The sequence below is a fragment of the Rhyacophila brunnea genome, unplaced genomic scaffold (assembly GCF_057557595.1).
Source record: "Rhyacophila brunnea isolate RB1 unplaced genomic scaffold, BYU_Rbru_1.0 scaffold_144, whole genome shotgun sequence".
In the NCBI taxonomy this organism is placed as follows: Eukaryota; Metazoa; Arthropoda; class Insecta; order Trichoptera; family Rhyacophilidae; genus Rhyacophila; species Rhyacophila brunnea.
In genome coordinates this window covers 442270-503217 of record NW_028232800.1, presented here as the reverse complement: position 1 = coordinate 503217, position 60948 = coordinate 442270, and the positions used below count along the sequence as shown (strand labels likewise).

The window sequence follows — 60948 nt, the reverse complement described above, 5'->3', positions numbered from 1 at the left end:
GTTCCTATTACAGCAAACAGCCATCCAATTCTTCTCTCTAACATGGCACATAGCAACAATCGGCGTTACAGAGTATTGCAATTCTCTGTATTTCGTCCATATGCCACAGTTCCTGTCAAATACCATAATTTTACCATTTTGTAGCGATGCAACCATTCTTTTATCAAAAAATACCACATTCCAAACAATATCTCCACAATCTATAGCCTGTACTATTTCAAACTCTCCACCATCAATAGATGAATACTCATAAATATTTATTGTGTGGTCATATGACCAGGTATATAATTTGCAGCTATCCTTGCTCAGGTTTGCCACTTCAGAAGAAGTCTTTGGCTCTACCCTTTCAAATAAGCTACCCTTCACATCTTGTGTGTGATCATTTAATATCTTTGATATTTCAATTCCCGACAGTGTATTTTCCAGGATCCAAACTGTTTTACCTCTTGTACTCAATGAAATGAAATTTTCAAAAAATGCAATATTTTTTATTTCGGTCTCGGGGCCCTCAACGATATCCAGATACCCATCTAATGTTTTGCATGCGTCTCTTTTTATCTCGAACTTGCCATCACAGGCATCAATATTGGCCTCCAACACACTCTTCCTTTCACAAGTGCAGTCCCCTCTTTTAAAAACCATGGCCTTTCCATCATAGCTGGCACAACCAACAAACTCTTTAGACCCAGAAATTGATCGAACTGATTTTTCAAAGGTAGCCAGAACTCTTCCATGCGATAGATTAATAAAGTTCTTGCCAATCCCAACATAAATGGATCTGTCGGCAAAGACTGCCAGAATTCGATCTTTTAAATTTATTTTCCATTTGACATTCATTTTGAGGGAGTTTTGAAAATTTTAAGTAAAAAGTTCTAAAATCTTCTTTTCTTTATGTGGTTGGCCTATAGAATTATACCACCGTCAAATGAGATGAGTAGTAATCACATGAATTCCACAATAATCTATACATGCGCACTTAAATCGATGTGAAGCAATCAATAACTTGACAAGTTATTTTTATGGTCCCATGCATGACCCCTTTACCATGATTTTCGTCAGAAATGTTCGTCCCGGAGATTTGATCCTTGAAGAAGGAAGAAAATGCTTCGGAATTTGTGAGAATAGAGCAAGTATTGCTGGACAACTGTGCAAGATAGAAAATCTCTACTTCATAAAAAGTAAAACATGCCTATATTCACCCAGAAAGTTTGACATTGTGGTCGGGCGTATTTTTTATGTAAATCCAGATTATTACAAAGTTGATCTGCAGGGATTTACAGGAGTCCTTCCATCACTTAGCTTCTTAAATGCAACCAAACGAAACAGGCCGGAGTTGATGAGGGGTGATTTGGTGATTGCACAGGTAGTTAATTTGTCGGAGAACAACGAAAATGGGGAGCCTCTGTTGTGCTGTAAAGCAGAAGGATTGGGGAAGATTGATGAGGCATTCCAGCTGGAGCCCTGGAAAGTACGCCTTTTGTATTTCAGTGACCTATTGGAGCATATTCCTTATGACTTTAAGATTGCCCTATCCATGAATGGTTTTGTTTATCTGGAAGGTTCTGGAGAGACAAAGAGAGAGGTTTTGCAAATTCTACGTGAATTCTTCAGTAGTTCAACGGTCAGACCGTAGGAATATAGCAATAATAAATCCAGCAAACTATTTTGAGAATACACCAGATATTTCGTTTTGATAATCTTCTTTAAATAATAAACTCAAACACTTGTTTTTGACCGTATTCCTGCCAAATAGCCCAAAAATGCTTCTCAGGACAATGGAATCATAAAAATCCTTAAAACCAGTTTATTTAATATGTTCTGGGGGGCAAAACAGTAATCTTGTCTGGAAGCAAAGAACTTGGGCCCTTATTTCCATCTGCATCGTATGGAAGCATTACCGACACCTGAATCCCAATAACCCCTTGCTTACACTTGGCTTCAGCAATGGTTTTTTTAATGTACTGTTTGGCTGGTGCTCCAGACTGAATCAATAATCCATCAAAAAACTTAATAGAACGAGCTCTTTGGCCCTTCAACTTTCCTGAAACCCTCACCATAACACCCTGGCCTCCTGCTGATCGCACATTTCTAATAATAGAATTAATAACCCTCTTATATGGTTTGTTTGTTAAAAAAGCCTGTCTTAACTGCTCTGCATGCACGGCTGGCTCAAGACCCCTCTCGTTAATCTTCTCAAACACAATGTCTACATTGTTGGTTGGCACTGCAAGCCTCTGTGCAACCATGTTTTGAAGTTGTCTAAGCTTGAATTTGTTCTCTCCGATAACACCTTGAGGGTTCAAAACAGTAATCGACAGCTTTATTGGAGTCTGATTCATCCTCAGCTCCATTCCAGCATAGCACTCCTCAATAAAAACCTTCCCAAATAGCTCATTCAACTCTGCATACATCTTACCATCATAAATATAGTTCTTAAGAATCTCATCACACATTATGGGGTCGTGGAAAAGTTAAAATTTTTACAAAAATACTTCAAGCCCCAATATTGCCATAAAACTACAACTTGGCACTAAGGATCATCTTGAACCAAAAGACCATGGGCTATGGACTGTACTTGGAGCTAATTCTACATACTTTTCCAAAAAAATATTTTTTCACCCATGGACCAGTTTGAGGCCGAAATTAAAGAAGTTATTTCAAAATATCAGAATGTTTATTCGGAGTTTAACTCCACAATAGAAAGGTCAATTGATCTAATGGACCAATTAAAATGCTGCCTGATCCAAAGGGATAGTGCGATTGATTTATGTAATAAAGTTGAGTCCAGTTACTACTAGTTGTTGTGTTTGATAATATTGTAACTCGTAGCCATTTAGGCTGTATTAAAATATCCATAATTTTTCGTATTGTACTTAATCTGAATGCAGAGTCAATTACTAAATGCTTGCTATTACTCTTGGTTATGCATACACCACCGACTGTTTAACCAAGACAGGGGCTATTCGAAGTAACAAGTCTTTGTTTTGGAATTGAGTATATTAATAATGTATTTTAAAATTATCCTTTTCCAAATGGCATTAAGGAACCAAGTAACAGTGGGTGTAATTAAATCGATATGCATCAACTTGTATTTTCTGGAGTCTACTATTTGTTTCAAGTACATCAATCAATACAATAGAACACAGATGACAAAATTGAAATCCATCTTCAAATAGTACTTTGGTAGTTCTGTGTCTTGGGTCTAACTATTATTGGTAATTTCTTCTTTGTCCCATCCTCAATCCTATTTTTATATTTTAATTAAAAATGTTTTGATCAAAAGAAAGTTGTTTTCTCGTTTTGAAAAGCGTAATTACAAAAGTTAATTTTAAATAGATATGCCAGAAATGCGATAGTGCATGGATGGCCCGTTTTGAACCAGTTTGAAATTCTTCATATCATTTCCATTTCTTGATCTTTTTGGCATTACATATTTGCATATAAAAAATACATCCCTCATGGCACTATCAAAGTACTTGTATATTTTAGACAATATGGAGAAAGATTACATTTGTAATAGGTTACATCGTCAGGATATCTTTCACATTTTGCAAAATTTAATTATTGATTTTGAAAAAGAACAGAACAGTAATGATGGTTGGGTTCTAATCGAAATGTTCCTGAAGCTCCAAAGATTGAAGACCAATATTCAACTGGAAGACCAAATAATATCTATTGTGGATAAAGAGACCAATCTTCTTGAAATGTCCATCACTCATTCCCAATGCATTGATCCATGTATTCCAAATACATCATTCACTCCCAATCGTCCAGCAAAAAGATCAAACTATTCGAAGCATATCTCCGCAATCCTTAAAGACTGGCTCAAGAACAACATGGAAAATCCATATCCGTCAGAAACAGAAAAAATGTTTCTAATGGCATGGACTGGACTAGACATGGTTCAGATCAACAATTGGTTTATTAATGCTAGGAGAAGAATGTTACCTTGTATGAAAAGCAAGTATATGAAGTACAATTAATTTTCAGAATTAAGGCTCTAGGTCATTGAAATATCATATAAGTATATTGATGACTCCTTAGCATTAAGAAATGCCACCAAATTTAATTAAAATCTAATGCTATCATGTGAAATTTATTTAAAGAATATTTTTTTTTTAATCAACATATTAAAAGTATCTTCTGTGTTTAGTTTTGACATAAGCTCTCAATGATTGTTCAAGACTGGGATTGATATACACTTCATATTTCAAATCACCTAACCATATTTTTTGAAAGAAAAGAGCTATTTATCCACCCAGAATGTTGCCACAATCAAGTGAATTCTATGATATAATAACTAATGTGTACACTTCCCAGTCTAAAAAAAATAGTAATATGAATATATCATATTTTAAGAATCATGAGTAAAATCGAGGTTTTCTGAAATAGGATTGTAATTGGATACTCAACTATGGCACAGTATTGTAGTTTTATTCTGTTATTCCACAGAATTTTAGATCAAATGTATATAGATGCGATTATTTCATTATATTCAATTTTTGGATTTATATAAACTCCATATAATATATGGAAATTATATTAGTTGTTTGAGTAATTTAGTAAAAATTCTGTATCCAAGTAGAAACATTGTATTCAATACCGTATCATAGTATTATTAACATTTATCACTAAACAACTCTTGTAGATTTTTCAAAATATATTCCAACCTAAATAAATTCATTAGTATTTCAAATAGAAATCAAAATGTTACTCAAGACATGAGATATTTCTAAATATCAACCAATCCAAAATTTGTATTTCATCATGGTTTGTAGTATCTTTTGTTGTAAATATCATAAAACTGTGGCTAGAAGATCAACACCACATATATTCCAACAAGTTTCTTGCTACTCCATAATTATACGGCTGCTCATATACTACAGTCTATCATATTGTTGTCGAAAATAAAGACTAGAGGCAGTATTCAGATCACACTCATAAACAACAGATAAAATTTCAAATATCATGGGAACATCACATTAAAGTTCCAGTCCCTTGTAAACATTTAGGACTTGATACTGTCATCTATATACTAGGCCATGACTTCATTTACCTCTATTCAATACATTCCATACAATATCTCAAGATGATATTTATTTAACTCCAAATATTTAAACGATGATTTGAAACGGCCACATCTTGGTTTTGTAGTCAACACATGTCTGTTTGATTTTATAACATACAAATACAACACCAGGCTCTGCATAATAATGGAACCGAATCCTTAAACCAGCCCGATCTATCTTGTGAAAAGTACTTACATTTGATTTATAGAATTGCAAGATTACAGCCACATCCCTCTGATTTCATTTCTTATGTATGTACCGAGTTAAATGAAACCCTCATATATTCAACACCATTATATCAACAACTTCACCAAAATGATCAAATGCATTCGAAACATTCTCGTTTTTAATATTTCGCATAAGCAATTGAGTACTTTCAATAGCACAATCCTTATAATAAAGATAACTCTTTTAAAATGTAATGATTTGTGAAATTTTTAAATATATACTTTTGATTTCTATAATTTCTTGAACATACCTATTTATTAGTTGGCAGTATAAATGGATCGTTAAATTCACTTTATGGACAGTATTGAGCAATTAGTTGGCTCTCAATATTTATTTACAACTTCTCATAATTGTTATGTTTATTTTCCATCTCGTTATTTCTATATTTATGAACTAAGGTTCTATGATATATTAATTATATCAATAGTTTTAAACATCACAGAATAGTATTGCCTAAGATTATCTCTTGAACAACATTATTGTATTTACAGCTGTAAATAGAAAGTATCTAGATTTAACAGGAGTAGTGTATCGGTAAAATAAATATTAAGAGAGTTTTTTACAAAAGCAAGTAGTATTTATTGCGTAAATCATGCCATTATGGTTTTCATCAAAAGTTAGATATCAGTTGTTCAATTGAATAAAGTATTCATTATATGAATATTAACAGATGAAGTTCCATACACGTTTGTTTTCGTCTATTATTCAAAGCAATTTGACAGCTCTAAATACAACTTTCCACAGAAATCATTGATGGTTGGATAAAATACTCAACATATTATAGGTGTAGGTTCCTAAACAGAACAATATTTTAAATTATATGAGCATCTTTTAGAATTAAAAGTTGAAAGGTTTGTAATCGTTAAAACAACATTTAGTTGTATTTTACTTCATATGCAATAGTCAGTATAAAATGGAGTTTTATTCGAAAAGTCTATTGGAATGTATAATTCTTTAGAAATCATCAATATGCAGTATGTTTTAAGAAAAAGACACAAAAGACTATATACACTCAAATCAATATCCTACACTTTGGACATGTATCAGTGTATTTTGGTTATATAATTTTATAAATAAGTTTATTCGTCTACTATCTAATATTATATAATCAAAGAAAGTTTGATATATATTTCAAGATCAACATTTTTATAGTTAAATGTATTAATTATCTTGCTTTAGTGAATATATTGTTTGCAAAAAATACAAAATATAATTTCAGAGTTTAAATTCTTAACATCGATTAATAGCTATATGATTTTGATCATATCATTGTGAAATGTTAATCTTTGAAATTAATAATATAATATGTTCATTTAAAATGAAATATTTTAATTTTAAACTCTTACTATACAATTTTAGTATAGATATATTATATTATTCAACAAATCATTTTGGAATGTATGCTTATCAACAAAAGGTACCTACAATATTCTAAAAACAGGTAAATATATAGAACATATATTTGTACAAGATAGTGCCATGAGTCTCAAGATTAGGTTATGTTGAAATGTTGTGTATTTAAAAATCAATCTATCATACTTGATTGAAAATCATCAGGAATGCATTTATTTTCCACAGAGCATTTAATATATAGTTTGAAATTAAGCTCTATTTTGAAAACTTTCATGAACACGGATATCTTGTATAGATCATAAGAATTCTTAACCACTATTTTGAACTAGACATTATTATATGAATCATATATTTAATTTAAAGTGAATGGCTTTACGATTCATTATGATAATAAAGCAATTCAAGTTGATAAATATAGAACTTTCTTGTTCTATCAGATACAACTATACATTTCACTGATTATTAATGAAAGCAAAGTTGTATGAGATATATTGATTGTATTGTTTACTGAATACAAAATCTTGTGAAAGTGAATTAAAATTGAACTAACATGCAATTTCTGCAAATGTATATTTTACCTTTCAATTTAAAACTTACATGCTGAATATAGCATCTAATTTAACTATTTATTTTGAAAATAATATATGTGATAAAATCATTATATATTTTCCATGATCTAACAAGTGTAGATTTAGTACAAAATAGAAGGATAGCTTTAAAATGAGGGAAATAACTAGACTATTTCATTACAAAAGTATTATACAACCTTTGTATTTTTTGCAAACAATATATTCACTAAAGCAAGATAATTAATACATTTAACTATAAAAATGTTGATCTTGAAATATATATCAAACTTTCTTTGATTATATAATATTAGATAGTAGACGAATAAACTTATTTATAAAATTATATAACCAAAATACACTGATACATGTCCAAAGTGTAGGATATTGATTTGAGTGTATATAGTCTTTTGTGTCTTTTTCTTAAAACATACTGCATATTGATGATTTCTAAAGAATTATACATTCCAATAGACTTTTCGAATAAAACTCCATTTTATACTGACTATTGCATATGAAGTAAAATACAACTAAATGTTGTTTTAACGATTACAAACCTTTCAACTTTTAATTCTAAAAGATGCTCATATAATTTAAAATATTGTTCTGTTTAGGAACCTACACCTATAATATGTTGAGTATTTTATCCAACCATCAATGATTTCTGTGGAAAGTTGTATTTAGAGCTGTCAAATTGCTTTGAATAATAGACGAAAACAAACGTGTATGGAACTTCATCTGTTAATATTCATATAATGAATACTTTATTCAATTGAACAACTGATATCTAACTTTTGATGAAAACCATAATGGCATGATTTACGCAATAAATACTACTTGCTTTTGTAAAAAACTCTCTTAATATTTATTTTACCGATACACTACTCCTGTTAAATCTAGATACTTTCTATTTACAGCTGTAAATACAATAATGTTGTTCAAGAGATAATCTTAGGCAATACTATTCTGTGATGTTTAAAACTATTGATATAATTAATATATCATAGAACCTTAGTTCATAAATATAGAAATAACGAGATGGAAAATAAACATAACAATTATGAGAAGTTGTAAATAAATATTGAGAGCCAACTAATTGCTCAATACTGTCCATAAAGTGAATTTAACGATCCATTTATACTGCCAACTAATAAATAGGTATGTTCAAGAAATTATAGAAATCAAAAGTATATATTTAAAAATTTCACAAATCATTACATTTTAAAAGAGTTATCTTTATTATAAGGATTGTGCTATTGAAAGTACTCAATTGCTTATGCGAAATATTAAAAACGAGAATGTTTCGAATGCATTTGATCATTTTGGTGAAGTTGTTGATATAATGGTGTTGAATATATGAGGGTTTCATTTAACTCGGTACATACATAAGAAATGAAATCAGAGGGATGTGGCTGTAATCTTGCAATTCTATAAATCAAATGTAAGTACTTTTCACAAGATAGATCGGGCTGGTTTAAGGATTCGGTTCCATTATTATGCAGAGCCTGGTGTTGTATTTGTATGTTATAAAATCAAACAGACATGTGTTGACTACAAAACCAAGATGTGGCCGTTTCAAATCATCGTTTAAATATTTGGAGTTAAATAAATATCATCTTGAGATATTGTATGGAATGTATTGAATAGAGGTAAATGAAGTCATGGCCTAGTATATAGATGACAGTATCAAGTCCTAAATGTTTACAAGGGACTGGAACTTTAATGTGATGTTCCCATGATATTTGAAATTTTATCTGTTGTTTATGAGTGTGATCTGAATACTGCCTCTAGTCTTTATTTTCGACAACAATATGATAGACTGTAGTATATGAGCAGCCGTATAATTATGGAGTAGCAAGAAACTTGTTGGAATATATGTGGTGTTGATCTTCTAGCCACAGTTTTATGATATTTACAACAAAAGATACTACAAACCATGATGAAATACAAATTTTGGATTGGTTGATATTTAGAAATATCTCATGTCTTGAGTAACATTTTGATTTCTATTTGAAATACTAATGAATTTATTTAGGTTGGAATATGCATTTTTGGTTATTTATACTTTTTATTTTCAATGGCGTAATCAATTTTTATCACATTATATTGATTAATCAGATGTATTAACTTTCATAATAATACTAAAGCCAAGTGTTAATGGATAGGATTCATAGATTTGCAATATATCACAAATATCGATACTAGATGTTACGAGTGTTGAAACTCAAACTCTATGAATAATCTCGCAAAAAACTTTGTATCTGTTGATAATATTCTAGTGGATTGCTTCGTAACTATAGGTGCTGGTATGAAAAATGGCATAAAATGTTTGATAGATAATTTGTGAATTTTTGACAAAATACTGTAAAATACCTCTTGGTTTGATTCTTATCATTGTATAGACTTAATAAGTGTTTAAAATATAGTTTAGGCAAAGATTCTGAAAAGCTGTATAATTAATGGGCAACTAATTGCCATTGAAGTATTTTAATCATATTTCTCACCTCTGAACTATTCATAAAAACTCTCCTTGGGCTTGATAATTGTCTGGTTAAATTTTATAAGAATGCTCATCCATTTTTATTTTTTGAAAATTTTACCCTTCAACAAATGGGGAGAAGACCAAATAAGTGTTACAGAACTTTAAATAAGAAGGCATATATAAAGTCGAGGTTTTGCCGTGGAGTTCCAGAGAGTAAATTGGCAATCCATGACCTTGGGAATCGAAAAGCCCCATCTGAGGCATTTCCTGTTAGAGTGAATCTCATTTCACTTGAGAGGGAGCATTTGAGTGCCGAAGCCTTAGAGTCGTGTCGTATTGCAGCTAACAAATACATGGTAAAGACTCTTGGTAAGGAGAATTTCCACATGAGGATTTGCCCACAGCCTTTGAATATTCTCAGGATCAATAAGATGTTGACGTGTGCTGGTGCAGATAGATTGCAGACTGGTATGAGAAATTCATTTGGTAAGCCTTATGGGCGTGCAGCAAGGGTATTTGTTGGGCAGCACATAGTTGATGTCAGAACAAAGGAGGGAAATACAGATGTGGTCAGAGAGGCGCTAAGAAGAGCCCGAAATAAGTTGCCAGGAAAGCAGCTGATCCAAAATTCCCAAAAGCATGGATTTACTGGCTTGTTTAGAGATGAGTACGATGAACTGAAGGCGAGCAAGAGACTTCTCTCGAGAGGGGTTAGTGTATCGGTTATAAGAGAAAAGGGAAATATTGAGAATTTCCTGAGCAAAGTTTCAAAAGCACTTTAATACATTCTTAGATTTAATCCAATATTCATTTTTTAGTTTGACTACACTTGGTGCGAAATCTTGATTATTTCTTTTGCCTTTTAATTTCACTGTGTGCAGACTTTTTAAGTCTTTAAACCTCATTTTTCTTCTTTTAGAACCCTCATAAATGTTTCTGAATTCAGACAAACCCTTCTCAGTTTTCAGCAAGAAGGGTAAGTTACAGCAATGTGACAATGCTCTCAAGGCGGCATTGAGTTCATCGATCTGTATTGGAGCTTCTTCTAAGGACGGTTGTGTTCTGATGAGTTACAGGAATTTGGGTAAGTTATTCGTGAAAAGAAGTACCATAAGATATTTTATGTTTGTCCAAGCATCGGATTGACATATTCTGGGCTCCAACCTGATTTCAGAGTCCAACTTTCCATAGCACAGAAAATATGCCAGGAATACTTTGATGTATTTGAAAGATTCCCATATTTGGATACCTTTATTAATGAGTTCAGTTTGACAACTCAAGAGTTTACCCAGAAGAGTCGATTCAGGCCATTTTTGATTTTTGCAGGGACTACAGTAAATGGACCGTGCTTATATCAGGTGGATCCATCAGGTAGTTTCAAAACAGTTGAGGTTATTGCAGGGGGTGTGGAATATGATAATGCCAGGAAGTTTGTGGAGAGACGACTGAGTGGATTGGATGACAATATCGCAACCTGTTTTCATGCTCTTAGAGAATATTCAGGAGCAACAATTAATCCCAAGGACATCAGTGTTGGGGTTTTTTTGTCTAAAACTGGAGAATTTAAAGTGTATGATATTGAGGGTATCAAGGAGATATTCGAATCAATTGAAGAATAAATTTCAAAAATTACTTGAGACTGTTATATATGTTCCAATAAATCTTTTTCAATTTTAAGAAGCTTCATTGGTTGAGCCATGTGCTATTAACTATTATTTATGATAAATGGGTATCTCCAATAATTAATACTCACAGAAAAATATAGATTCTGTTTCGAATATTGCCTAAGATACTATCGCATTGGGAATAACTCTAATTGAGGTAAATATGAAAAATATGTCATTCAAACATTTACAACCCAGCACCCGTTATATTGCAGTTTAAATTGAAAAGTTAAAGAATCACTGTAAATGAACTTGTTTGAGACAATCTTATTAACATATTTCATTATGGAAATAGGGTTTTTAATATTTAATATTTAGTTAGTTAGTTATGAGAATCATATCCCAGTATATAATGCTTATACAAATACTTAAACTCAATGCTATATTTAATAAATTCTATTTATTAAAATTCATTTCTTATGTAATTCCATCTACCCTCTCACAAGTGGTATTTCCGAATACTTGGAGGGCATCCAGCTCTTGAGTCCAATAAGTGAAATAACAAGAGTGAGTGCAAATGATAGTTCTGGACCAAAATCTCCAGGTAATAATGCATATAAAATGCAGGTTTGTAACCAGATAAGCGGAATAAGTATAAGCACCAAAAAGAGCTCAATTATCTTTCTCTTTGATGAATACACATTTTTTCTACGCATACGCACTTTTTTAGCCACTATTACTATGGCTACCAAAAGAAAAATGGCCATATTAACCATAACTGCAGCTTTAAAAGGAGAAGTAGCATTTGTAAAGGTAATAGCTTCAATAAACCGTTCAGAAAATGAACGGACCTTCTCACCACTCTGAAGTAGCATATAGAGAGAGAAGGTACTTCTTCAGGCAACTTACAGAGGAGTGTTCCAGCATTAGAGGATGTTTTAAGATCACACAGAGCCTCCCCAAAGGAAGAATTTGGTTCATCAAGCTCCCTTCCCCCCTGACAGACAAATTGGTAAGGAGCCGTTTTTTGACAAGTATAATGGGATGCTCCAGAATTCTCTGGTGTTTCAGGATTACATTCGAATATATTAGTATTGTAAGGTATTGTTGTCTCACACACATAAGGTTTTGGATCTGGAGGGGCATTTGCTGGACTGGTATACTCACAGATCATCGGTGGTTCCTTAACTCTTCCCCACATCATAGGTCTACAATCCAACTCGGCAGAATCAGAATTCTTAGGTGTTTCTACACAGTGCAATTTATCTTTAGAATCTTCAAACAATACTCTTCCATCACTGAGAAATTTTTTACCTGTAAGACCCTCATATGAGCTAAAACCTACCTCGCCACAGGTGAGTTCATTATTGGGGGGACCATCGAAAGGATCTTCACCAGTATGGCATTTAGTACTCTCATATCCCTTTATTTCGCCATTATCACAATGCCACATGTTATGATCTACCTTACTACAGAAAACTGTTTGAACATATGTAGGTGTTGCAGTATTATGGCCTGTATGGGATTGCAAATGACCATCCGGCAGAGACTGAGGAGTCTCTAAGACACTCCCAGCCACAGATTGAAGAATAAATGTCGAAATCATGGGTGAAGTTTCAATTTAATTTATAAATTTCCTATTTGTGGAACATATCAAAATTGATTTTCCCATTTGGGCATGATTCCTCTATCATATAATCTTGATTCAATTTGTTAAATAGTGGTTAAAGAAACTTGTAGGATACTTTATGAGATGTATCTAATAGTGGTTAAAGAAACTTGTAGGATACTTTATGAGATGTATCTGGTAGTTGTAAGTTGCAATATTTAGATAAAATTATCTGTTAATACTTATAAACCTGATATCAGTTCATGACAATCATTGAATTACATTTATTTAAAGTTGTATAAAAAATCACCTGTTTCTAATGTACTTTATTAATATCCTATTCTTATCAATTCAACGATTGCTTTGATCCAAATTACTTGGCACTCATCTGAAATAATTAGATCCAGGTCTGACTTCATGCTTTCGTCAACCACCATCACACGCTTGCATATAAACTCCATGGTCTGCAGCAGTTCGATCGGAATGCTATTCTGGTCAACAGAATCAAATGTGGAAAGTGCATTTAAATACCTCTGTTTCTTCTGATTTATAAGCATCGAGTTTTTGTTGGCAACCTTTGACTTGACAGTATGGATTAGATTGATGAAGTTTCTCAGTATGGCTGATGAATCTAAACTAGCACCGCTGTTGTTTGGAATTGTTGTTGAGTTATTTATTTGTGGAGGCCTAATATTTGAGACAGGAGGCTTGATATTGATGTTACCAATTTGCTGATTAAGATTTCTGGATGGTTGATTTGCTGGATTCAGCATACTGTTTTGTCCATGTTGCTGAGAAGCTACACCAGCTTGGGGAATAGCCCTGTTATTTCCAATATTTGGGGATTTTGGAAAGTTAATTGGAATTCCAGGCCTTTGGGGTGCTGATCCCATAAATGGGGATTTTGGAGGGGTAGGAATAGTATTGCTCACGCCGTTGTTCATACCATTCATTGGGTTGTGTCTGCTTGGAACTGATCCCATAAATGGTGATTTCGGTGGCTGAGCAATAGTTGATCTAGTGGGGATAGCATTTGAAGACTGATTCATAGTAATACCCCCTGAATTCTGGATAGGCTGTCTTGAATTGTTTATTGTCGGGATATTAGTCATTGATTTCCCATTGTTCATAGGTGGGCGATTGAAATGGTTTGGAATATTGGGATTACTCGCATTTTGTTGAGGGATATTACTGGGCCCTGGTAGATTACTATTCTTTAATCCAGGCTGAATAATACCATTAATCTGTCTTGTAGGTGCTATATTATTGGATCGACTTGGCTGAGAAATACTATTCTGTCCAGGATGATTAATAGCATCTACACTAGTATGGTTGATGTCACCTCCAGATCCACTTAACTTAGAGATATTATTTATGCCAATAGGCTTGTTGGGACTGACAAGTTTATTGAGTTGCATATTTTCTTTGATGTTTATATTTCTCAACTCTGTAACTACTCCATTCGTATTGTTTGCTGCCATCTGTCCAGAAATATAGAACTGAATATCCTCCTCAGCTGTAACCAAATACTTTACCTCATCAAATTTACCTGTAGAAACCTTATACCAGAAATAGTCAACCAAGTAATCAGACTTGAGATTGTCTGAGATTAACTTGGTAGCTGCCACACTTTCACCATCGCCACATTCCTTTCTCAGCAGCACTGCTTCTATTTGCTGAATATTCTTGTAGAAATCCTCCCCAATCATTATTCTATTGTTTATGTATCTACTATAGTTTCCCGTTAATATTCCATTCAAAATCCTTCCTTCCTTGTCTCTGTTCAGTATCTCCAAATCCAAATTATTTAGTAGAAGAATGGCTGCCAAGATTCTAGAATTATCCACCTTTGATAAAAACTGATAGTTATCGAAAATCTTTGACAGGGCAAACAGGGTAGGAAAATCAGAAATGGTCTCCAGGACTGAAGAATCATGGTTGATAATATGTGCAAGATATAAAAGGGGAAGAGTAGAATCAAACAGAGTCAGTGCAGAAAAATCTCCTGAGATTAGAGATTTGATGTTTTTATCTGAAACATCAACAGCGATGCCATCAGTAGACTCATCAGAAGCATAGGATGGATTGATTTTGTCGCTGTTATCCAACAGCACTCTTACCAGCTCCTCACTGTTGGATAAGGATCCTCTAACCAGATTGTAGAAGTCATCATCGGCGCTTGGTTGTTTTCCATCACTATTTGGTTGTTTCTTATTAACACTCGTCTCGGTACCACTCACGCTAATCTCCTTCAGCTCAAATATGTGCTTAAAATTAAATATGTTATTTTGCTGTCGGCAGATTGGAATCCTGTATATACTCTTTGGGATCCTAATCAACTCTGTGTTTCCATTCTTCAAACTGATGGCTGCCATGCTATTGATGTTTGATAGGACACAGTCAGTAGACTCATTTATGAAATGTTGGCTTGAAATCATCTCAAGGCAATGGTTGTGTGAATCAAACAAATCGATGAACGAATTGAATGCCATGCAATGCTTGTTAAAGGTTAACAGATTGGCGGGTGGATTCTGAATGGTAGAGCTCAGATCCTCATTGTTGCTTATCACTCTTTTGGCATCATTCGTCAGATCAAACTCTATCAAATAACTCATCTCAGACTGAACTACTAGCTTGGTATTGTCGCTCCACATCATCTTCTTCACACTCTTAAACTCATTGTTGTTCAGATCCATTATTGTCTGATTCTTTTTGATATCGATTAATTTCACAAATCCTGTAGACGTTCCTACCGCCAAAATCTTGGATACTTTGGTGTTCCATGAAATACACGACAGATCTTCAATAACCACTTCCAAGGAATATTCCTTCTCCAGATTATCTAGTTGCCAAAAGATTATTTTCCCCTTCGAAGACCCTGCAACAAGCATACGCTTAGAATGCAAATAATCCAACACAATGACATCATCATTGAGAAATTTCTTGGACTTGACTAGCTCCAGGAACTCGGCCCCTGTGTCCTCCTTACTCTTCAGTGCATAGATGGATACTACCCCATTTTCTTGCCCAGCCACTAGAAAGCTCTTCCCACTCACCTCACACCATAGAAGGCTGCAGAATTTCTGTTCGATTGTTGTGGTGGACTGTTCCTTTGTAATATAGTTTATCAGCAGCAGCTCACTGCTTAGGGAGAATGTTGGGTCGAATATCTTGGACTTTGTGGCCATAGCCACTAGGGGCTGCGTGTCTGAAAATGCAGAAAGGCATCTTTTGTTTATCAACATGTTAGGGTTAAAAATAGGAAGAAAATATTTAAGTAAATATTTAGCAAGGAATGATATTTAATAAGCTGTTAGAGTATTCTAGAAGAAAAACTAGCCAAACACAGGCTCTTTTCCAAGATATATTGTGAATTTCAAAACATTGGGTAAATTATTGTCAGGCTGAGGGCACATGAATGGTAGTAAAGGATGTAGTACCAGTCTAGTACACAACCGATCAGAGTGATAATAATATCGAACTATAACGCTGTAGAGTAATGATGATTTGTCTAATCGCCATTCTGAGCTGCAGAATTGAGCCTTTATGGAAATATGATAGACAATGCCAACCTTTTTGCTATATAAAGCTTGTGCTTTGTGATTTAATGGCTTGCAACCGGCTCTTACTTATGAATTGGCAATGAATAGTTGCTTGGTGCAAACAATTTTTCTCAATATATTTTTTCATTTTTTCCGCACCCATACTCATGCTAATGAATTCCATTGATATGACCTCTACAGAGTCTGGAAGCAAGGGGGCAGAGGTGACTAGTGAGACGAGTTGTGCAGGAAAATCCAACAATAGCACTACAAACCCCAAATACTTGAATGAGTCTAAGGGTTATTTTGAGGGCAGCATTGTCAATGAGACAAATGGTAATTCAGATACAAATACAATTTCAGAAATTCTTGAGACAATTAATATACTCACCAAAATGGTAGTGAATATTTCGAACAAAATTGATATTCTATCAAAACGGCTGAATAATTTTGATATTTTGAGAACATCAGAAATAGGAGACAGGCAACGGATTGCAGTTGGAAATAACGATGACATTGCCGGTTTTGAAAGAAATGGATTGTTTCTGAATGATGACAGAAACATTTCCTTCAAGAATGGGCTGATTGGCAGCTCCAACTTGAGTTCAGCATTATTTTCAGATCGTTTTTCGACCATGAAAATAAGTGAAGAGGCAGAAAGGGGACACCCTAACAAGACAGATGTGATGAATGGCTATGATTATGCTAGTGACAGTGAGCTGACTAAGGTTTCCGACAGTACCAGCAAGATCACCAGGAAACAAACCATTCCCATAATTACTCAGAACAAATATAGATTGGCATATGTGGATGGGCTGCCCCACATGAGAATTACCTGTCTTAAGTCTTATATTGCAAATATATGTGGAATCGACCGTGACAGTGTGGCCAATATTGGGTATATAGATGATAATGTGGTGGAAATAGTAATTTCGGCCATGGCAATTCCAAAGCTGGTCTCGAATATTGAATCGCAGCCTGGATTGACGATTCTCCAGGGGAAGTGCATAATCCAGGCAGATAAGAAGGCAGTGCTACGCAGATTGAAACGGGTCGATTCTACAAAGGTGAATAATAATGAATTGAAGGCACTTTTTAAGGACATGCAGAATGCATTACAAGACGATAACGATGTTGATGTTGGATCATTTACGATAGACGATCTTGTTTATAAGCTGGTTTCGGAGTAGGTTTGGGGGGTTTTTATGAAATAAAACATTTATATAGTGATTTTTAAGTATTTGCAGAATATCCATTAAAGAATTATGAAATTTTTATATAAGTGATCTCTTCAAGTATTTGCAGAATATCCATTAAAGAATTTTGAAATATTATTTATTGAGGCTCCTTGTCCTTGTCACCCTTCGACGACTGTTTTTTACCTTCATCTCCTCCTTTCTTTCCTTCTCCCTTCTTTCCTTCTTCTCCCAGGTTGCTGCCCTCATCTTTCCTTGATTCTGCCAATGCTGCCTCAGAACCCTCTGATTTTCTTGACATAGCTATAGCAATTACCACAATCAAAATCAATGCAATCACGATACCCGCAATCATCATCATCTTCTTCTTGTTTCCACCCGCAGCTGGAGTCTCTGTACTTTGGTTACCACTATCAGACATTGAACTGTCCTTCTGAAAATTTATTTATAACAAATCTAAAACAGAAGGAACCAATTATCGGCGAGACAAATACAGTGAGACAAAGTGTATCAGAAGCAGTGACGTATTGTGGAACTGGTTATTTATATTCTATTAATTTATTGTGTGACACTATAATTCTAGATTGGTTTTATATTTTTAATAGGATATTGGACATATTATTGGTCCACATGCATTAAAACACTAGGTTTCAAAGAAATCGAACTGCTGTGACACATCCTATGTATTGGTTAATAGAGAAATTACTCACCAAAAACACACATTTGATTATCGAACTGTTAATAGTATAATAAGTTGTTGGCTGTGACCACCTCAGTACTTTTTAGATTAAATAATTCACTTTATTCCTCCATCTTTGTTGTTACTCACTAGCTTCATGCTCTGCTTCCACCTTCTTGGCCACGAGATTCTTCCTATACTTCAAATAGTCTATCTTTCCCTTCAGATAAATCAATTTACTGAAATCGCTGCTCCGACCAATGAGCTTCTCGCATAGTCCCTCGACTTCTCCAACCTCATTGATTATTGTATATATACAATCCATTGCCTCTAACCTCAGCGGTCCATTCAGAAAATCAACCAATATATTGCAAAAACTCCTCTTCTGCTTTCTCGTCAGTGCCTTCAGCTCAGAAGCCTTCAAGTTGTACAGAGATTCCTTCAGAAAATCGATGTTGTTGGTATCTATGGCAATTCCCAAGGCCGAGGTGTTGACAGAGTTGGAAGAACGATCGACTTTCTGGATAATCAAATTGTTTTTGGCCATCATGAGGGCTGTGGAGAAAAATTTTTCAACTTTGAGAAAAATTTAAAAACCTGCTACAAGAAAATATCTCTACCATAAAGTGCTCCTTCAAACCATAAGAACACTATTAGGAATTGGTGGATTTTATTCCCTATTACTTTCAACGCCCAATATTATTCCTTCATGTCCATAATTGGCATACTCATTCATTTATCACACATCTCAACAAATCAGCTCTTTTGGGATTCCCCTTTACGGATTTCATTATTCACATATCTCCTTAAAACCAGCATGCATGTAATTATCAATAAACTTATTCAAAAGCTTCAGTATTTCGCAGTTGTAACATCAATATCCCTATATTGCTTTGGAGTATGGCACTCATTGTTTTATATTCAAAGTCTTCTTGCCTTCTATCTTATTCTTACATCTTTCTCATACTATCTTATAGTGATCACCAAGAGTCCAGGGTCATTGTTTGATATAAGCAATGCTGCTGTCAAGGGTATCTGTAATAAGTGCAATCGAGTTCGTGGCTATAAGACCAAACATTGTAACATCTGCAATAAGTGCTATAACAGAAGAGATCACCACTGTTTGTTGTTGGGAAAATGCATAGCACAGAATAACCTAAAGGATTTCTACTTTCTACTCCTATTCACACTACTCTATCTGATAAATATCTTTCTTAAAACTGATATCAAATTCATTTGTTTTATCTTTGGAGGTGCCAATTTGGTATTACTCAGCTGGGTGAGTCTATGCATCGGATTTGACATAACTACTGAAGAGTTAATGAATTTGAAGACAATACAGATACATAGGATACATTTGGAGAGGCTATTACGGTTTATCAGTGGTGATTTTCTGGAAATATTGTTTCCTCTATTTTATCAATCATATGCAAGTGTAGAAATAACAGGATAAACTGTTGTACCACATGAATATTATTATATATACTAAGGTAGAAGATGTCTTTAGCTGGTCTGGTGCTACTAAAGGATCGAAAAATCTCCCAAAATGATACTATTCAATTCGCCCATTTCCATAGAGTCCCAGCACGCCACTATGAACACATTGAGCTTATTATGTCGAAAACAATAAATACTAAACCTCGCCTTAATATAATTTATTTCATTCCCTGCCGTCTCTTTTTATTGGCCTCTCTGTTCTTAATGTTTTTGCTTATTCTCTTCTGTTTATCTCGTTTCACCTGGCTTATAGTTCCGCTTTCTAACTCCACCAATCCACTTTGTAACCTCTGATTCTGAACACTTTTACTCCCAAACTTGAACTCCCATCTCTGTGTCTCTTCACAGAATTCCCTGCGGCTTCGATTTCTGCTCTTGATCCCCTTCTCTTCTGCAAACTTCTCCCACCGTGTTTTGTTCTTTTCTATATCCTTGACTTTCGGCAAGTTGTATGGATTTTCTACAGTATCATAGATAAGATCTCCATCAACACGAGAGGATGGGTTCTGTTTGATCTGTGACTTAAGTGCTTTCATTGCTGTCTTGAAACAAGTATGGCTGTTCTCCTCAATATTTTCGCAAATGGCTGTTAAAATATGCTGATGAAAAGTGAAAGACATTTAAGGGGTAAAAGAATGAGGACTGATTCGTGAGATTCAATAGTCTCGATGGGGTTTGATAAGGAATAAATATTTTTGATATATTGCCTTCCATAAACAATGGCACGGGAATGTGCATGACTGTTGAGGGCCAATACCAATTTATTGAATCTAATCTTCAAATGTTGATATTTCACTAATATGCTCCTCATAGCCTTGAAGAATGCATTCTACAACCCACAGAACATTCTCAGCTTCTTGTTCCCTCAGTTTGAAGTAGGCATATAGACACGATATATCATTCAACTGTTTAAATGACTCGACATATGTCTTACTAATTTTATCCGCAATGTACTTTCTGGGCTCGACATCTCCAGTTTGGAAAGCCTTCTTGATTTCGTCAACCTCATTGGTCTTCCCTAGCTTGTCCAGATCACTCCGGCTTAGAGTGGATGCTTCAGGAAAGTATTGGGCTTTATTCTCTAGGCTTCTCCCATTCAAGCAGATCTCCAGTATCTGCCTATCTCCCTCAATCTCTAGGATTTCCCTGAAAAACCCCACTGCCTTTCTGTAAAACCCATCCATATGAATTTTTATGATTATTATTAAGGTTATCTGGTAGTTCCCCTCAGCCAAAGGGATATCCATAGGAATGGACCCGGGTGTCAGAATCTCTGCAAAGTACTCCCTTAGGAAGCAGTTGTTTATGCACAGCTTCTCAACATCCTTAAAAGTTTTACACAAACCGATTGACTTCAGTTCTGGAAATAGTCCCAGGCTATTGGGAGGTACATTCTGTAGCTGGTTGAAGAAGCCAATAATTCTGTAGTATTCTATAAAGTATACTAGCATATTCTTAGAATCCATGGCTCCCTTACCCTTTGCATGATCACTCTTTAAATCAATACCAAATTCCCTCAATTCATATTTGATATTTTCAACAAATCTCTGTCTGAACTCTTTTGGCCCGACATCTTCATTTATAAAGGGGAAGTGCTGATTCAGCTTTATTGTAAGATCTTCTAGGGTCTTACACTGCCTTAGAGTGTTATAGTCGTGTTCGCGAAGTAGCGAATTGAAACGACCATTAATATCCGAAATTATAAAATTGTTGTGGCTCATCAAAATAAATAACACACTACTTTTGTTAATAGGTTCGAAACAAGTCGACAAAATAAAAGGCCATAACCTATCGGCTTATATTTATTAATATAAAAAGTCATCGGCTACCATGGCCGTCTTTCCAGTCATTTTCGCTCCAATATTGGTATTGCCCACTTCCTTAGACAGCTGAGCCTTTACTTAACTACTACATGCATCTATTAGAAATATTTGTTACACGTCACACTACATAGTTTACAAAGTATCAAGCTTCTAATGCCATTCTGCTAGAACACTTCATAAACCACATACAATAAATTTCTGAAATTCATTTTATTAATTATCTCTGTTGTTTGATCGTTATTAATTTATGTTTTGATTTACTTCAACTGGCAAATTAATACTAATTTGATTTTACTGAATATGTGCACAGACATATACGGTGCCAGAACTGTGATGTCTGATCACTGTTTTCAAAGTTGGGAATAAACTGAAATCGGATTTCTCCTTTGGGATAATTTATTAATTTTCAAAGTCACCCCTATTATGACGACTATTTCAAAGAAGTCTGCAACAATCATGATAGTGTCATCGACACTGGGATCTGGAATATTATTTATGCCTGCCTCGTTCAATCAGCTGGGATATCTTACTGCATGGATTGTTGTCGCTATGATCGGACTCCTGAACTGGTATTCCATATACTCTCTCAGCTACGCAGCCGAGTCGGCTAAGGGCGACAAGGAACAAACCTACTCCTCTGTTGCTGAAATGTTTTCGAAGAAACTTAAACTGGCGGTGGACCTAACATTTTCGATATCTAACTTAGGAACCTGCTTTATTTTTCTGCGTCGGGCTGCCAAGTACACCTCTATTCTTATTTGCCAGATTCTCCCGAAAAGTATGGACAGTGAGATATGCAGAAGAGTTGTTCTAACCCTTCTATCCATATTCTCCTTCAGAATGCTTCTGTTAGAATCCTTGAGCTCACTCTCCCCACTTTCATACTTGTCGATGTTTTCGGCTCTATATTATCTTGGGCTAATGATTTCTCTTGGAATTTTCAAAGGAAAGCCCTTTGAGGACATCAAAGCTGTTAATTTGGAGGGGAGATATGACTTTGCAATCAGCCTAATGCTATTTGCCATGCACTGCCAGTTCTCCTTCCTGGGAATTAGACACATTATGTCTGATAGATCTATAAAGTCTGTCTCGAAAGTTGCAACATTTGCGATTGCAATTGTTGTATGTCTCTATGGATCTGCAGGATTCTTTGGTTATAAAGCTGCTGGTAAGGAGCTCTATGACAAAATGATTCTTGATTTGATTATCAAGTCACCCTCTGAAAATCCATTTTTACATTTTTCTCAAAACAAAGAATCAGAAACAGTTATACTGTACGCATTTAAATTACTTCTGGTTGCGTTTTGTGTTATTTTTACCGTAGGCGTAACGTGCTGTACCTTCCCAACAATTCCAGTGTTTGAGAATCTATTGTCTTTCGAGCAGTTTAGACCCAAAAGAGCCTATATCGTTTTGGTTCTGATGATTGGTTTGTTCTTGCCGAATTTATATGGGGATAAGGATATAAATCCTGACTCTATCCTGGATTTAGTTAGTACTTTCTGTACCAACCCTCTTAGTTTCTTCTTCCCTGCCTTGTTTATGATTCTGGTTTCTAAAAACAGTGCTTACAGAATCTTTTCTTTCCTATCAATAAGTATAAGCGTGGGAATAATGGCTCTAAAAGTCTATAAGCTTACTATGGGTAAGAAGGAAGATTAGTTTTCCTGAAATGTATGTATTTATTTTCGAAAGTATTAATAAATATTCTGCAAGTATCTTCACTGGTGTTTTATTATATCTAATGTCGTTTGTATGATGAATCATCTCTTAAAGCAACAAGGAGACGTGGGTTTAAGGACAAATTATGCTCTGTTTTTATATTTGAATCACAGCTCAGACTTTAAAATCCATCTCAAAAGTAATGTTCTTGTGTTGAAGAATTTTGTAACAATAGAAAGAATAGCAATTATATCTCATGTATACACCAAATATATGTATTTGAATGTTCATTTTAAGTGATTATCGATATTGTCTTCCTTTAATTTCTTCATTACACCTCTGACCAATTCAAAGTCCACAAACCTCATGACCTCACAATATTCACAATCTATCAAACCATTTTGAATTCTTCCATAAAATCGAATCCAGTCATTTTGAATAATAGACTTAAGACGAGAGAACATCTCTATCCTGCGATCCTTGATTCCTTCTGAGAAGCTCAATATATTTCCAAGGATGTATCTGTGACCTTCCAGAACCTTTTCAACTCTTCCAAATCCATAAGCCTTCTGCATTTTCTGGGCTAAAATATTGTGATAACTCGAGCTTTTTGAGAAACTTATTAAAACAACAAGCAGGAGAAATCCCCCATTATAAGAGGAACAATCAGATATTCCACAACATCTTCTAACCATGGTGATTTTTTACAAACTTGGCACAAATGTTATTATTTTTTCAAAAAATTTACCGTAATGGCAAAGCATGTGGAAGTAGAGGTTTCTGAAGAAGAGTTTTTCAGACAGAGGACCCTGCAAATTAAAGAAGCAAAGGAAGAGGGCATGGAGATTTATCCACATAAGTTTGATGCAAAAGACTCATTTAGAAATATTAAGGAGCTGGCTAGTAAGTGTGAAGTTGCTGAGAAATCCAGCCTAGTTGTTAAATCAGCAGGCAGGATCTCCACTATCAGACACCATGCCAAGTTTAGCTTTTTGACCTTGACTTCTGATTTTGTTGATTTACAAATTATCTTATACAAGGAGACCAATGAGCAGAAAAAGGTTGCTGACTTCGTAAAGCGTGGGGATATTGTAGGTTTTGAAGGACATTATGGCAAATCAAAGACTGGTGAGCCGTCAGTGTTTGTGGAGACCATGACCATTCTCTCTCCATGTTTGAGAGTGATTCCCTCGAATAGAAACTCACTAACTGACCCTGAAACTATTTATAGGAAGAGGCATATAGATCTCATCGTAAACAGGGATAGTATGAAGCGATTCCTCGATCGCTCTGTTATAATCAGCTACATTAGAAGCTACTTTAATGAAATGGACTTTATTGAGGTGGAGACTCCAATGATGAGTGTCAGTGCAGGTGGTGCAGCAGCTAGGCCATTTGTTACCCATCACAACGAATTGAAGCAGGATCTATTTATGAGGGTTGCTCCAGAACTATTCTTGAAAAAGTTGGTTATAGGGGGGATGAATAGAGTGTTTGAAATAGGTAGGAACTTCCGTAACGAGGGAATAGACTTAACCCACAACCCAGAATTTACAGCGATTGAATTCTACATGGCCTATGTGGATTACAAGGATATGATGGATATCGTTGAGAATCTCTTAAGCAAGTTGGTGACTAAAACAAAGGGGTCTAAGAAGTTTACCTATGAGCCCTTGAAGAGAGGTGGAGAAGAAGTCAAGGTGGATTTGGACTTCTCAACCCCTTTCCAGAGACTTGATATTTTGGAGGAGATTAATTCTATTTTGAAGTTGCAATTGACGGGAGAGAATATTTCAAAACCCGAAAATTTGGAACTTTTGATAGAAGCTGCAGAAAAAAATAACTTGGAAATTTCAGAGCCGAAAACCCTGAATAGAGTTTTGGATGCATTCATTGGGGAGTATATTGAGCCTAGATGCATTAATCCCACATTTGTAACGGGATTTCCAGTTGCAATGTCGCCACTAGCAAAAGATGACAGAAACAGAAAGGGTATTACCGAGAGATTTGAAATGTTCTTAAATGGGAAAGAAATCTGCAATGCCTACACTGAGCTGAATATTCCAGATGTTCAGAGAGAGCGATTTTTAATGCAAGCCGCCGATGCCAATGCCGGGGATGACGAGGCTATGCCAGTCGATGAAGATTTCTGCCAGGCACTGGAGTTTGCACTTCCACCCACTGGAGGATGTGGAATTGGAATCGACAGGCTGGTGATGTATTTGACCAATGCGGCCAACATAAGAGATGTAATTCTATTCCCCACAATGAAACCAGAAAATAATTAAATATTATTTAATACCTTTCCTTTTTTAATTGAAGAAAAGCGATGGATATAGCCAGTTTTATTTTGATAATGATTTTCATATCTTAGATATGTATGCAAAGACAGGATGTTGTTTAAACCCCACTTTGAGGTGCTGGCTCATCTTAAAGTAATCCAGTGAGGGAGACTTATTTTTCAGCCCTCTTTATGAAGATCAAAATCGGCCTGCTTGTTGGATACAATGGGGAGGGATTCTCTGGCATTCAGTTCAATAAGTCTCTTCATACAATCGAAGCTACAATTCTAAAAGTTCTTCTCGAGTGCAACTGCATCACAGAATTGAATGCAACAGATGCTTCGAAAATTGATTTGAAGTCTGCTTCTAGAACAGACAAAGGAGTACATGCATCATTCAACCTTGTATCCTGCAAGATCCAACAAGAACTTACTCCAGCACTAGCTCAACTTCTGCAATCTAAACTGATCAACTTTAATATATTTGTATATAAAATTGTAAAACTTCCGAAGAAGTTTATTGGGTACAAAGCTGCTCGCAGCAGAATCTACAAATATTTTATACCGACATATTTCATAGAAAATGGACAAGCTATCTTGGAAAAGATGAAGAAAAGTCTACCAGTGTTTCCGAAGTCAAACAACCTACCAGAAAATCTCTTGGATTTATCTAATATGGCGAATGAGCTTTTGAATTTGGAAGAATGCAAGGAATTGTCCAATAATATTTGCGAAAATGAATATATCAGTGAGGAGGATCTAAAAAATTATGAAGTTGATAGATTGAAATTCACAAGCAATATTATAAGTGAAGTGAATACTTATCGAGCATCTAAAGGAGCTCTTGAAAACTTCCAAAGAATTCTATCAATTTATCAGGGATGTAAGAACTTTCATAATTTTACATCTTCAAAAATCAATGGATCTCCAAGCCGCACAATCTACAAAATTAATCTAAATGATGCCATCATAGTTTGTGGAGTTGAGTATGTGGAAGTGCAAATTCATGGTGCGAGCTTTTTACTCCATCAAATAAGGAAAATGATTGCATATGCCATCATAGTTAATACACTTGGCCCAAACACTGCCGGTAATATTTGCCAAAATACCCATAATATAGAGCCTTCTGCTTTGAAGGATATTGGGCTGGAGTCTCCATTTTCTGAGAGTAGGAACTTTTTAATACCCAAATCACCACCTGAATATTTATTCTTATCAAACATACTATTTAATGATTATAACAACCGAGTGGATGACGCACATGGGAAAATAGAAGTTGATTCATCGGAGCAAGAGACTTTTGAGAGGGAAAGAATATTTCCGAGTATCTTCAGAAAGGAAAATTTAGAAAAGTGGCTGTTACTTTTTGTACAAATTACTAATTTTATCAATAAATAAATTTTCATTATAGATTAGATCCATACTATGGTTATCCTAGTCATTAAGAGCTTGATAAAATCTATCTGGGCATTAAGATACACATATAGTATACCATAATCATTAGAGAAGAGGTACTGGATTGAATATTATCCAAATACAGTTGGTTGAGTTATTTAAATCAGTCTAATAAGCATTTAACTGGATTTAGTGGACATTTACATATCTTCAGTGTTGGATTCAAAGATATTAATTTCCAAATATGGAAGTTTTTATAATGGTTGATATTGTGATTTTTCAACTTTCTGTAGAATTATGACTTATAGATGCCTACCAGGTAGTAAATTAGCCAATTCTATAAGCATCTATGATGTTGGTTACAAAGATTGCCATATGGAATGCACCCAAAAACTCAATCTGAAATTATTTTTATAATCAATTTCCCATTTTTGGAAAAATACTTTTAACCCATTTTTTTTACCGCTGTATGAGATTGTCCTTACCATTGATCTTAAAACTTGTGTTTTTGAGTAATGCAGGGTGTGCTATCCAAGATAAAACAGACAGCCTATATTCCAATACCACCAATATGGATGATAGACCACAGATTGACTTGGGTATGATCCATTTTTATAGGCGCTTTGAGCTTGAGATAGTCGATCATGGGGAAGGTGATGAATATTTGTATGATTGTGGTTTTCAGTTTGTGATGCAAGACATAGTATTTATATCGTTGAGAGATCCCAACGATAGAGATTTGAAGAATTCAGCCTCAAAAGACCATATATTCTGTATTATGAGTGATAAAATTGAGGATCTAAAGGCCGATTTCCATGGGACCTATTCAGATAAAATCACGATTTGTAAGAAATGCTATTCATTGCTGCCATTTTACAAAAATATATTTAATATGGCATTTAAGAACGACATGGACACTTTACACACTATACAGCCAGCCACTATCGTTAATGCATCTATGCACAGTGTTTCTTCTGAAAACATGCTTGTGTTTATGAATGATAAGAAAGAGGGGATATTTGTAGAGCCCACTCGAAAATCAGCAGAGGATGTAAAGGATGCACCCAAATCTGTACTTGTTGACCCATATTCTCTGTTGCCAGGTAATCTTGTTGCCTTTAGAGAAAGGGTTTTGGATTTGGTTTCAGAGGATTTGAAGACAATCCGACCTATAAAAGAGGCTTGCAATGAACAGTGGCAGGTGAAGATTAAAAGCATGGCAGGAATAATAGATTCATCCCCGCAAAAAACCAATATGAAAAGAGATGCTTTTTTGACTGTTGAAAAGATAAAAAGCTCAATACTAAATCCAGTGATTGTTCTACGAAAACCATTTACCTTAGCTGTTTTTAATATCAAAGAGCCTGAGATATCAATGGTGAGTAAGTATTTGAAAAGTAAGTATGGGAATGTGGATGATTTGGAAGATATAGACGGTTTTCAAAAATCTATGGAGTGTTTCGATACCATTCCTATTTCATCAGCTGTGTCATCATCCAGTGTACTACCTGAACAGGTCAAACTATTCAAAAAAGACAAACCTAGTCAGCCCGCTAACCAAGGTACAAGCGGCTTATACTACATAGGTGGGATTATTTGTGGTTTGGTATTGTATATAGCAGGATATATGGTGTATAAACGGGTAGTGTCGGCATAATATGTTATAATGATTTATTGTATCAATAAAGTTAGTTTAATGACTGGAATTTTTTCATTTTGGACAAGTGTGTCATAATTTATACCAACTCGTTTAGTGTCTATTAAGGGATCGGCTTTCCAATAATTGTGTGTTTTGAACTATTTTTATGTCTCTGACCGTGATGGACTTTGGAAAAAGAAGGTTATTGAGAAATACCTCATTTCAAGCATATCGAGATTAAACCCTGCCACTTGGTTTGATTGAGATGTTCATAGTACCACGATCAGATTATGTAGTTGTATTGAAAGCCTTATACCTATTCTTTCCAAATACTATCCTTCGCTTGATTTGTATAACCTGATTTAGATCATTCCAATTTTTTTTTCCCTTAACAAGTAATTAAATAATCATATTTACCCTAAAGAATTCTGTTGACAATTACAAATCTCTCTTAACCCAAAGAAGAGAGATAATTGATAAATAGGTAACTTGAAGATATGAAATTTCCAGAGACCTACAAAATAGCCTATTTAAATTAAAATAGAACAGGAATTAAATATCTTAAAAATACCTCTTCAATTTTATAACCACTTGGTTTCATGTCCAGATATGCATAAGATAGTTGGAATTGCATTGATGATTTAATGAAAAAATTACTTTACCTTGAAAAATTGAGAAAAAAATTTTATTTAAAAAAATCATGATGCCCTAATGACATCTGTATCAACCTTATTTGATGGTTCTTCTACGCAGAGTCCAACCATCAGTAGTGAATTCTCCACAGATATAAACAACATTACAACAACTATAGACCCTGTAGTTAACCATGCACCTAATATATCCATTGCTGAAGTTTCAATTTGGACATTCTTAACAATTTCACTCAATTTCACATGGTATATAATATCATCAGTGCTAGATGAAAAAGGAAATCCTCCGAAACAAATTCGGATGGCTAAAGGGGCTTTGGTCCTTGGAATTTTGGCTGCATATGTACTACCAATAGTATCTGACTTGTCAGATCCCCAGCTTTATTCAGATCCAATTTTTTATGTGCTAACTGGAATAGCGGTAATAAATATACTTGCAATTGTGATATTACCCTTCTCCAAGATAGTAAAGTATACCAAACTCCTACATGGATTATTATTCCGTAAATCTGAATAAATCAATTTCAAGATATCTGATATTTTTAGATTTACATATTCGATCGCCCCACTGATTTGATCATTCATTTTTATAATTTTCAAATTAAAAGAATTCAGTAGGCATATTAGGAACTTTTACAAACATGAGTGCAATAATCCCTTTGGAATGGTAATCTTTATGTTAAATTCGAAAATAATCTATTTATAAACGAGTTAATAAATTAAAAGCTTTTGGATAGTATTGCAATATTTCAAATACCAACCATATACCTCCATTGGTAAAAACTAATGATGTATCTTAGATCAAACCATATAATAGTACAGAACAACATTCTTTATTTTTTCATGAATACAGATTCCTGTTGTCTAATAAACCTTTCAATGGTTTCCAGTTGGTCTTTTAATTTTTCGATATTTTTTTCAAACCTTATCAAGTGATTGTAGTTGATGCCGATAAGATCTATATTCTCAACTATCAAAGAGTTGTTGTCTATTATATTAGTAGACAATGTGTTGTTATCTATTGGGTTGCATATCTCTGATTTTTCAAGTGCATTATCCACATTTATATCCTGGCTTTGGAACTTTCCTTTCAGCACTCGAATGTCCTTTATCACTCCATTCTTTTTTGAATGTTCCCCTTTACAATCCGATATTTTTCTTCTCTTAATTTCCTCCTTTTTTGCACCCATTCTATGGGGTTTTCAAAATATTTAAAAAATGCTATTGTGCATGAGTGGAAGGATTTCTACATAGACTATGAAAGATTGAAATTAGCAATATCTCACAGAAAGAGGAAGCAAAGAAGAAAGAGGCTAGAGCGGCGAAGAATGAAAAAGGAAGGAGGCATGAATAGCTATGAAAATTTGATTTGTGAAAAGTCCAATGCAAAAAATATTGATGATGGGGATAGGAATAATTCCACCTGTAATGAGGGAAAGTACTCCGTAAATAACCGCATCAGCATTGATCCCATGAATAGTAATAAATCTGTATCTACTAGTTCTAGTCTGACAGACCCTCTTTTTGATACTTTAAAGTATGAATTACAAAAAGTAGAACACTTCTATAGGTTGTTAGAGGAAAAGACAGAAGAGGAAAGACATGGAATTATTGAGGAGGTGAAGAATGGCCAGTGGGGAAAAAGAGTGCAAAAAGTAGTGAATAAAATTGCAAAGGCAGAGGAGAAAAAGACCAAGGAAAGAACCAGTAGTCTTTCTAGAGATATACCTCCTGATAATGCCGCAGTTAACATGGCCAATGACAGTGTTAAGGGCACTTCTGGTAGCACAGCTCTCAGTAATCTGTCGAGCATGACATACTTCAATTTTCTGCCCAGCCTTTTTTCCCGTCGTAGAATCGAAAAGCGAATTATTGAATTTCTGCACTCCTTGGTCAAGGTGCGAGCATACAAAGAGTTGAATAAAACAGCGTTTAAAAGGATTCTTAGGAGAATTAAAAAGGAGACCGAAACAAACAAGATGGATAGTAAAGGTGTTGCCGAGTATGGCATACCCAACAGCATGCCGGAAACGGTCTTTGTTTCCCGCAACGCACCAGACACGAATTCACTTTCTAAAGGCAAAGCTCTCAAACAAAACAACCCAACACCCATGGCAATCAACCAGACCCTACATTCCATTTTGTTTAACTCTTTTATCTCGACAAATTTCAACTCATCTACAAAGATTGATGACATAAAATCGGATATTCAAAAGATTTATAAAAAGATTTTTACCAAAAAACAGGCGGAAACAGTTTTTAGTAGAATCAAAAGAGGAGTCAAATCCACAGATTTCCTGTATATTTTGTTTGGATCTTTGAGTGGGGTGAACTTCTCAACAATAGTGGTGCTATTGTGGATATGCTATAACCATGACAGTGTTGTTGTTCTGGATGAGGCCAGCAGATCAAATATCTTATTTAAAAACATTACCTTCACATTAGTTGATAATATTGTGGCAGTCTCTTTGCTGGCTTTGGGAGCTGCATTGTTTGGATTCTGTCTGAAAGCCTTTAAACACTTCCGTATAAACTACAAATTTATTTTTAACTTTAACTATTCATCATCTTTAAACAATGCCAGATATCTGAGCACCCTGGGCATATTTCACTTTATATTTTTAGCTATTCAGCTATATGGCATTAGTTTGGAAGACAATGGAGTGGTATTTAGCAGTGTTCTCGACTCTGGTAGTGATTCATCAACGGCATCCTACCCTAGTCTATGTCTGCTAGGCTTACTTCCTCTAATTACCTTCTTTATAAATCCCTACGATTGTCTATTCTACGACTCTCGTTTTTACTTTTTAGGATCCTTCTGCAAATGTATATTTGTAGAAGCACTGCAATTCAGGCACTTCTACTTTATCGATGTGGCACAATCGTTTTCGTACTCGATAAAAATATTGCTGAGGAATATAGGAATTTCAGGCAACAAAGTAACCTTAGGCTTCCTGAGTGTGTTCAGTGCAATAAGAATTGTCCAGTGTCTTATAAGATATTTCAATACCCGCCATAATACCATATCTAACCCTTCGGTTTCAATGGCCAATGATGGGTTTGTTATGGCATACTATTTTCAACTCCACAGTATGTTGAAATCCCTCAATTTATTTCCCCACATTATAAATGCCATGAAATACTCGATTGGATTGGTGTTTTTATTTATGAAGGTGTATTATTTGGAGAATATGAATAAAGTTGGGGTTGAGGACTACTACTCCGACAATATATTTCTAATCTTGGTATTTTTGGGTTCAATCAACTGTCTTTTTGGATTACTGTGGGATTTTCTGGTAGACTGGTGTCTGATTAGGGACACTTTTATGTTTCCTACCTTTGTATATTATGGCATTGTAATTATCAACATTGCAGTCAGAACGATACTGTTTCTGAACGTTATCTATATTAGAACAGATGCAGTCGATAACAGTATGGTCTCTACTATTGTAAACTCCGATCTTGTTCTGGCTGTGCTGGAGATTATAAGACGATTTTGTTGGACACTTTTACGTGTGGAGTTGGAACATTTGAATAATTGTGATAAATTAAAAATCAACAAAGTTCTAAAATTGACAAATGCAGAGTTGTTTTATCACAAGGATGAGCAGAAGCAAGAATATAATGAAGAAGTGGATTCCAATAATAATGAGGAAACAGACTCGAATAATAATGAGGAAAGGGACTGTAGCAATATTAGTATGGATGATTATTCTTTAAGTGATTATGTGTATAATGACGATGACTCACACAATAGCTACCAGAGAGATGCTAAATTTGGTAATGGCAGTGGGAAACATGGACCTACCAGTTACAATGAAGAAATCATTGGAAATGATGAGCATTTTACTCTTGGAGGTGATACAACAGATTATGACCTGAGTGAGGCAGCTGAATATAACGATGAATACAACATAGCATTGACAACTACAACCTATGAAAGTGACCAGGATCAGAATGAAAGGTTGGATGAGAATATGGATTATTATGATAATGACAGATTTGAAGACTTTGAGAATGAAACGGGTGTTGAGGATAATGACAGCTGATTGATCCTTGATGAAAATTTGGAATAATTTTCATAAGACAACTGCACTTCAGAGCAAAAGTTTCCGATTACCAGCTTGTAAATGAATAAATAAACTATAAACACTTTATTTCGCAAATTTAAGACAGTTACACTGAATATAACACTAATCTTGGTATTCTATTTTTTGGGTTAAATATTTAAAACCAGAATTATATCGAAAATCATAACATTATGCTGTATCAGCATAATCTGACTATGAAACTCATGAATTATATTTTATTCATGTAAAGATCAAATACTTTTTGTAGATCAAGTTCAAATGCACTCATGGCATATGGAATCTTGAATGACTTACTAATATTAGGATGCAAAACCCCAAGGGATCCAACCTCGACATTCTCGACAAGAACAATGGCATTCTGATTCTGAAGATAAACATTACTTGTGGTTTCATTCAGCTGGTACCGATATTTCAGCCCACATTTTGATAAAATTTGGCTCAAAGGCCCTTGAATGTCTTCCAGCATACTTGAATTGGATGCCAATAGTCCTGAGCAGTACCTAATGTTCTTTGCAGAATCATCATTGATCATATGCACTACATCTGCTATCTCAAAAATTTTTATTGGAATTTTTGACTTGAGATTTGACGAGACTGTTTTCAATAGCCCTGGCAATAGGCTTGTCCTGACCACCTCATACTCCTTTGACTTTGGATTAGATAGAATAACTGCTTTACAACTATTTAGAATGTTTTCACTATGACTCAACAGAGTTAGAGTCAATGCCTCATTCAGTCCTGCTAGTGCAAGCTCTGCTCTAATCTTGTCTGTAAATTTATTTAATAGATTCTCTGAACCTACTGTACAAAACTCTGGTGTTTTGAGGATGAAGTTATTAAATCCATAGCTGACTGCAATGTCCTCGATAATATCGCATTTGTGCATTATATCCATTCTTATGCTATATGGAGTTATTCGCAACAACTGATCATTGATAATCTCGACATTGTAAATCATCTTAAGTAATAGTCTTTTAATATCATCTGCTGTAAGGGTCAAGACCAGTTTTTTATTAATCTCTGCGACGGTCATCTCATAAGAGCCGATTTCCATTTGAGGAGTGATTATAGCTGTTTCTTCTGTGCCACATCCATTTTTTGTGATCCTTACGGGCTCAATACGCTCTCCCCTGAATGAATACAAAATCAACTTCAGCACCATATTGACCTTGTGAAAATCCTCTCCAGTAACATCAACAAAAATATTTCTGGTGTTTCTAGAGATTTTTGTCATATCAGAGTTGATGATGGGTGGAATAGACATTATTCCATTCTTACTCACAAATGCAACCGACCTATCTTGATCACTTAGCAGATCAAAATACTTTGTCAGCTTCTTGTCTTTTTTATAAAGGCATTTCAACTGGGTACCATTTACAATAGACGGTTGATTCAGGGGGACAAAGTTGACTTCTTTCAAATCCATGCTTTTGTAAACAATCTTTTCTGACAGATCCATTTTATCCAAGTCATGGGTCCCTATAGCAGCAAGAGATCGATGGCGAGCAATTGTAGTATGGAGTTTATCCTGATATTCTATGAGACTTGTGTATGTGTCATCATCCATACAAATATTCCTGATCACTGCACATGCAATATGTTGCCTTTCATGGGTATCTTCCTGAATAACCTCCAGTATGGAGTTCCCAGACATTGGGTCATGGCCAACAAACTTAACATCTTCATATGTTCCTGTCAAATAGGTACTTATGGCCCTGGAGAATCCCTCTATACACAGCAAATCGTACCTGTTGGCTGGAATATCAAACTTATACATATCCACTCCATTTTCAGTGTAGATATCGTCAAGCTCAACACCGAAATCAAAAACAAGCCCATTGAACTCGTCATCTGTGTATTCTTTTTCAAGTTTATTGAATAAATCTGCTTTGCTGATAGTTAAAGTAGGCATTTTGAGGGATGGATATTCTAAAATCAAAAAGAAAAAATTTTCAAAAAGTTCCACATGTGGCAACTTCCATAAACTATTTTTACCAATCCATTCCATTTAGATTTAAAGATTTGGGAGACTTCTGTACATATTAATACAGATATAGTCTCCAAACTTAATAAAATGGATAGATCAACAAAAGAATATCTTAAGAATCTGCGCAGATTTAATTTCGTACCACATTTATTGCCCCTTCAGAATAACCTACAACAGTACATTCTACTTCATCACCCCTCTTCATTTTTTCACAAAGATATTCTAAGTTTGATTTTATAGAAGCCTTATATGGTATTGGACTCTTTACTGACTCTATTTCAATGATGGAAAGGAATGCTTGAAAGTACGACACTTTTAATACTCGACACTTTACAATTTTCCCGATTTCTGGAACAACAATTGGCATTTTAGGGAGATAAACTGGCTTAAAAAAGAATTGTTGGAATAAACTGTGCATCGAATCCAGATTATCTGGTTGTGCAGTTGGAACAACGTAATATAAATCGTTAGAGAGTGTTTAACAATTGTGAGTGAATTAAAATGTCTTTTATTGAAATGACTTATATTAAATGTGATAGAACACAGTATAATAATTAAAGATAATTCCAGGTTAGCACATTCTTTATAGTAGCTATGCCCATAATCTTACTATTGTTAACACTTTTCATTAAAGGGCTTTCATAAAGGAGGGTGTTAAAAGCAATTTCTTTCTCAAATTTTTTTCCCTTTTATGCTTGATACCGAAACTATTCTTCCATCTATTCTTTAAATCACTTATATATTTGTTTTATACTTCTATAGTATATAGGAATATAGAAAGTTCTTTATATTTTAACCTTCAAAATGCTGTATTAGCCAGTCTGCTACTATTCAACCTTTGGCTTACTTTCGTACAGTTTTCATTGATCCTGGATTTATTCGTCCAAAAGAATTTGGAGAGTACTCGCTAGAGACCTCTTTCTATTGGATAATACGCGTATATGCATGAATGGTGAGGATGAGACCAGAGATGTCATTAGCAGAGTCCCCATAGGTAAATCAAGTGATATTGAACACCATGATGGTGATAAAGTAAGCGATGGACAAACCTATTTCAACGATCTATCGACGTGCAACCTCTGCAGTAGTAGTAACTCCATAGTCTACACCGTTTCGTCTGTTATCCAGCAAAGATTCTGCATTACATGCAATTTATTCAGAGCCACAGGTACTTCACTGTTCGGACTGTGGATTCTGTGTGCTAGAAAAGGACCATCACTGTTACAAACCCTTGTGTTTGTATAGGTAGAAATAATTTGAAATATTACTATTCATATTTAACAAGCAGCTTGTTTATAACAGTCTATCATATTACTGGCTGGTCGGTATGACATTGCAAACTATTACAACTCATCTTCGATTTTCCAGATATTTCATTCAATAGATCATATATAGATATTTGTGTGATATTCCTATCTTTATTATTTCTTGATGTTACTTAAAGCTGTACTAATTATAATTCCACTCTATAATGCATATTTATTCTGCAAATACACCTACTTCTCTATTGTTGGTATAACATCGCGCGACTTTTACAATAATGTGGATAAAGGCAAGGTCAACATTAAAAAAAATCTTTCAAAGATTATTAACTTTCAGAGCCAATATATCCATGAAATAGATTGTGAAATACCTCCACAAGTGGTTTTACTTAATAAATTACAATTTGAAGTTGAGTTAGCAGCTGTTACCCTTATATATTCTAATTGTAACCCATAGATCAGTCCAAAATTTATTTATAGTCTGCTTGGGCCAAAAAATGTACATGGACCACAGTTGATATATTTGATATGGCTATTTATGGTGTTTCCAAGAGTTTTCTTTCTCTCTTGGAATAGAAGGTTTTTTTGTAGCATCTTCACCAGCCGAATGACTAAGTACAAATGTGTGTCCATCTTTTTCAATAAATAACGCTGATTTCTCAAGAGATTTAGACTTATTATGAAATATTTTCAATTTTAGAATCCTATTGGTGTCGTTATCATCCAAGGGGTCGTTGCAGAACACGATAATCTCAACATCTGGAAAATCTAATGAGTTATGGACAAATGGAAATCGCTGTAGAATATATGATGGAGCAGTCATTAAGAAGGGTAAATTGTTTTAGAGAATAGCTGCTGAATTCATGAAATATGAATATAGAGACTGGGATAGAGCATTTGGATGGGGGAATGTCCAGAAACTGGAAATGAAGTTGATAAAAACCATTATAACAACTACTGTTGGGAGATTGATTATACAAGTCATTCTATACAAAAGCATTATCAAAGCCATTGGATTCATTACACCTTATCAAATATATTGTTCAAAATTTTATTTAATAATGATAATTGCTTATCAAATCCATTTTCTTTTTAATTGAGCAATCGCAGTATAAGGATATTGAAGCAGTTATTTGAATAGATCACATGCCAGTATTTTCTATTTTTCAACTAGAATTTCTAGTTACGTTTCGTTTCCTTGTCTGCCCAATAGAATATCAATTGCTCTCTGTTTCTCCTTTCAGTAAACTTATTATTGATCATTCTATTGCTGAAATCACAATGTCATTTACTCTTCCTGCCAGGGTTTGCTTCTTCTCTGTTGCAAATTCACTTTTCAAAGCTGCAGACCCAGTATACATTTGTGCAAGGGCATTTCCGTATTCTTCCACATCAGCTTTACGATATTGGATTCCACATTGAGGCCATCATTGATTATAGAATGCCTCGATGGATTAAGACTAGCCCTGTTTCTGTGAAGAAGTAGTTAAATAGAAGAAATTGACAAAGATTAGTCCTATCGAGGCAGTCCAGGCAGTTGACCCTGAGGTAATATTTTCACTATTAAAGACACACTCAATACCATCTGATAAAGCATCGTACTCTTCTTAGGTTCACTATCCAACCTCTCCCCGCTCCATCGATCATTTTCTTCCGCACTTGCATCAGACAAGCATATAGATTCCAACTTTTGTTTGTATTTGGATAAGTGGCATCCTTAAAGACAGGGAATTGTTGTCCATTGCATTTAATCTGATCGGAGTTGTTTTTAAATAGCTTTTCCAATTCTTGATAGAACAACCTTTTCAAACTATCATAATCACTACATGCGAATTGAAATTAAAATTCATGTACTCAATCCCATCGTTTAGACAGAACCTACCATACATTTTTGAAAGAATCGATTCGTACTTCTTATGAGAAAGTAGATCAATAACGAAGATACTCTTGAAGCTACTGTCGCCAGTGTCACTAACAATGCCACTATCGATACTATCTGAAATGCTATTGTAGGAGTTGCATTCACTCCACTTGCTTTTATTTGATTGTTGCTCACATTTATCTCCACCTTCCCATTACTAATTTTATTAAAATCTTCAAGAATGCTAGCTCATTTTCGGATGGGTTCCTATCAAAATGGATTTTTTGTGGTTTCAAGGGATCTGGTTGAGACCAGAATAATGGAACTGAGCCCCTATAAATTGTAAAGAGAAAGCTGCTATTGGCAACATCGCCCGCACTACCCTTATTGGCAATAGTACGTTTAAATATTGTCTTTACAAAAAACGATACATCTCCCCCTTCATTGACTCCCCTACTCAGCATTCTAGGCCCAATTTTGTTTGTTGAAATCATAGAACAAAATTTCATAGTTGTACAAATAAATATTATACAGGCGTTGGTTCTCGAAATAGCCACAGAACATATTTACCAATTCAAAATGTGGAGAATCCATAGGGTCATGGAATAAATTGAAGTTCAAAGGACTACTGGACGCGCATAGTACTTTCATCATAGCCATCCTTACTTTTACTTCTCATAAATGGACTTCTTGAATTGAGGGCCTCGTCTTTCACCAACATATCTGCTCTTCTAGAAGCACTGTTACTTCGTATCTCCTGAAAATTCTCCTTTAGCTTTTGATTCCATGTGTAATATTCCTTCATCTCATCAAAAGTATAGTAAAATATCCTCTCTTCTAACAAATTCTTCACAATATCAGCCTCTTCACATTTGACGGGCCAGTAAGAGAAATATAGCTAACCTTCCTAATTCTAAAGATATTGCCATTATAGACATTCGTGGTCATATCACTACTATTGTTACTATATCCAGCTATATCTGACTGGGTTACAAAAAATAGATAGCCATGAAGTTTGCTATTCGGTAATTGTATTTTAAGTATTCCTAAAATAGCCTCCAAATTGTATGTAGTAATGACTTCACTCGATTTCATAGAGTATCCAAGTGGAGAAAGGGTAGCTACCCCATTTATGGTATCGTAGTGCACTCTACGTGACTGTCTATAGTAGTAGAGAGATTTACTCATGGGAAAAGGGCAATCAAAACAAAATAATAAATATGCTTGGTATATAGAGTTGTCACTTGGCTACATATCATAATGTTCCAGACCAAATTTTATGGATTAAGCAATATAATATTAATATATATTTGATTATGCAGCCCAAAATAGCATGGTTATATATATATACTATACGGAATATCCATTTAATCTCAATCTGTTAAATGCCAAGTATATCAATGCCATGGATGGGATAAAGTATGGATTATGCTGATGTTCCAAAGAGATTAATGTTTCGATTAATCAAATAAAGTATTTTTCTTGGCTTTATGTATTATACTTTTAATTCTGGCATTAGCTTTTATTTTCTACATTTTCAATGTTGTTTATACTTTTAAAACAGTGCCGTTTATAAATACAATTTGATTAGGTATACAAATGTATGAAAGCATCTATTTTATTATAGGCTTTATGGGAATTAACTGGTCAATACCTTTGAAGACACTGGGGCATAAGAACTGCCAGTATAGGTCTCACGAATACAATGGGTGTAATCATCACAGTGACGATATTATGGGAGAAGAACATAAATCTCTTCAATATCCCAATTTGTTGATTTCAAGTACTGTCGAGTATCTTACAGACTATGGGAGAATTGATAAGAAAACATCAAATGATGAAAAAATTGATGTAGTATATCTTGTAAGAAGCCCAGAGACAGATGAGGAAGGTAGATTTCTGCAGAGCGAGATGAAAAGTCATGATACAGCAGAGATGAAGAATGATACTCATGCAAAGACTACAGAGCTTATAAGTACAGCAAATATCAAAAATTCAGGGATGTTTGGAGTTGAGAAAAGCCTGAACTATACAGATACTCCTGGCACGTATATTGATAACAAAAGCACACTGACTACTTTAATAAGCAACCAGTTCACACCAATTCTAACCTCAATGCAGTTGAATGAAAGATTTATTAAAAATATTGGCAGATCTACTACCGATAGTTTATCCAACCCTGAGAATCCAAGCCCAGCAGTTATCGGTGAAAATGAATCAATCAGGGAGAACAATTCCAATAATCAGAAGGTTGTGCCCAGCACTAGTAATTCAAAAAACGAGAACCGGTATAAATCAACTTTTATCGCAGAACACATAAACTTCAACACATCTAATGGGACCAATAACCAATATAATGTAGAGAATGGTGCAAATGCTCATTCAAATTTAACTCATAGAGCCTATACCATCTCTTTATTACACTATATTTTCCTGAGATTTTTAAATGCTTTGGGATATACACAGGGTAAAGTACTATATGTGTATACGGAATTTGAATACATCCCCTTTCTGCTGCAAGTATTCTTCCACGTCCCACTAATCATCACTGCAATAATCATATTCGTAGTGATTCTTACATTTGACCCTGAAATGAATCAGGATCTAATCAGGGAGGAAATAAATAAATTGCCCCAGAGCAAATATATGGCCAATATGGAGCATAAGGAGTGTGCTATATGTATTGATCAATTTATTGAAGATGATGACATTAGAATATTGAGTTGTGGCCATGTATTCCACAGGGGTTGTATTGATATTTGGCTAATTAATTCACTCCACTGTCCCATCTGCAGAGGCTCTGTTTCCAAGTTGACAGAGACTTTTGGATATGAGATGTATACAGCAATGAACTATGTGTGATATGGGTTGCTGGACCTAATAGACACTGATGCAAAGGGTACTTAAAGGGATACCTAGTAAACTTGATGGTAATGTTAATAAGTTTGGAACAAATAAAAAACTCTCCTGATAAATGATAAATCAACAATATTCTCCTTACAAACCACCACCTTATTTATTAATTTCGTGGTTTCAAAAAATAAATGGTTTCAAAATTTATTTATAAAAAATATTGCAAATAAGCAAATATGAATTTCGTACTGTTATTCAATTTATTGCACGCCTTCTCTCGTAGTGCAAACAGGGCAAAGAAGACAATTATCATTACGAGGAGCGGCTGTCAATTCAGTGAAAACATGAGAGTGCTTTTACGATCCAAAAATATACCATTTTTAGACCTAAATGAGTCGATATTAGATGCAGATATCATGTCAATCACTTCATTTCCAGGGCATACATATCCCTCTGTGTTTGTAAACGGAAAACATATTGGAGGCTATGATGAATCAAAAAACAACCCAATCTTTCTGAGCAATGAACTGAGAGGTGATCTCAAGAACAAACCGTACGAGAGTAATCTCAACGATGAGAATCTTCTGAAAGAAACATTCTATGGCTTTTAATAAATCACCCCATTAAAATAGTTTAAAATTTACCATGTGATTCATAGATGCCTGGCTGTAATTTATCTTAATGGTATTTTCCAATACTCATCTGAGGCTTCTTTTAACAAATAGTGAAATATTACCAGTACAACTATCGGATTCACAGAGCACATATTAAATAAGCTGGGTACAAAATACTGTCATCAATAAAGAGTTATTTATTATAAACCACCAAACACCATTACATTTGTTAAATTCATTCTACACTACATTCTTCCTTTCTAACATAACTTTTCTAATATCTTCTCCTAGATCTTTCCACTCTTTAGGAACCCTATACTTTCTGCTCTTATAATCTCCCAGGAAACAAATCGATGCCAGGTAGTGTCCTTTTGTCCGCGACAACTCAGGGTTTTTACAGATTTGATAGAAATCGGCACAGTTGTCAAAATAAAGGTTTAAATTCCTATTAAAACACTTAGAGTCACATTTGATCCACGTGTATCTTGAAAATCCTAGAGTGTAATACAGTTTGGCTGCAATTGGCATACATTCATCCATTGGACTCAGATGAAGGGAGAAGAAAGCTTCATAGGGTCTATGCTTTGTCAGATAGTAATCTCTTACCATTCCCATCAGCTCACCACCCAATCCCCTACCCCTATATTTTTCCACAACCGATATACTAAATAATCCCAAATTAACTAATTTTTTATCTGGCCTAGGAAATAAATTAAATAGCCGAGGCTGTGGTTGGAGAAATGTAGATGTGTTAACTGAGATATAAGCAGCTACCCTATTGCCGTCCAAAAGCATAAATGAGTCCGTATTCCATAGCTCCGAGATATCGAGGGACTTTGTGTTGTTAAACATTTTTCTGATCTCTTTAATATTATCTACAATCTGAGTGGAGGACTTTATTGCATACTCACTGTCTAAAAGTTTTACAAATCTCAGTGGCAGACATGAAAAAACAAAAAATATAAGAAATATAAGAAATTGGTGCATTTTTAAGGGTTATATAAAAGGTCTGAGAGGAGTTCTTAACAAGATTGGTAGGGATGGAATACGGCGGATGGATAATTTATACAACAACTATTTAATTCCTGATTGATCAAGAAATTTGTATTCAATAGCTTTTGGTTTGATAAATTAATTCCAAATATTTTATTCAAGTGATATTAGTGTGGTCAGTTTTTCACTTTTCAAAACATCAGGAATAAAAGTACGACCTAGGAATGCAACAGGGAAGGGATCATCTTTGGTCCAACCAATTGAATCCAAGTAGTTTGCAGCACCCTCATCTTTCGTAACATCAACCTTATAGAATGCTGGGTGAATAATTGCCATTCCGTCCTCCAGTTCTTGGCAGGTTTTTTCACACGGCCCTTTGGTAACAATTACGAGTGCTCCGCTGTTAACCCTCTCCGAAAATTGTTTACTATCATTAATTATACCCAATATTCCTGGCACACACAGTAGGAAATTCATGATGAAAAACTGTCTGGAAAATATTTTATAATAATTTCTATGTGTTTCACATCTGTTTCATATAATTAAAGGTTACAAAGATATTGGCCACTTTAAGTGAAACAAACATGGTTCTCACACATCAATTTGAAAATTTGCTAAGGGGTTGGAGGATACGGAATCTCAAATAAATAATATGAAGTATAGAGACTGGAAACATGGTAGCATCTATAGACTAAATATGGTATCTGCCATTGCTTATCAATGTTCCATATCAGGCTATGCAGTTTCCAAATAAAAACATATTATCATCTACACTCTGTTTATTAAAGTCTGTTAAGTAAATATATACAAAAAGTGAGTTGTATTATCAATAGTTTCATTGGTTTTCTGTAGATCTTACGTCGTTTATTTTTCTGGTAAATATCAGCCTATATGCCATTTTTATAATATAATACCCCCAGAAAATATGAAGAATTTCCAGGGCTACAAGTGCGGAGACTATGCCAATCCTTATAGGTGACAATCCCAGTCCCACGAAATCCATAAGAACAGATCTAACAATATATACTGGGAAGATATATAATCTAGAGTAGAAAAAAATCACAGAAAAAATTGCAAAGAATATGTCTGCAAGATATCTGAACTGTAAATATACATTTACTTTTGCAATCTCCAGGAAAGGATCTGATATATCATGGAGAACTACAATCAATATTCCATATCTGTAATAATTCAGGCAGTATGAGGAAAGAAGCAAAAAAATGGTGATGATATGGTGCATGAACATCTCAGTAGTATCTTTGTGGGCAGAGTCAGTGAATAGATCTCCGAATTCAGACACATAATATGCGGTTGATAGAAAGTATTGGTATCTGATTTCATCTGACATTGGAACATTGGTAATAATATATTCCTCGGGATGCCTGAACCAAGATTGCTCGAAGATCGTTTTCACTCCTCTGTAGGAAGAGTACAAGTAATAAATTACCTTCCAGATTGAAAATTTTAATTTTCTAGATTTTGTTGGGTTGATATTTTCCAAAAAGAATGACAGTGTAGTGGGGATAACTCTAGTTCTTAAGATGTATTTTGTTGCTTTTAAAATACAAAATATTTTGAAGGCTAAAAAGATGTGCTCTGAGTCCATTTCAATCAAAGAAATGTAACTTTTAAGGTTTCACGTATTTAAAATCAACAAATCAGATATTTTAAAAATCAGACGAATATATTATTTTTTCTGTAGAGATAGATATTTGCCGATTCATACATATACCTTCAAAAACTTTGATAAAGAATAGATTGTAACTCTGATATTGCAAAAATGAATTATTCAATCTATAGTATGGTTGTTGAAACATTAATAACTAATTTATATCAATCTTTTCAAAAAATTTCATAAACCAATAATATATAAAACAACATTTGGTTCAGAACCAATATATTACAAATTGTTTACAGTTTTATTAATTCTGAGTGAACGAATGTATTCGGCTTCCGATAAGAATATAATCAAGGCCTAAAAAGAATAAGAGGACTTGTCATTGAGTTTCAGAAAATCTTGATTTGTCATGATATAGCCTAGATGAAGACAGAAGCATCTTCACGAAAATGAGGGTATTCTAACGGAGTGGCCCATGTTGTAAATTTTGATTTATAACTACATTCTTTAAGATGGCCCTTAAAGTCATTCCTATAAAACCCAACATATTCTGGATTTAGGTCACAGTCGATGAGACGGTTGTCACTGTAAAAGCTGTCATCCACAGGCCTATAGATGTCCTTTGATTTGGAAGAGATCAGTATCTGATTCAAATACTCATAGTTCTGATTGGCTGGATAGTAGTGAGGATCGGACACAAGAATCTCTTGATAGTATCTCATTCCGGACGAAAAATGGTTGGTTAATAGCAGATAGTTTGCATAAGTCATAAGAAACACCACATTATCGCTGTTGCTCTCCAGAAGCTTTGCAAAATATCTGTTCAGAGGTGTGGCAGGTGTCGGCATCTCCATTCCTATTCTAATCATAACATAGGTACAGTATGGATCACTTTCCATTTTACTACAAAAGTTGAAAATTTCAGGATATTTTCCTTGGCAATATAGTAGATAAACATGGAGACGTTGGAACATACAATAATTCTTTATCCCCCCACACTTCTTCAGCAATATGGCTGCTTTCTCATAATTACCCTTAAGAATATTGATGTGAATTTTCTCAGTCATAAAATATATATACTGCTGATATCCCTCTGGTGTAGCAAATAGTACATCACAGATATCCTCTGCAATATCATAGAATCCAAGCTGTTTTTTACAGATAGCAATTCTAGCCAGGTGGGATATTTTCAATGCCTTACAAGGATGTGATTCTAACAACACAATATATTGCTCATAGGCTGTATCGTAGATTTTCGATGAGAAGTTCCAGTGTGCAATGCATTCCATTGCTATTAGGTTGCCTGGGCGCTTCATCTCAACAAACTTCTTCAAATTATGGTAGGCTTCCAGTGGCTTGTCTCGAACCATATCTATAAAGGCCTTCAGTACAAAGGATTCCGGGGTGCAGCTCTGCATACCATCCATTTCCTTTAGGACTAATTCTAGCCTAACTATGTCCATTTGCCTCAAATACTCCAGAGCAGTTTTATAGAGATCCGAAAACCTCACAACCACAGGGTCAAATGTCTCTGGCAGGGTAGAACTACCAACTCCATTGGTAGACTCTCCCGGTGAATAATCCTTGTTATTCATAGGGATAATAATAAAAAATTTTGCAAAATTTTACTCAAGAAGTCAGGGAAAATTGCGATAAAAAGAGCCAAAGTAGATTAGAACAGATTGGATTGTGGTAAAGATGCGTTAAAATCTTTCTCTCCAAAAATCAATATTTTTAGTTAATTGTGATTCAAACAAAAAATAATATAGTTAGTTACAAATAATTTGGAAGGGATTTCCAAGTATTCATATTTCAGGTAGTTTAGATCAATCTCTTCACGAGACAATTGAATATTGAAAAAGAAACAGATCTAGCTGATTAAATTCGCTAGTGTTTATATGTCGTCATATGCTGATCTCCAAATTAAAAAAAATAAAAAACAATTAACTCGATTGAGAAAACTGAAAAATTTTAAATCAAAACTAGTTGAATGCACATTAGATACATCCAGGATATTGTAGTTTCTACCCACATTGTGTGTGGAATTTGATAAATACCTGATTGAAAATAACTAAATATCCAATATGGGATGGCAATAAGGTTTCAATACCTTGAAATTGTCATTTATTTATGATTGTACAGTGTCTTTGAAACCGCATTTCTCGCACGTATAGAATACTGTTTGTCCTTCATCTGCGGATCTGAGCTGTACTGTATTATACGATAGCTCTTCCACACCACATCCAGGACACTGTATTTTTATCTTTGCACCAATCACACTAGTCTCCTTCCGCTCAATAACTTTGGAGAATATCTTTTCAGTCCTAATTGTCTGGAAAATTGCTGATTTTACGTCTATTTTTATTTCTGTTGAGCATCTTCTACAAACTATTGGCTGATCAGCGAAGTTTGGAAAGCAGATCAGTGTTCCACATTCGCAAAACATCGGTTAAAAAACATATAGCCTATATAACAAACTGTGTATCAAAAACAATAGCCAAAATACTGTATAAGCTCATCTACGGTTATTCAGTAACATATCGAATACTTTAAAAACTCATATAGCTTATTGCCTGATATTTTCTTACCCATGAAATTCTTTACAAGACTGGTGATTTCTATTTGTCTCACAATCTTGATTTTTCGAATGGCTTTTGGCTGCAATGTCTTAAAAATGGTATTTTTAGCTTCTGTTTCTCTAGGTCTGTATCTCTTTTTGGTTGCATTTTACAGAGCTACAAAGATTCGTACCGAAACAAGTGAAAATGTTGAAAAATATAAAAGACTAATTAAACAGTATGATTCCGCAAAAGTGGAAAACAATTAATGAAAATGATTAAAACTATTTTAGAAACAATGTTATGTCTTTGTATTAATTGCTCTATTACTAGAGTTCAGTAACATTTGGGTATTGACAACTTTGGTAGTATTAAAAATCCATACCCGACTCCTTTGTACAGCAACTATGGAATACCCAAGATTACCCAATCAAACTCAGTCAACTCAAACACAACTATAAAAACACTCTTTTAAAAGCCAATTTATTCACAGCGAATCAAAGATCTTAAATAATCTCCTGGAATACCAATGTCATATAACACATAGCTATCACAACAATAACACAGGCTATAGCAATGAGAACCTTCGTGCTTGTTAACCAGCCTGAAGTTTCTTTTACTTCAGTATTTTTTACCAATGCTTCCTGTGGCATCATCTCCAGCCCAGCTTCATTGTTCTTTTTGTCGAGCAACTGCAAGAGCTCCTGTTTATTATTTTCATTCACCTCTCCTCCTAAGTCACGAATGTTTTGTATTGCTGTCTTATAGTCATTCAAATAGTGTTCTAAAGATGCATTTAACTTAAGAATTTTTTGCTCTTTACTATCACTACTATTATAGACAGATGATGGTGCTGTCAATTGGGTTGTCAGATTGCTAATTTGTCTTTGATTTTGAGATAGAGCTCCCTTCTTGTCATTAACACTTTTCAGTTTTTGATCAACTAGTTGTGTTCTACTGTCTATGTCCACATTTAAGCTAGCCAACTTTCCCTTTAACTCTTCTATTTGCTGAGACTGACTTGTAATCTCAACTTTGAGTTGCTTAATTTTGGACTTCTTTAATTTTAATTGATTTTGTAAATTATCAATCAGAGCTTTGGTGGTTGCATTCTGAGCTAATTTTTCATTATCTGTTATTTCCTTTTGAATATTGTCAATCTCTTTCTGCAATTCTTCATTCTTTTGGTTTAGATCCTTCATACTCTCAACACTCTTCTTATATTCTTCTTCTAACTGTGCTTTATTACTTACTGCACTTGCAATTTCTAGCTTGAGTTTTTCAATTTCCTTTTCTAGATCAGATATCCTTACTGTCATGGCATCTTTTTCTTTAGTCAATCCATCTATTTTCTTCTGTAATGGTACTGTTAATATGTTTTCTTTCTCCTTTTGGGATGTATCATAAGCATTTTTTCTCCTGGTTTCCAAGCTTTCCACAGGAGTAATAGGTTTAGTAAAATTGTAAGTTGTTGTTAATCTCTGCCTTTTCGTCTCATCATTATCCTTCTTTCCAGACTCTTGAACTATTCCTATTCTTGCAATACTACTACTGCTGCCGTCTTTTGGAAGTATATTTAAAAATGGATGGCAACCAGTATTCATCTTTGTAGGGAAAAACTGGTCTACAGTAGAATATTCCACGTATTTGTCAAATATTTCCCTTGGAAGACTATTCTTATCTCCATCAGGGAAAATTTTAGCATATGTGGCAACACTAGCCTTCATACCATTTTTCTTATAAATTTGATCGAATGTTTTCATTTCTAGGGTTTTTGTGTCAAATACTCTTAAACTATTATTGTATGTTCCTAATATGTACTGAATCGAAAGATGAGTATAACCCCATGTGTTGTCATCAACCATGACCAAAGAACTTAAATAGTTGGTAAATAAAGCACATGTCTTAGTCGGATCAACTGAATTTGTAGGTGGTGGCACTTCAACTAGAGTGTTAACACTATCTGAAAACCTGAGTTCTAAGATACTTTGAATCAATTCGATATGTTTAAAGCATCCTTGACATATGACAATATTTGGATTTCTTGGTAACAAAGACGAAGTATCTTTATCCAGCTCTTTAATGAAGCAGTTTCCTACGGGTTTACTAAAGTCGTGAGTCTTCAGATCTACTCCTGGCTTTCCAAAGAATTGTTTGGAAACAGTCACAAATACAAGATTTCTAGAAATTAAATCAAATTCACAGCAGTTTTGAGTAGGGTCTATTATGTCTGTTATTTTTTTATTATCCTCCTTTTTTAATATAAGATTTAGGCAGCCATAGTTATCGAGGCGACCAAAATATACAATATCAAGATTATCAGTGAATGGGAATGTAGAAACACCTTGCCCTGAAACCGGTGAATTCTTAGGCCCTTCCTTGAAAACGACATCTCTTACATCATAGTCGTTAGCACGTGAATGGGTTAAGAATGGCGCGTTATTAAATTTGTTTTTTGTAAGTACATTCCCTTGAGAAGGTTGAGGAGTTGAGGATGCGAGTATCTTAATCAAATCCTCCTTAAGATTCGTGAACTTCGTTCTATCAATCTCAGTCAATTTAATTGGTTTTACCTCTTTTGTTGAAGAAATTTCATTCCAAGACCTCATGGAACCATCAACTAAAGACAAACTCACTAAAGCACCTTGATGATAGCCCAGAAGGCATATATGGGTATAGGATGCTAGCTTCAAATATTTTATTTCCATTTCTACCATCAAAAATTGTTTTTCTTTATTCGATATCAAACTAATCATTGAGCTATCCCTCTGAACCTTATTCATAGAGTTTATCTTCGGGCATTTAAGAATCGTATCATCGATATATTCCAATAGAACAACATGATCCATATTGGCATTATACTTAGCTGCCAAGATATCCTTGTAATTATCAATTTTACCATAACATTTTGAACAAATATCAAGAATATGAGGGATCACTGATCCACTGGATGAAATATTCGATTGATAAATTCCCATCCCTATTGGTTTGGCGGGATCATAGGGTTCTGTAGGGTTCTCTTTACCACCCTTAACATTTTGACTGGCTGTATATTCATCTGGGAACTCTACATTAACATTGAATTTCATGCTATTGTGGAATTCACACTCATCACCAGAATGTTTGGATAGTTTTAATATAGCTGTTTTATATGTAGTATTTGGCTCTGTTGTTAATATTCCATTCACTAACAGCATTACCATACTCAATATCATACAGCTTGGAGTGTTCAAAGACATCCTTAACATTGTGGGCAGTAAAAATATTTTTCAATTAAATCAAAATAATATAACTTTTATGTATATGAAGGGATTGATTAAAAAATTCTATATTCAGCCAATAAAAAAGGATCTATTCAGGGATAGTGATAAAGCTCAGAAATGAGAAAAAGCACTTAACATACTCATTGAATGCCAGTAGCATATTTCTAAAAAATCTGTTCACTGATTTCACTCATCCCTTAAAATTTCGAGGAGTGAATTAAGGGGTGAGTTATCTGGACATACTGAGTGCATATTTTTGTTTTTCCACTCTTATTATTGATAAACTATAGCCATTCTGTAGAATATTTATATTATTACATGGAAATATATTTTTAACTATCTTCAATAAAACCAATCTATACGTTTCCAATTTATTTACACATGTTAACCATCAACCTCAACTCTTTTCATTTCTTCTACACTATCATTTGGATTTTTAAGTTTGTCCTGTACAATGTCCTCTTCATCCGATTCTTCGTCTCTAAGATCGATGTCGATATTTTCATGAACCTTTAAACTTTTGTCGTATGCGTTTCCCAGGTATCCAATGGATCCAAACCAAACTATTACACCGACTGTTGAAACAAAAGATGTGAAAGGAGACATTCCTCTCACATTTAGATCTCTGAATAAGGAGCCCAGAACAATTCCATACAGGGACCCTACTGATTTTCCAAACTTATTAAACATTCCATCATAAATACTCTTGAACTTGGGTCGATATCGATTTTCTATCCTCATACTGATTCTTTCCTTTGTCACATCAAACGCACTGTATTTGAATATTTTCATGGCCGACAAGCATATCATTCCGAGATAGTTTTCTAACAAAAATTTGGGAGTAGAGCTACTGAAGAACGAATTGAGTATTGACACGGATTTTTCCTCCGCTGCTGAATTATGAATCCCCAGACCCAATATAACCACAATGGAAATTAGAGTTACAACAGGAGTTATTAGAGCCACAAATGTCCAGCTTTTGAGATCGATTAGATGCGAGAATGATGTTAGGTTCAGCAATATAACCGCAATCCCAGTAATATATTGGTCGATATTGGTTAGATGGACTGAATGTGTGTCTTTTTCTAAATTTAGGGCTTCGGCAGAGTTTTTAACCCCGTTTTTGAAGACTGATTCTAGTAAATTGTACAGGATATTGTACATAAAGACAATACTACACATGGAGAACAGGAATCTGGATTGCTTCATGGTCTTTAAGCCCTCTAAAAATCCGACACTATCTTTCTTCTTTTTATCATGCTGAACATGGGAAGGAATAAAGATGGGCTTACTCATAATGTTGACTTCTAGATGGAACTTGAGTAGCATAAGAACCAGAACTAAGATGCCTATGACAAAAAAGATAGAGCTCATCATTATAACTGTCTGGGCCGGAGAAAGAATCTCCTTTAGCTTCAAAAATCCAGTAGTTACGAGGGCAGATAAGATTAGGCTGACATTGGTAATTATAAATAATGGGGGAATGAATCGATCATGCTGTCGTTTGGAGCAGGATTCATTTAAGAAGGAAAGAAACAAGTAAGAGAGAATAAGGGAGCCCCATAGTTCTGCAGTTATGTATACCAGCGTTGCTAATGGCTCTAGCAGAGTAAGGCCCATATACTTTACAAATGGGCTCCAGTCGGACTTCTCAAGAGACTCCTTGTAAGCTTCTCTATCGAATCCCATATTGTCTTCAATCAGAACCCAAAAACCGAAAATAAAGAATAGTACCATAAACATGGCTGAGAATGAGGTGAATATCTTTGAAATTGTTCTCGTTCCAAGCATATAGTTGATTCCCAAGATTACCAAAAGCGAAAGTGGTAGAATAAAGAACATTTTGATGTAGAGAATGCAGTTTGGATCCTGGCGGCCCATAACATATGCATCCTTAAGAATTCTCATAAATGAGTATATGAACCCAATTATGAAGAACATGGTGCCAAACAACGCAAATCTTTTCTGCTCACATTTGGCAATTCTGAAATTTTTCATTATTCCAGTGTGACCTTGTGCCTCATTTTCAACATCATCTTCATGCGGTAGACCTAATATATTTGTTTCCATTTGGGGTATGGTCAAACAAAACAGTTAATATTACATTTGTAATAACAAACAAACCTGAGTCATATTGAAACTAGAAATATTATCAATAAATTTTAGAGCCATTTTCAGATAAATAGTGTTAAAGTGTTTTGGTATATTGTCGTCAGAAGCCATCCTAGTATTTTTAGCCCTTACGGATATATCACCATATGATTTCATATTATCTCCTTACGTAGTAATATTCTGATCCATCGAGCAGGTATAGAAAAATTCCTTTGTCTTAGGACTTCTATCTGGGAAGTACATTTTGTGCCTGAATAATACCAAGTGATATTGTATTGATTGGCAAGGTTAATTATTTACAAATATTCTTGATCTTAAATCCGAAAAGGGCATATGCAGCATAAAGTGTTGGGTTAAAGACTCCGATGCATAATACTAGACTCTTTGTTCAGTTCTGTTCCATAAATATGCGAGAAAGCGTACCATCATGCAACCATCTTCTTGATGTGCCTATGGCATCTTTAAAACAATATTATCCCTAAATTTTCCATGGAACAATCTCCAATGTTAAGGAAGCTTTCCCAACCTGAGATAGAAGAATTCTATAATTTTCAATCAAACTCACTTACTCCAAAATTGTTCTACATTCACTCACAAACTAAAAATACTATTGAATTGGACAGTCTGTTCGTCTTTAAAAACATTTCGCATTTTCATGAAGAAGACCTGTATCTCATAGTCGAAGGAATTAAACTGAATTTGGAAGGGAGAAATGAAACTGTATTCTATGCTATTCATCATATTTTGCATCAACTGTTAGAAGAACCGGTTCTCCAAAACTTTCTGATTTATTTGATTAGATGTGAATTTTTTCAAGTTAAGGAATATCTTTGGACGTTTGATATTGCAAGAAAAATATTTGAGCGTAAAAATAGAAACAACTCCGTTTATAATCCAAACGAGAAGGATAAGAGATTATTTAGACGGTTTGATATATTTTTTGTGGAGTTTATCTGTTCAATATATGAATTTGATGAAAATTTTACAATGAGATATCTACTCCATAATCTATCGACAGAGATCAACATACAGAGGGGATGCCTAGGATTTTTCAAGTATTGGATGGCTGATACTGGTAAAGGCCTTTATGATCATATCCACCTAATATAATATACTCACTACCAATAAATAGTATCATTCAAATGAAATTAAAATCGCAATAGTGATCTTCCTAAACATAATAATATAATCTTTGAGTGTCTTAAATTTATTTTCTCTTTCCACAAGATCATCTTACATGGAGATGGGTGACATTCTTATAGAGCCTAGAAATCCATCCATCGAGCTGTAGAAAACCGTATCATACCACATAAACATGTCTGTTATTTCCAAAAATGCGGCATTGTCTATTCCAACCACTAATTTGTCATTCTTTAGAATGTAGACACTTCTTTTTGTAGCAATCGTCAAAAAACCATTCTGGTCTACTATTTTTATCACCGGCGAGTTCAAGGGACCTATTTTCTTGTAGAGATTTTCATTTCTGAAGGGATAGCAATATACCCTCACCGTGTTTGCTTTGGAAATTATATACAATCTATTTTCATCAAACCAAAGCCTCCTATAGACTCCCAAACTTGTATCAATTTTTTGATCAAATTCAGAAATCAAGACAAACTCATTGTTCTGAATAAGACTGATCTTGACAGTCCTGTCCAACGAATGGGTAGCAAAACATGAATGCTTTGTATTGTATGAAATCCCCTGGATTGCATCTCGGTGAATCTGCTGCTTTTGGATCATCTTTGATTTAATTGGTCCACTGTGGGGGTACGCTAGTTCGTACATTTCTACATAACCGGATCCGAATCCAACTAGTACCTTGGTTTTATTCACCCAGCACAAGTCATATGCATTATCTCCGTCCATTTCTCGTATGACATTTTTGAAACCTCTAAAATATACAATAATCCTTCCGCCATCTGAGCATGCAGCTAGGATAATATCATCAGAGAAAGAACAGTCAATGTCTGAGGACTCAGAGTCTTCTAGTTTTGTTGCTTTTTGCTTAGTTATAAATAACTTCTTGTCTGATTCAGAGTCCACTTGTAGTTTGGTTGCGTCTGCCACTGCATTCGTATTTAATTCACCTTTGAAAAATCTTACACAATTAATAATTCTATTGAATCCATCAAATTCTTTCAAAAAACTAATTTTGATTGACGAATTGGAGGCGGTTTTGTATGCATTCTTTTCCAAGGCCAATATGCTGGATCTAATTTCCCATAATCTCACATAGTTGTCATATCCTGATGTCACCAGAATATTTCTGTAATTATCTGCTGAGACGATCGGAGAGTTTTCATGAAAATAAATATTGTGTGTTGTAACTTCAATTGGCTCATAAATACTCATGGGGTGATTTTTGACAGAACAAATGATTGAAAAACTTCACACAAATAGTGATGATTGACTATGTAGCAGGAAATGACTCCCATACTCATTGATCCGAATCAATTTCTCTAGTCCCTACCACCAATTCAAATGATGAGAAGAAAATTAAGTTGATTAAAAATAGTTGAGACTATGGGTAACGGAACATTAGTAGAAAATCAGTAGAGTTGCCCCACTACGCTGGTGTGAAACCTTACTTATGTATTTGGGTAAAACAATTTATTCCAAAAATATCCATCCTTCCTTTCATGGGCATTCCAGAGAAAATTGCAGAGATCGAATTTGAAATGAGCAGAACTCAGAAAAACAAGGCTACAGAGCATCACTTGGGTGGACTAAAGGCTAAGCTGGCTAAGTTGAGATCTGAAATGAATGCTCCAAAGACCATTGTGAAGCAAGATGGTTGGGAAGTACAAAAAAGTGGTGATGCAAGAGTATGTCTTATTGGATTTCCTTCTGTAGGGAAATCTACCCTTTTATCGACGATCACTCCTACATTTAGCAAGCAAGCAGAACATGAGTTTACCACCTTGGACTGTATTTCTGGAAAACTGGACTATAAGGGAGCCTCAATTCAAATACTGGATTTACCTGGGATTATTGATGGAGCGTCTTCTAACAAAGGAAGAGGGAGGCAAATCATTTCAATAGCTAAGACTTCTGATCTGATCATAATGATGCTTGACCATAGGCGATCAATAGAATACTTAAAACTCGATACTGATCCAAATAAGACACCCAACTGTCTGGAGTTTTCTAAAGATAGACAGATTCTGGAGAGTGAATTACATAGAATGGGTATTAGACTAAATCGAAAAAAGCCAAACATCACTATCAGCTTTACAGGAGCCGGAATAAGTATTATTCCTACATTAAGGCTGACTAACATTTCTGAGAGCACAATCTATGGCATATTAAAGGCCTACAAAATCTACAATTGCCAATTGACAATAAGGGAGGATATTACAGATGAGGATTTAATAGATGTACTAAGTGGTCAGGCTGCTTATATAAACTGCATATATTGCTACAACAAAATTGATGAATTGAGCAAGGAAGAATTTTATAGGCTTGTTGAACATGATGATTCCATCCCCAATGTGAATAGTTTGGATGGAAATTCTCCCATAGAAACCGACTCATATTCTAACAACATTTCGGTAATTAGCTGTTCAAAAGGCTGGAATGTTGAAGAGTTCAAGGAGGATATATGGAACAAACTAGAGCTGACTAGAGTTTATACAAAGAAGAAGGGTGTGGAACCTAGTTTTCAGGATCCTGCTATTTTACGGGGAGAACCTACTGTAAAAGATCTATGTCGGACAATTCATAAAGACTTTTATCAAAACTTTAAGCATGCTTTTGTGTGGGGCAGAAGTGCAAAACATTCTCCTCAAAAAGTTGGATTAAACCACCAGTTGGAAGATGAAGATGTGGTTCAATTAGTAACAAAATAATCATAAATTAAAATAGTTTAATTAACAGATATCGGCACCATAGTAATTTATGAAAACCAGGCCAATTTTGTGTAGAAGGTAGGGGGTGATTTCTTAGGATTGGTTGTGTATTTTTTAAGAAAAATTCCAATGGTCTATTAGTAAGTGAGACTATGTTAAAAGTCTTATGAATTGTGATTGAATGTTAATCTTTTGAAATAAAATTTGCAGACTATTTATCTCTCTTTGGGTTAATAATATCCAATAATGATTATGACTGATATTGATGTGTCAGGATCACTGGCTTGAAATTTTTATAATACCATTAAGGCTTAGTACTATATAGTCCTTGTGTGCTGGAAAACCAAAAAAATATGTTTCATATATTATGAATTGTGACTTTTCAAAATTTATTTCAATGTATTCCAAAATTATAGATTTTTCATCAAAGTAACCTGCAATAGTTAAACAGGTATTGTATATTGTGACAGTAAATACATCACATTACCAATTTAAATAATATATGAGTAATAATCATGATATATTGCAACGAAAATATATCTACATAATCTCTAACCAATTGTCATCTACTTTTCTTTGTAGATCAAATGTATAAACTTTACTTCTTTATCAGAATTTCTAACAAAGATCTTTCTTCCGTTTCTAAATCCAAATAGCATACAGTTGGCCACTGCATCCAACTCATACTCAATCTCACCCTGTTCGTTTACAAGGTTAATAAATTGATCACAATCATTTTTAAAGATAAACATATCAAGAATATTCTTTGGATTTCCACGGATAATACTTTCAACAGTCGTATCACTGTGCAGCTCCTTTTCATAATCATACACCTTGGTGTTTATCCTATCATTGGTCAATATGTATCCATTTCTTTCAATCATCAGGTATTCTAAGTGAATTAACCTGTAATTATCTATTCTGGGCGCAAAATATTCTTCGATGCTTATTCTTACTGCTCTTCTATCCACAAATGGCCCCGAGGTTTCATAAGAAAGCTCTTCAAAGTCAAAGTCTCCCAACTCCATAATGGAATAACCAGTTTCTGGAATTTCCATTGGAATATCGATATATTGGACTTCATCTGGGAGAGAAAGATTAGAACAGTTATGTTGTGACGAATAATTCTCCCATGACAATTTCTCATTGTTATTTATCCATCCAGTTATGGCCTGGCGTCCAGAATTAAGGTTCAAATCGGAAATAGAAGTGAACTCATCTCCTAATTCAATACCCTCTACTCTTTCCACTTCGTGATAACTGTGCCTTCCCACTTTGAAGACTACTAATCTATTCTTTTTTATCTCCACTTTCTCAAAAACTGTCGTACAATCATTTTCGTACAAAACCAATCTACCAGTATCCGAATCTGATAGATAGAATGTAAAGGCATACTCTCTATTCTCAATACAGTCATCATGAACCAGTAAAAAATCATTAGGCCTATAGAAGGAAGCAAAAATGGTGTAGAACAAAGGCGATGGGCTGGTGGTAAGTGACATAGTTGAGTTACACCCAGAATTTATCATACTTGGAGCTTTTCTGTCATACGGAAGTATTTTTGGGTTGAAAATTTCATCTAATTTATCAGTGAAAAATTTCAGATTGATTTTACTCGAAACAGAACTGGAAATACTACTATCTGCATCTTTTATAAAAGCACCATATGAGGTGGTGGATGCATTAACTAATTCTCTTGTCTGTAAAAAATTGAACAAATCACTTGTCAATTCTAGAAATGGGCTATTCCTATAAATCTGCATAATTTCCCCAAAATTCTTCTCATCCAAAAAATTGTCAAAAATTTCATACTCGAATGGCTTAGGTTTAGAGCTACAATGCATTGCAAATATGGGTTATAAAAGTTTTCAAAAGCGAAATTTAACAAAATTAAGAATTGTGATCATAGAAACAACCGTACACCTTCTAACTTTCATTAATGTATTTATAAGGAGTTTTTGTCTTGAAAATATCTCTAATGACAGTTGTGATTTAATATTTATAGAAATAAAAGGCTCTGATCTCAACCATAATTTCCATATGAGAATTTGCCCACAGTCTTTGAATATTCTCAGGATCAATAAGATGTTGACGTGTGCTGGTGCAGATAGATTGCAGACTGGTATGAGAAATTCATTTGGTAAGCCTTATGGGCATGCAGCAAGGGTATTTGTTGGGCAGCACATAGTTGATATCAGAGAAAAGGAGGGGAATGATATAGAAACTATAATCAAATGCATTTGTCCCAGATAGGAAAATCAATTTTGGTGTTTCCATAAACAGATAATTTTTAAATTAAATTGAATTCACCCATGCTTTTGATATTTATTTTTCAATCTGTGGCTGGAAATGTCTTAAAGACATCTCAGCCTCCACCTGGTGACAATTTGCAATCCCATACAAACCTTGGCACTACAGCATCTTCCAATGCCGAGGTATTTAATTGTAAACCTATAATTCCTAATACTACATTGTCCTGTGATACGAATCGTAACTGGCTGTCCTGTGATAGTACTATTAATACCAAACGGGTCATTTTCGGCCGTAAAGGGATTATTACGGGGTACTATGAAGAACCGAAATCTTTTCACTGTGCTGCTAAATCATCTGGTAAAGATTGTGATACTTTCACCTGTGTTAACGTTACTGGCTCATTTCAGCCTGTTGCTAATAAACAATTTCTCTGTGATAAAAAAATATCTTTTGGAGAGGAGTTACATTGTGTACAAACACCTTCTGCTGATGCCAGGTTGGATTGTAAACCTGATGGTGAGGGTTAATCTATCTGTAATTACACCAGTTCAACAAATACTCCTCCCCCAAGTCCAATATCTTATGTCTGTGATAGAACAGTACCCCACAATATTCATAAATTCTGGTGCAATCCTGAAACATCAGGGAATTCAGGTACACCATATACTTATGATTGCTATCAAAGAATAGATGATGAAGGATCTATCTGTGTGGCACCCAAAGGATCAAATAATTTTCCCCGTTGGAGTCGATGTGATCCTGAAACATCCTCTAATACTGGAACACTCCTCTGTGAGGTGCCTAGAGGAATACCTCAGTGTGATCCTGGAGAATCCTGTAATACTGGAACAGTTCTTTGTAGGTTGCCCAAAGAAGTACCTCTTCCCTCAATATCACCTGGTGATAACTTGTCATCCCATACGAATCCTAGTATTGCAATAGTATCAGATGCTACCACCTTCGATTCAACTGCTGAACATCTCACTGAATCTCCCCTCTCTATGCCACTTCAGAGTGGTGAGAAGGTTTATTGAAGCTATTACATTTATAAACACTACTTTTATTTTTAAAGTTACAGTTATCCTTAGTATGATCTTTTTTCTTTTCGTAGCTATAAGATTGTATATAAAAAGTGGACACTACTCATCAAAGATAAAGGTAATTAATCTATGTTGGATGCTTATACTTATTCTGCTTATCTGGTTGCAAAGTTGCATTTGGTATGCATCATTACCTGGAGATTTTGGTCTGTTGATGTCACTCATATTCACATTCATATTCATTCTTACTTTTTCATATGTATTCAAGGAATGGATACTCTCCAAGTTGTTCCCCGAGTATTTGAGGGTACCATCTAGTGAGATACCTAAATAAATATATGAGATAATGAATTTTAATAAATTAAATTCATTCAATATAGATTTTATACATTAATGTCAGGATATGATTCTTATGACTGAATGACAAAATATTAAAACTATATTTTAAAAGAAAATAGACTTTTTACAACTATTAAATAAATGTAACTGAAATGATGATCATCAACTGATATCAAGTTATATATAAGTATTAGCAGATAATTTGATCTCAATATTGCAACTGACAACTACAGTTATACTTTATAGGTGTCCTACAACTTTCATCAACTATTATTTAACAAATTGAATCAAAGTTAATACAGATGTGGTCAGAGATGCATTAAGAAGAGCCAGAAATAAGTTGCCAGGAAAGCAGCTGATCCAAAATTCCCAAAAGCATGGATTTACTGGCTTGTTTAGAGATGAGTACGATGAACTGAAGGCGAGCAAGAGACTTCTCTCGAGAGGGGTTAGTGTATCGGTTATAAGAGAAAAGGGAAATATTGAGAATTTCCTGAGCAAAGTTTCAAAAGCACTTTAATACATTCTTAGATTTAATCCAATATTCATTTTTTAGTTTGACTACACTCGGTGCGAAATCTTGATTATTTCTTTTGCCTTTTAATTTCACTGTGTGCAGACTTTTTAAGTCTTTAAACCTCATTTTTCTTCTTTTAGAACCCTCATAAATGTTTCTGAATCCAGACAAACCCTTCTCAGTTTTCAGCAATAAGGGTAAGTTACAGCAATGTGACAATGCTCTCAAGGCGGCATTGAGTTCATCGGTCTGTATTGGAGCTTCTTCTAAGGACGGTTGTGTTCTGATGAGTTACAAGAATTTGGGTAAGTTATTCGTGAAAGAGAAGTATCATAAGATATTTTATGTTTGTCCAAGCATCGGATTGACATATTCTGGGCTCCAACCTGATTTCAGAGTCCAACTTTCCATAGCACAGAAAATATGCCAGGAATACTTTGATGTATTTGAAAGATTCCCAT

At 34.6% G+C, this 60948-nt stretch overlaps 4 protein-coding genes and 2 pseudogenes across 4 annotated transcripts; 3 read left to right on the top strand and 3 right to left on the bottom strand.

The window, feature by feature from the left end:
- Nucleotides 1-1808: 1808 nt before the first annotated feature.
- LOC147075482 (uncharacterized) lies at nt 1809-2453 on the bottom strand. The gene has a single exon (XM_085942444.1). It carries the CDS (start codon nt 2451-2453, stop codon nt 1809-1811), a length of 645 nt encoding a protein of 214 aa, XP_085798570.1.
- Nucleotides 2454-9826: 7373 nt separating this feature from the next.
- On the top strand, nt 9827-10480 carry LOC147075481 (uncharacterized; annotated as a pseudogene).
- A 9503-nt stretch (nt 10481-19983) lies between these two features.
- On the bottom strand, nt 19984-20361 carry LOC147075480 (uncharacterized). Its single transcript, XM_085942443.1, has one exon. The coding sequence runs from the start codon at nt 20359-20361 to the stop codon at nt 19984-19986; it is 378 nt and encodes a 125-aa protein (XP_085798569.1).
- Nucleotides 20362-20595: 234 nt separating this feature from the next.
- On the bottom strand, nt 20596-21291 carry LOC147075479 (V-type proton ATPase subunit d-like). Its single transcript, XM_085942441.1, has one exon. The coding sequence runs from the start codon at nt 21289-21291 to the stop codon at nt 20596-20598; it is 696 nt and encodes a 231-aa protein (XP_085798567.1).
- A 2771-nt stretch (nt 21292-24062) lies between these two features.
- On the top strand, nt 24063-25598 carry LOC147075478 (uncharacterized). The gene has a single exon (XM_085942440.1). The coding sequence runs from the start codon at nt 24063-24065 to the stop codon at nt 25596-25598; it is 1536 nt and encodes a 511-aa protein (XP_085798566.1).
- Nucleotides 25599-55129: 29531 nt separating this feature from the next.
- Nucleotides 55130-56338, top strand: LOC147075477 (developmentally-regulated GTP-binding protein 2 homolog pseudogene; annotated as a pseudogene).
- The last annotated feature ends 4610 nt before the right edge of the window (nt 56339-60948 follow it).

Coding starts and splice junctions, on each gene's coding strand:
- LOC147075482 (XM_085942444.1), bottom strand. CDS start 2,453: ATGTGTGATGAGATTCTTAAGAACTATATTTATGATGGTAAGATGTAT.
- LOC147075480 (XM_085942443.1), bottom strand. CDS start 20,361: ATGAAAGCACTTAAGTCACAGATCAAACAGAACCCATCCTCTCGTGTT.
- LOC147075479 (XM_085942441.1), bottom strand. CDS start 21,291: ATGGATTCTAAGAATATGCTAGTATACTTTATAGAATACTACAGAATT.
- LOC147075478 (XM_085942440.1), top strand. CDS start 24,063: ATGGCAAAGCATGTGGAAGTAGAGGTTTCTGAAGAAGAGTTTTTCAGA.